The following is a 66,483-nucleotide window of genomic DNA, read 5'->3' as shown; positions in this document are numbered from 1 at the left end:
ACAATGGACTATCAAAGCAAGAAATCATACGAATACAATACAATAATAATTATATATATATTAAAAATAAACTGCTGAAGAATCTTAGTAAAGTACTCGCCGTATTCTAGCACGCTCTCAAGATAAGCCAAAAAGCGTGCTACGATCCCAAAAGTGCCGATTATCCAGTGCTCATGGGAAGTACGACCCCTTTCTGAGTGCTGAACTCCACATTATGCACTTACCTCTTTTTTTATCCATTGGAAAATATACTGAGGGTTTATAACATACTGAATTCCGTAAATATACGGAAAATTCGAATGGGCAACCTTGTAAGTACTCGATTTGTTTTTAAGGGTTTTTACGGCGCTTACAGCACATTAAGGCCATATCAGTGCCAGTAAAAAAAGGAAGAAAATGGGATAGTAAAGAATTCTAGAATTACAATTAAAGCATCCAAGAATAAGGGAGACAATGGGAATTGTTTCAAATAGGGAATAGATGTAGATTCCAAGAGCACACTATCGAAGTACTTAGTTTGAGATCACAAAAAGTCTCATCCAGACACAAGAACAGGTCCCCGCCAAGAGGGACACACTCAGTTGTTTACAAATCATAAATAATATGTAAAAGGAAAAAATAATACAGTGCACAACAGAGAGATGATTTACAAGGAAAAAAATATCATCTCCCAAAACCCTAACTACAAATTTGACTGTTTCCCTCCCAGCTGGGTATCCAGCCAGGGCCAGGTCAAAACCGAGTAATCTCATCCCAAGACAAAGACAGGAAGCTAGTTGCAAAACGGATATAGGGGGATAGAAGAAGACACAGTAAGAACCTCCCTGCCAACTATGGGAGGTCAGGAAACCCATCCAGCATTTTGGCATCGGGTCCATCCCGACTTAGAACCATTTCAAGATGATGGGTCACATATACTCTATTGGGTTAAAACAATGAATATTCATGAAATATCAATACAAAAAATCATCCAGCGACATTTTTTGAAAAACAAACACATTCAAGAAGAAAGTAATTATTATTTGTTTTTGTTTTGTTTGTTTTATGTACAAAGGATTTACAGGCAAATAAAAAATTTAAAAATTGCTCGCAGAAATTATTATTTTGGCAAAAGTGTAATCTTGTTTTACGTTTGACTCGGAAAAAAAAGGCAAAAAAATTATTTCATCATATTATTGTAAAAGAGCGAACTTGCTTTGAACATGTGGAAATACAAAAATAATAATATACATATATAGCGTTTGTGAATTATCAACATCAAATGTGATGAGTTAAGACAATCAATATCATTATCATATTTGTCAACTTGAAAAAAAATTGAAAAAAAATTCGTAATTTTTAGGAGAAAAACATTAAATTGCAGTCGCCATAGTTAACTTTAACAATCAACAAATTAACCCCACCGTGGTTATTAAATAACACTTCAAAATCTTAAAAATTATATAGACTGACATCAAGTTTCATGTTCATTTACGTTTCAATTACTTAAAAGTTGCTCATGAAGTTCTGAAACTGGGGTCAAAACTTTGGAATTCTACCAATTTTTCGATAGAATCAATAAGACAAATGTAAAATAAATCCCTGGCCCCGTGCATACACCATTTAAGGCAAATTTTCTTGAAAAATTTGTTACTATAACAAACAAATCAAATATGTCCCTATGTCCCTCAAAAGTCACATTTTCAAGGTTGAGTATTTATTATAAAATACGTTTTAAAAAATGATTGCATTTCCTCTGTACACAACTGCCATTCAAACCAAATTTTCTTTTAAATTTATAAATTTCAGTTCGATTTTCTCAATTGTTTTATTAAAATGTGAGTTATCAGGATCGTGCAATATGGGGGCCACGGAAATGTAAACAAACAAACGATGGGGTGATAGTCTTGAATCATTCAATTCATTGTGAAAGCCAGCGGGATTCAATTGATTGTTACTAACAACAGACGGGGAGGATAATGGAACAAATAGGAATACTACGACTTAAATACAGGCAGAATTGTGCGCGAATTGCAGTTTGATAAAAGTTAATTTTTAAAAATCTTTAGTGTAATCGAATTATTTAATTTTCAATAATTTTTTTAATGTATTTTATTTTTATTTCCCCTTTTATTTCTTAACTTTATTATTATTATTATTATTATTATTATTATTATTATTATTATTATTATATTATTATTATTATTATTATTATTATTATTATTATTATTATTATTATATTCTCAAGCTTTAGTATTCCACATTTGTTCCACAATCTCACAGTCATATACAGTTTCAGGCAACAATATGAGTACTTTTACGAAGCAGAAGAGAAAAAAAACAAACAGTATTTTATTTTGTTTGTTTGTTGCTTTAGGTCTCTTCCAACACAATTGAGGTTATATGAGAGACCGCTGAAACAAGTGTTGAAGGGTTTTACGGCGCTTGCAACACATGTAGGTTATATCAGCGCCAGTAAAAAGGAAGAAAACTGGATAGTAAAAGTTTTAGAATTACAATTAAAGCACCCATGAGAAAGTAAGACAAAGGGGAACTGGGAACAAATAAGGAACAGATGTAGATTCCAAGAGCATACCATCAATGTACTTAGCTTGAGATCACCTATGTCTCATCTGGACACAAGCACAAAATCCAACAAGGAGGAATACACTCAGACGCTTACATCATACATTAAAAATAAATATAATAATACATAACAGAGAGATGATTTACAAGGAAAAAAATATCATCTCTCAAAACAATAACTATGCATTTGACTGTTTCCCTCCCAGCCAGGACTCGGGCCAGGGCCAGGACAAAACCAAGTAATCTCATTCCAAGACAAAGACAGAAAGCATGTAGGAAAACAGATATAAGGGGATAGAAGACACAGTATGTACCCCCCTGCCCGCTATGGGAGGTCAGGATCCCCACCCAGACCGCTGAAACAAAAAAACAAGCAATCTAACAAAAAATAGTACAAATGTAAATCAAAATCATAACCTAAAGATGTCATAAGCTAAATTATAAATAACCAAGAACTTATGACACTGATAATGAATTGTATGTGTGGTGGTGGTGGTAGAAAAAATAATCATTTGATGGTAACAATTTATCGGGAAGGAAGAACTTGAAATGAAAACGAGGGTGTCAGTCTGTGATAACAAATACAGAAACATTCCCAAAGATAATGATGATGGTGGTGGTGATAACGGTGATGATGATATGATGGTAATGATGACGATGATGATGGTGGTGGTGATGATGATGACAACGACAAAGATGGTAAAGAAGATATAATATTACGTCTAAATGACATAGCAAAAAGGTGTGACACGAAATAATTACATTGTTGATTGTGTTAACGATATTATTGATATTATTTTCAGACAGAAAACAAAAAGGTTTGTTTTGCTCTCTATCTTCCTCCTCGGGGCAATGGAATAACTTGAAAATGAAAATGACAGTGGCTAACTAGTCGACTGTGGAGTTGACAGATATGTGTCAGTGCATGACATAATCAGTCGGAAGGTGAAATTTTGGGATTTGTATATTTTGCATTTTCTGAAAGAATATGCTCCCCAGAGCATTTTAATCTATATAATTTGAAGTGATTTTTCATGAAGTTATGGTCAGATGTATGGGAAAGGTATCATACAACTTTTCTAAAATTTCATACCTTTTCAACTTGACTAGCTGTAAAAAATATTTAGAAATGAAATTAAGCTTTGATATTTCCCGAAGATGTACAAAAAGGGCTGATTTTACAATTTATGGCAAGATCTCATTTTTGATAAAAATTGACCTTCTAACTAAACTTGGCAATATCTCAGTTCAAACCTTTTCACCAAACGACTGATTATGTCATTCACTGTATCATATAATGTATTATAAATGAATGACCAGTAATAATTGATTGATTGATTGATTGATTGATTGTTGGGATATCATTCATGCAATGAAATGTCAAAACTCCTCGCCTTTGTCAAATTCCCGATAATAAATGTCACAGGGCAACAGATTGATAAATTAAGAAGCAGGCACTGGTAGAAAATAAAAATCTGAAAGGGTTTTGTGTATGTTTTGTTTGTTTTTAAGAGTTTTACAGCGCTTGCAACACATTGAACTTGAAGTCATTTCAGCACCAATGAAAAAGAAGAAAATGGGTTAATAAAAAAAATTCTATATTCGCAATTAAAAGCACTCGAGTACAAATAAGCGAAAGTCTCAAAGGTTCAAATTGGGAACAGATGTAGATTCCAAGAGAACACTATCAGTGTACTTAGTTTGAGATCACCTAAAAGTATCATCCAGACACAAGCACAGGACCTCACTAAAAGAATGCATTCAGAAGTTTACAAATCATTAATATTATTCAAATCAAGAAACATAACAGAGAAATGATATACATTACAAGGAAAAAAATATCGTCTCCCAAAAACCATAATGACTGTCTCCTTCCCAGCCAAAGACTCTGACCAGGGAAAGGACAAAACCAAGTAATCCCATTCCAAGACAAAGACAGTTGCTTTCAAGAAGATATAAAGGGATAGAAGACGAGGCAAGTGACCTCCTGCCCACCGTGGGAGGCCAGAGGATCCCATACAGATGATTTGGATTAAAATAATAAGAAATAGGAACATTTTGAGTTTATTTATAATGGGTGAAATTGTATTTTATTCTCCACCATCACGAATAGAAATTGAACTCCAAACTCAAACTCTCGTATTTGTAACTATACATTCAAATTATCCAGAATCTAGTTCACAAAGACATACGGTAATAATGATTTGAAACAGTCGGCCGTAATTTTAAAATTATAGTTCAGTTTTAAAAAACAACATCACTCCAACTATAATACCATTTATTAGTTTTATATTTTACTATTTATTGTCAATGGGTAACCAAATTATCCCCAACAGCCAACCGATTTAGGGGTTAAAAACACGACCGTACAATTAGGGTTAAAGGCAGCCAGTTACAAATTTAAAAAATATCTATCACATTCACATCTTGTCAGATTTTTATTTAGCTCCAGTACCTGCCCCCTTTGAATATTCAATTCCCAAGTTCAAACAATTTAAAAAAAGAAAAAAAAAAAAAGAATTTTTTTTAAAGTGCATGACAAATTACATTATTTTATATATTATAATAATGCCATAAATGCTGAACACCATTTTGGTGAGTTTTATAAACAAAAAGAATAAGAGGATGAAAAGAAATAAAACAATTTCAACTGAAACAAAAACTACTCAACATTTAGAAAATCCCTGAACTGCTGACTACAACTACAAAAAAATTCGTCAAACTATGAATTTTCAGCCCTAATTTAATTCAGAGCTGCAAAACTATCTGTAATCCAATAACGCTTACTCGAGAAATGAAATTGAATATCAGTGTTAATAATAAGTCCTTTGAAGCATTATTTCCTCTAGCTAACAGTAAATTAGTCATATATAATGCTGGATATAAAATTTCCATGACTTTATCCCAGTTTCAGTCGCGTGAAACAGTAGCAATTGCTCGACACCCTTCGGATCGCATGCTTATTTATTTATTGTTAAGTATTTTCTGCCAGATTTAACCACTACTTACACCATAACTGCTGGGTGGACAGAGGGTCAGAAAATAAAAGACAGCAGCACCCAAGATCAATTCAAAATTCTCTTCGCTGGTGATGTGAGAACTCTACCTACCAATGGTGATGTGAGAACTCTACCAATGGTGATGTGAGAACTCTACAAATGGTGATGTGAGAACTCTACAAATGGTGATGTGAGAACTCTACCAATGGTGATGTGAGAACTCTACCAATGGTGATGTGAGAACTCTACAAATGGTGATGTGAGAACTCTACCTACCAATGGTGATGTGAGAACTCTACCAATGGTGATGTGAGAACTCTACCAATGGTGATGTGAGAACTCTACCTACCAATGGTGATGTGAGAACTCTACCAATGGTGATGTGAGAACTCTACCAATGGTGATGTGAGAACTCTACAAATGGTGATGTGAGAACTCTACCTACCAATGGTGATGTGAGAACTCTACCAATGGTGATGTGAGAACTCTACCTACCAATGGTGATGTGAGAACTTTACCAATGGTGATGTGAGAACTCTACCTACCAATGGTGATGTGAGAACTCTACCAATGGTGATGAGAGAACTCTACCTATCAATGGTGATGTGAGAACTCTACCTACCAATGGTGATGTGAGAACTTTACCAATGGTGATGTGAGAACTCTACCAATGGTGATGTGAGAACTTTACCAATGATGATGTGAGAACTTTACCAATGGTGATGTGAGAACTCCAACTGAGCTGTTGACACCTCATAAAAGCTAAATATAATAAATTTTTAGCAGTGAAAACTTTTTTTTTGTTTTTAATTAAAAAATTATTTTCTTTCAATTCAGTAGGCTTGGAAAGTAATTTATTTGTTCAAAAGTAGATTGTGACGGTGGAAAAACAGCCCAATGTATTTACAGCCAGTTTATTTTTTGAATGAATCTTACAGTAGCTTGTATTGCCTTAACAGTGTGTAATGTAATAATATTAAGCTATTAGAGAGGTACTGTATTGGGGTCCCAATATCTCATTTGGTAGAGCACTCGGTTCACATGCAAAAGGACTGAGATAAATCCCAGGTGTCGTCCAGATTTTTTTCTGACCCCCCACTCCCCTGTCCATCCAGCAGTGATTGGGGTAGCTGGCTCTGTTAGATCTGGTGGAAAGTGCTTTGCGAAAGACTAGAATCCTATCCAAAGGGTAACAAGCAATTACTAATGTCCGTTTCACGCTATAAAAACCGGGATAAACTCCGGCTTCGTGGGTTAATGGTTCTGAAGAACTACTTTTTTTTTTCATTCAATATTTTTTAAAAATCCCATTTAAAATAACATTTCCATCAGATTAGTCTATTATTATATGTATATATATATCATTCACGTCCAAGCCCTCTTGACACATGAAAGAGTTTTCTTGTGCAGTCTGTTCAAAAGTTCAAAAATACAAGATTGAATTTAAAAAAGGCATCTAAATCTATATTATTATTATCATTATTAGTATTATTATTATTATTATTATTATCATAACAACTCCATCCATTAAGACTGAACACCATTCTGGTGATTTTTTTATAGACACATAGTCGCGTCTCTCAAATCCCAGCATTCTGTCCGGATTATAGAAACATTCAGATAGTTTGTTTGTTTTTTTGTTTTTAAGGGTTTTACGGCGCTTGCAACACATTTAGGTCACATCAGCACCAGTAAAAAGGAAGAAAATGGGATAGTAAAAAGATTTTAGAATTACAATTAAAAGGACATGAGGGAAAAGTAAGACAAAGGGGAAATGGTTCAGACATTCAGATAGAGGAATCAGTCCCTAAAGGGAAGAAGAAGAAAAAAAATAAAATCCGTCCCCAGACAATCTGTTTGGATATATGGAAACATCCAAATTGTGGCGTTACGGATTAGAGAGAAACGCGACTGTATTATGTTTCACTTATAATAGAAAGAACATAAGAGAATGAAAAAAAAAAAAAAAAACAATTTCAACTAAAACAAAAACTACTCAACGTTTAGAAAAACCGTGTCGATTGATTGGGCATGTAAGGGCAAGCATCGATGGATTTCCCCCATCTTCCTCTGTCTGTCCGTGGCCATCATCTATCTTTACTATGAGAATAATCCAGATTGCCTTTGATTAATATTAAAATCTGTGTTTTGTTTCACAGTTTAAAAAGAACAAAGCTTGATTTATTTAGTCGATTCTTTTTCAATTTTTTGGGGGTTTTTTTTTTCCAGTCTCCTTCCAGAACAATCCACGATTTCAATGGCTTTGAATCCGTTCAATCTAACATGAACTAAATAATGGATAAACAGTTGTTTACCACCTAGAGTCCATCTTGCTAATATTTCAAAGAAGATTAAGGTGACATTCAATTTGAAAATTCTATAGTGAACAATATAAAAGTTCTTTTCCTCATTCTTTTTTTTTATATTAAGCCATGCCAAAAGGTCATTTTTATAACATTCACCACAAAAATACTCCAATATAAAGCCATTTTAAAAGCAAATAAAATTTGTTTTCATTGATTTCTTTAGGTTGAATAATGAAAAATAAACCAAAAATTGATGGTCTAAAATAGAATAGTAGAAACAGCATCTGCTTCTAAAAGGTTCACAAAACAGTGTGGAGAGTGCATTTATTCGGGTCTCACTTTTTTCGACATTTTATAAGGCTATAACTAATATATAATTGTAATGCTAGATCATCGGTGTTTGATTTATTTTTCATGACTTAACTCAGAAAAATTGATGAAAACAAATTTTGTTATTAGTTTTTCAAACTGACTTGGTATTGAAGTATTCTTGTGGTAAATGTTATGAAAACAACCTTCTGGCATGTCTCATATACATATATTTTTATATTCAGTGTCTACGGCCACCCCGAGAGTATCCACCGCCACCACGTCTGTGATAGTCTTGGTCCCTGCGATTTCTATCTCCTCTTTCTCCTCCTCTATCCTGATACCACGGCTTGTCCGAATGATGGGAGGATGAGGAGGGTGGAGGATGGTGTGATGAAGATGATGACGATGATGATGATGGGTGGTGGTGGTGATGGTGCTGGTGGTGGTGAGAAGAACCCCCATGATGTGGATGATGTTGCTGAGGCTGTTGTGGATGGTGGTGTGGCGGGAGATGAGGGTGGTGTTCGTGGTGGTGGTGGTGACCGCGGAAATCAATGTCGGATGGTGGAAGGTGGGAGTAGCCTGGATTGGACGCGGGTGGGGGGTAGTCTTGGTAAGGGGCTGGGGGAAGCGGAGGAGCAGGATGGTGAAGATGATGGTGGTGGTGGAGGTCACCGACGCCTCTGTTCCCTGGTAGAGGTGGGAGAGGTGGGGGTGGCTGTGGAGGAAGGGGTGGTGGAACTTGCTCGGGGGGTAAAGGGGGTGGAATTGGAACGCCTCCACCTCTGTGGTGAGGATGTCCACCACTGCCACTGCCACTGCGCATGTCAATATCGGACACGGGAAGATCTGATGCAGTCCGCCCTGTTGTCATCGTTGTCGATTCAAACTCAGTTCCTGGGGGTGGGGGCTGTGCTCTGCCTGTTTTAGGTAGAGGGAAACGCGGAGAAGGGCGAGATGGGTGATGAGGTGGTGGGTAGACGCCACCGGCCCGGGACGAGTCGCCTGGAAGCGGTGGGAATGCCCGAGGATCTAGAGGGTGTTTGGGTCGACCGGCGTGAGGCAGTGATTGGAATATTCGGTCGTCTTTGTCCTCTTCATAAAAAGATACAGAAGAAGTCGATTTGAAATGGTCGTCTTTGTCAATGGCAGTGTTTGGTGGTGGTGAGGATGATGCAGATGACGACGCAAATGGTTGGGATTTTCTGTGGTCAATGTCTTGTACCTCTAACATCGAATCAGTAGTAGAGGGAACGTGAGGAGGGGAGATGGATGAGGAGGAGGTGGACATTGCTGTATTTTTGGGCAAGCTGGCTAGACAAGCAGCAATGGTGTCCGCTGGGGTGGGGTTTTCCGTCATTCCCATACTAGACGTGACAGTTGACAACAAAGGAGGAGTTCCTGACATTGTCCGTAAATCGACGTCTTGATTATCCAAGTTACCCATTAGAAGTGGGAGCGTCGTCGAAGCAGAGGTGGAGTTTGTTGTTGAAGAAACATCCGAGGTGGAAGAAGAAGCCTCTGGTGTGATGATATCATCTGAGGCTGATGCTGTCGTCGTCTTTTCTGCTGTTGCAACAGGAAATTGAAAGCCACCCTTTTTAAGCTTCTCCAATAGCTCATCAATCGTAGGTACCTTATCCTTCTTGGTGTTGTCTGTTGTAACATCTGCTGCTTCCTCGACAGACGAACTGGATTGTGGTGTCTCTATCTTCTCCTTCTTCCCTCCTCCAGGAAGACCGATAGCTTTTTCCGATTCATTCAAACCTTCTAAAATCTTCCTCGCTTCCATTTCATCCTCCAGTCTTTTCTCTGCTTCAGTCTTTTCCGATTGCTGTTCTTCATTTTTGCCTTCTTCTTCCTCTTCTCTCTCCTTTTTCCTTTTCTCCTCCTTGTCTGTCTCCTTCTTTATCATATGCTTCATTCTCTTCTCTCCATGCAGTGACTGCGTGTTGCCCAAAACATCATCCATTAGAGCTTTCAAAGCGTGAGGAATTTGAGGTTTGCTAGCAGATTGTTTCTCCTCTTCAACGCCAGCAGCAGCAGATTCCAATCCTGGAACATTCAAAGGTTTGTCAACATCTGGGCTTGTTTTTGCACTATCGGAAGTAAATATGTCTGCTGATGTTGTTGTAAGGAGAGGAGGTGTTTTGCTAGACGTCTTCAAGAAGCTGAACCCGAAAGCTTTGGGCTGCTGCTTTCCTGACAAAGACGATGAAGAAGAAGAAGAATCTGGACCAGCTGCATCTTTTGTGATATCCTCAACGGGTGATGGGATTTTAGAAACTTCCTCTGACAAATCTTTCCCATTAGTCGTACTATCTGCTGATTTACTGATATTCGCTACATTTCCCTCCAGACCTAGTTTATCTAGACCCGATGCATTGGCCGATGTAGACGACCCAGCAGAGACAGCAAAGGTAGCACCAGATGTTCGAGACAGGTTAGCAAGCTGCAACTTCCTTTCCTCCACCCTCTTGGTCAAATCCACCAACAACTTCTGCTGTTCCTCTGGACTGGAGGCAGTGGACAAGGCAGTCACCATGAGGGAGGAGATTTCTGTCGGGTTATTGCTACGGGCCATCTTCTCCACGCAGTCATTGATACAAAATGGACTGTCCTCTCCTGAAATAATAGACAAAACAACAACGATAATGATAAATTTAAAAAAAAAAAAAAAAAAATATATATATATATATATATTAATATATATATATATATATTTATATATAATATATATATATGTGTGTGTGTGTAGCCAGTTAAATATATGATGTCCACTCATATTTACATGAATTGTCCCTTTCAAATTCAAGTTTCCAAGTCTATACTACATGATGCAAAAAGCACAGTGAGCCCATCACAACAAATCTTGTAACAAATTGTTTAAATTTATTTCACTGTCACTCCAGTCATTCATCCAGAGGTCAAGCAGAATAGAGCGCATAGCTTGATATTCTGCGTGCCCTTAGTTACAAAACGAATGCATCTTTTCTGTTTACATTTCATGATCGTATACAAAAAGGCAGTGCTAATTTTTCTCTGCCATTAACCTCAGTTTTTAACTAATGCATTTATGATTTAATTAGGTCTTTTTTTTTTGTTGTTGTTGTTGACTGAACATAGGTTTTGAGCCCAAAACATTCAGTGTTTGGTATTAGGTTCTGTTTTGAAGCTGTTACATCCATTTTTGTTTATTACTTTTTACAATCCACAGCTTCCAGCAGCTTACTATCACTTTGATCAGCTTTCCAATCACTAAATTTTCAACCCCTTTGTGCGGCTATATGGTCTTGTGGTATGATACTCGCTTTCAGATCGGAAGGTCCTGGGTTCGAGCCTCGCTCGGCACATAATTGAGTCTTTGGAAAAGGCTCTTTACTCACATTCTCTCACCCTACTCAGGTGTAAAATGGGTACCTGGCCGTTAACAGCGTTGTCTTTTTCGGAAAAAAAAAATTAATATCGCCTACAGGCATCATGTCTCATTCTACACGTTACGTATTACTGTTGGTCAAGGACCCTTTGTAAAGCGCTTTGAGCACATTTAGTGGATATGGCACTATATATAAAAGCTCAAATTTTTAAACCTTTTTTTAAACCTTTTCTTATGTCAAAATGGAGGCTGAGCATCACCAGATTAAAATAGCAAAATAAGTCTTACCTTTAGCGACAGGATCAGAGGCCTTCAGAGAGCTGTCTTCTGTATTCCCATCCTTCTTGTTCTTCTTTCCAACTTCACCCAATGTGGTGGCAGACGCAGTGGTTGTGATAGCACCGGAGAGAGGTTGGGTCGACTCTTGTTTTGGGTGGGAAGTGGTGATGGTGGAAGTGACAGGAGCAGAGGCAGATGATTTATCCATAGTGGTGGTGGTGGTGGTTGTCGTTGCTGTCATGAGGGTATTGGATGATGACAATGATGATGATGATGAGGTTGTTGTTTTTATAGACGCGGTCGTTGATAACGTTGACAACGATGATGAGGTGGACGATGATGATGATGATGATGTTGCCGTTTCTGGTTGCTGTGTTGGTGCTAAAGGGACGCCTGAGTCATCCATAAGTGTTTCATCTCCAGGGTCATAAGGTTCATCTGCTTGGGCCTCCTGACTAGGAGAGTATGGCTCTGCCTCCTTTCCAGGCGAGTAAGGCTCTGAATCATCTGAAAAATAAATATTTTAAAAATACATATAATTGTCTTAATTTGTTTTATTACCTTTGAATAAAGCTGTAAAATCACTCGATTTATAATATATGGTCTTGTGGGATGACACTCGCTTTTGGATTGGAAGGTCCTGGGTTCGAGCCTCACTCAGCGCATAGTTGAGTCCATGGATTAGGCTCTTTACTTACATTCTCTCACCGTACTCAGGTGTAAAATGAGTACCTGGCTGTATGCAATATAATAATACATAACAGAGAGATGATTTACAAGGAAAAAATATAATTCCCAAAACATTAATTATACATTTGACTGTTTCCCTCCCAGCCAAGGACTCCGGCCAGGGCCAGGTCAAAACCGAGTAATCTCATTCCACCCCACCAAACATGATCACCATAGTACTGTACTGTAAGGTAAGTTCTCGATCCCAGGATCGTCTTTCAACTCTGTTCATGTCTGCAACTTCAGGTTTATTGATTTTCAGTTGATTTTCTTACCACAACCTGTTTTCACACACGGACAACTGTATGTTGCTGTGTCACGGGTCAGAGGCTATAGTGGCTTACACTTCATGTTGGGCCACACAGAAAAATCAAAGGATGTACCAAGTTACACAGACAACTTTGTTTACCAATCTGCCCTCATTAAATGATGCTGGGTACAATATCGAATGAAAATAGTTCTTTCCCAGCGAAATTGCGGCCTTTCTACTAGTGCCGCGCTGAGGACCGGTCCTTGGACCGGTCCCACGGTCTTTTAGCTGTGAACCGGGGATCGGTCCCATAGTGAAGACCGGCGGCGGTCCTCACTTCTTACACCTTTCAACTAGTGCCGCGCTGAAGACCGGTCTGATCACCTTCGGTCTCTCGCCATAGCCTACTACTCCCCCAGCGATTCGTTGCCTCGGTAGCCTATCTTCCACCAATCACCACCCATCCCACTTAATTAATCGCACCCACCCCCCTTTGCCATACACTAAACGACACAGACGACCATACAGGCAAACGACCACCAACCTCCACTCCGCAAAAACCGCCCTTTCGTGTGTGAGATGGGGGGAACAGGAGGCGCCCCCTTGGACGATTCCATTATACGGGGTAAATTTCAAAATTTTACTACACCATAATGATCGCAATGAAAAATGATCTATGTGAAGGCATGACCCCTCTTCTCTAATGGGTTATTGTTTGAAATGTATGTGACTACTAAAGATGTGGTGTTTGTGTGTGTGGTGTGTGTCGAACCTAGCAAGTAGCAAATCCGATTTTTTTTTTTTCTTTTGTCCATCTCTTGTCACCACTCCTTTCTATCGCAGTGTTGTCATTTAAAATAATACAATAATATTAAAATTTCGTTTGGTGTTTTTACTAATCAAATACTATGAGTTTCATTAGTTTCTTCCTTCCAAAAAAACCCAGTTATAACGTCTGAATTTTAAAAAAGTCCAATAGAATATTTGGGGACCCCGATAGCTCAGTTGATAGAGCACTCTCTTTATACGCAAAGGGCCAGAGATCGATCCCGGGTGCAGTCCAGTTTTTTCTGAATCCCTGTCTACTCAGCAATGAATGGGTAGCTGAGTTTGTTAGATCTGGCGAAAAGTCACCATCGACCCTCTTATTACCTCATCCACCCCTCTTATTATAACTTCACGTCTCTCTCTTACTCTTCAATGCTCGCTGCCCTCTAATGTGTGTGTGGGGGGGGGGAAGGGGGGGGGGGGGGTAGGAGTTGCGTGTGTGTATCAACGCCACGAACAACTCGATCAACGCTTTGGGCGATGCCATTATCTCCGTTAATGGGGATAAATTTCAAATTTTATTAAATTATCGAAGTAACAATGAAGTACGGTGAGCAAATAAAGAAGGCATCACCCCTCTTCTCTAATTAGGTTACAATTTGAAATGAGTGTGACTACTCCGTGTGTTTTACTCCTGTAGACCACGGTTTTCATCGTGTAGCGGTCTTTAACGGTTCAAGAATGAACGATCCCATGGTCTCAAAGGTCAAACCGGTTCGAATTTCCAACAGTCTCTCAGGAATGTTCAATGTCGAAAAGACCTCGCGGTCTTCATTTCCCAAGGACCGTAGGACCGTGGTCCTTAAGCTTGCCAAGGACCGCCCCGCACTACTTTCTACTAGTCTCATGAAGACAAAAACAAAAACAAAAAACACAATTTTAAATTATTTGTTGAAACTTTTAAATAATTGACCAAAATGGTGATACATTACATTACACGCGATGTGGAATGGGTTCATAGCATAATCTAATAGTGAAAGCTCGTACTGCTAGGTGCAAAGTGTGTAAGAGACCATGACAAAAATCAGGGCAATATCTAACACTAAATTCTTCTTCTTCTTCTTCTTCTTCTTCTTCTTCTTCTTCTTCTTCTTCTTCTTCTTCTTCTTCTTCTTCTTCTTCTTATGATTATATTATTATTATTATTATTATTATTATTATTATATTATTATTATTATTATTATTATTATTATTATCATTATTATTATTATTGTTATTATTATTATTATTATTATTATTATTATTATTATTATTATTATTATTATTATTATTGTTATTATTATTATTATTATTATTATTATTATTATTATTATTATTATTATTATTATTATTATTATTATTATTATTATTATTATTGTTGTTGTTATAATTATTATTATTATTATTATTATTATTATTGTTGTTATAATTATTATTATTATTATTATTATTATTATTATTAATATTATTATTATTATTATTATTATTATTATTATTATTATTATTATTATTATTTTTTTATTATTATTATTTTATTATTATCATCATTACTATCAGTATTATTATAAACATTATTACTAGTATTTCAATTACTTTTTTCGCCTATTACAAGAGCTGCAACCTAACAATAATTGTCTATTTGGACAATAAAGATTATCATTATTATTATTATTATTATTATTATTATTATTATTATTATTATTATTATTATTATTATTATTATTTTATTATTATTATTATTATTGTTGTTATTATTATTTTATTATTATCATCATTACTATCAGTATTATTATCATCATTATTACTACTATTTTAATTACTTTTTGCCCGTATTACAAGAGCTGTAAATAACAATACTTGCCTATTTGAACAATAAAGATTATTATTATTATTATTGTATTGCTTGTGTGGCATTTGTCCGGGAGTGGATTCCACTTGGATATGCAACATCAACAGTTATGCTCAGTTTGACTGAGTCAGATGCTTTACATGAAGAAGATTTAAGAACTATGTGGGTTCGAGCCTCGCTCGGAAGATAGTCGAGTCCTTGGAAAAGGCTCTTTACTCACATTCTCTCGCCGTGCTCAGGTGTAAAATGAGTACCTGGCCGTTAACAGTGTTGTCTCTGTCTGAAAAAAAAATTATAATATTGCCTAACAGGCATCATGTCTTGCCCTAAATGTTTAATGTTGCTGTTGGCAGGGACCCCTTGTATATCGCCTTACAGGCGTCATGTCTTGTCCTAAATGTTTAATGTTGCTGTTGGCAGGGACCCCTTGTAAAGCGCTTTACTAGGGGTCCCTGGCCAACAGCAACATTTAACATTTAGGACGGGACCTGGCGTCTGTTAGGCGATATTACAATTTTTTTTCGAACAAACGCATGTACTCATTTTACACCTGAGTATGGTGAGAGAATGTGAATAAAAAAGAGCCTTTTCCAAGGACTCAACTATGCGCACAGTGAGGCTCGAACCCAGGACTTTCCTATCCGAAAGTGAGAATCATACCACAAGACCACATAGCCGCACAAATGAACACTTTCAAGACGAGCTATTTTTTGAACACACAATATTTCAACTCTACCTTCCTGGTCCTGAGATTTGTGTTGATGGTGGTGGTGGTGGTGGTGGTGAGGAGGATGATGATGGTGATGTTGATGTTGATGATGATGATGATGATCATGATGGTGACCGTCGTGATGAAGATGATGATGTTGATGTCGATCAGGTTGACTCTCACCACTGTCCATCTCTTTGTCTTTGGTACTCTTGGCAGTGGGGACATACTCAGCCACTGGTTGGGCTGGAGAGAGAGGAGAGAAATAACAAAAATCAATGGCCAATCAATGGCATGTTTAATCAATGACGTGTTTGTGTGTGTCGTGACCTTAGACAGTAAGAACCGTGCCACTTGTGAAAAAAATTGGAATCCTGAAGTAAGTGCAAATTAGTACTGATGGTGAACAAAAAGTGAAAAAAAGAAAAAAATTTTGAAAGATTGCCTTCAACTCCTTCCTTTCAAACCATTTTCCAGATTTTCCTCCGAACATCATTATCACACAACATAAAATAGAATTTTAAAACTCTAACTCAAAGGGAATAAGAACATGCTATATATAATTTTGTAAAGTTCTTATAACTATAACAAAAAATATTTTTCAAACTTTGTGATAGACAAAAAAGAAATCTAAATGAGAAAAATGTTGGTTGCATCGTAACAAATCTGACGATTTTCCTATAGTTGGTAAGATAAGGGTTCATTTTTACTGCATTAACATTAACCCTCACTTTTAGAAGAATTAAGATGATAAACTATCTTTGATATTCTAGCAAACTTGTGGAGAGTGATGGGGAACTGCAATTGTTTGTTCCACCACACATCAAGTCTCTCACTGCCAGTACATTTGATTGGTGGGGGGGGGGGGGGGGGGGGGGGGGGTATTTTTCGGGTAGGAAGCAATGACCGTACCACTGAGCCACGCTGTCCCTTGTAAAACATATAAGTGGATAGAAGACGCAACAAGTGACCTCCCTGCCCACTTTAATAGGATCTAAAAAAAAAAAACCACCTGCTGCTGAAGTGTGAACTCGGGTGTAAAAAGAAAACCTGGATATTTGGCATCCCTGTTGTTTTTAAGGGTTTTACAGCGCTTGCAACACATTTTGGTCATATCAGCGCCAGTAAAAAGATTCTAGAATTACAATTAAAAAGACTTGCTTACAATATACAATGAAAAAAATATCTTATCCCAAAATAATAACTATGCAATTGACTGTTACCCTCCCACCCAAGCACCACAGTCAGGGTCAAGGCAAAACTTAGTAATCTCATTCCAAGACAAAGACAGAAAGCAAATTGGAAAACAGATATATATATATATGGGGATAGAAGACACAGTAAGTACCACCCTGTCCACTATGGGAGGCCAGGAACCCCATCCAGTTTGGCATCCCTGATTATCGAAAATAAAATAATATCAAACCTTTTGATTTGACTGGCATGGGAACATACTCCGGTTCGTAGATGTCATCTCCTCCCCCAGCCTCCTGCTCCTTCTTCTCTTCCAGTGCTTTTTTGGCTGCTTTCCTGGGATCTCCACCGTACGTCTTACTTGGGGCAGAGGTTGATGATGATGATGGGGAGGCAACAGCTTCGGTATTTGGGGTTCCCGTGGATGAATTGTGACTTGAGCCAGCACTGGACGTGCTATCTGTGGGGCTTGCCTGGAGGTGATAAATAAGGAAAGATAAAAACAAAATCTAAAATTTCTTTTCTTTTTTTTCGAAATAATTTTTAAAATAATATATAAATAAAAAACAAGAAGAAATATTTCAATTTTTAAAAATGAAAATATTTTCAATGAAAATCAAATCCATGTCAACAGAAATGACCTTTGAACTCTTGGTGGGAGTAAAGGTTGAAAGATTTTTGTTTGTTTGTCATATAATTTTTATACAACTCTTTTATCTACCTCCTCCAAAAACTGCTATAACATCATGCTGGACATCCTGCAGGTCTGTAAATGGTTGGTGAAAAAATTATATGAACTTTTTGAACAAAATAGACCAGCAGGACAAAAATATGGATTAATTAATAAACACAACACAGATATTACACGTCAATTGACTGGTCAAATCCTTTCACTTTCCCCAACTCATATATAATACAAAATAAGCAGGTCCTTATTTTATGGTTCCAAAAAAAAAAAAGAAAATCCCAATTATTTGAGAGAGTACACGCATTTCTGGGCCCAGGTCTGTTTTGTCTTTGACATAACAAATAAAAAGTTTCTTTTGTTTTGTTTTTTAAGTCAGCATATGAAAAGGAATTAAAAACTGATTTTTTTTAGGCTTGAAATAAAACTTTTATTTTCTTTTTTGTTGGTTCTGTTTTTTTGACATTACGAATTTTATTTTTACTTTTAATTTATAATTATTCTTCATAAACATCAGCACTTAACATAATATATCGAGCAAAATCGTACTGTTGGAAATCCGAAAATTGTCGGAAGATTTACAGGCCTGATTATGAAGAGTCATAAGACTGATAATAAAAAGTTGAAGAGAGAAAAAAAAATCAGGAGAAATGGAGGTGCAATGAATGCCACATCCATTGATCCGTCTCACCACTTTTTCATCGTATTTATATACACAAACAAATTGGAATGCAAGGGGCGTTCTAGAGTGATTTTCCAAAGAGGATCAATACAGAGAAATTAATCTCTCAAATTCAACACTTATTCATAATCAGTTTCGGTAAAAATGAACATGATACAAAATGCTTGCATTCGACCTCTACGGAGTGTATCTGGACACGTCTCCTTACAATCAAAACCATTCAGTAGATTATCACCCCTATTCTGCCATTAAATAACAAAAAGACATTTCAATTTATTTATCTTTTGTATCAAATATAAATGGCTTAAAACGACCCCTGAACAGTCACAAATTCAGTTCTCAAATCCCCCCAAAGAAACCAACAAAAATACTTTTTGTAGAGTCCTGATAAATCTTTAAAATGTATTCTTAAAAACAAAAAAAGATGGAAATTTGCCCCCAAAAAATATAAGACCAACATTAATTTCGAGGATTTTTACACATTTTTTGTATTGCATCATTTTTACATTTTTAAAAATTGTAATTTTCGTAAATAGTTGCCTTCACTGCATTCATTACCAGACCGATCACCTTTGGAACTATTCATGACTTACCGAAGATGCTGGTTTAGCAGCGGCAACGGCAGCGGCCAGTTTGGCCAGTCGTGGATCCCTGTTGACGATGACAGGCTTCTTGTCCTTGCTGCTGCTGCTGCTACTCTTGTGTTTGCTACTACTACTACTACTACCACTGCTGGATTTGTCACTGCTATGGTGTTTACTGTTGGAGCCAGAGGTCGACGACGATGAGGAAGAAGTGCTGCTTTTGCTTTTACTCTTGCTACTGCCATTTCCTAAAAAAAAAAAAAGAAGAAATTATTTGATGATGATGATGATGACGATGAGGAAGAAGAGCTTTTGTTTTTACTCTTGCTACTGCCATTGCCTAAAAAAAAAAAAGAAGAAATTATCCAGGGTGGGGGGGGGGGTGCATTTTTTAAATTATTAAATGAAAGTACGAGAGGAAACTTTTTAATGATTATTGTGATTATTAAGTAAACGAAACAATATATTAACATCGTGAAGTGAAAAAAAAAAAAGAATGAAAAGAATTAAATTATTAATGAGAGTTTATAAAACATTTTCTAAATCTCAGACAAGACAAAAAATAAATAAATAAATAAATAAATAAATAAATAAATAAATAAATAAATAAATAAATAAATAAATAAATAAATAAATAAATAAATAAATAAATAAATCAATAAATAAATAAATATATATATATATAAATCCCAGAGCAAATTGACCATTGAAAGATATAACTGTTTTTGCTGCAGGGTTTACGCATGCTTGCTGCCGTTGCATAAATATTTATTGGGTTTGTTTTTTATTGGGGATTTTTAAATTTTTTTTTTGCTTTTTAAGGATAAACCCCCTGAACTAGCCAAAAAAAAAAAATCTGAGGTAATTTTTTTTTTTTGCCCAATATAAAACTTCAACCTTTTCTGCATCTTTTCATGTGAAAAACATCGTAACAAATTTATTATAAATATTTTATTTTAATTTTTATAAATTGTATGTGTTTGTTTGTTGTCCATGGTTACTAGAGCTTAGTTTATTGAAAAATTCATTTCTCAGCTTCTAATTTGCCGATTTTCACACTTTTTTCACCAAAAAACTGCAAATTTTTCTGGCTACATTCCGATCTTTCAAAGCCAATGAGAGAAAAAAAAAGATATATAAGAAGAAATTTCATTGGTCTAAATCTCAAAGATTCTCTATTGAAGAGAAAAATATCAGCCAATCAGAACGCTGCTTTCATTTCATCCAACCCACCACTTTCACTTCTGCTCAGAATGAAAACAAAGCGAGTTACTTTCATTTTCTATTCTTTTCTGTGAATCACACATGTTTTGAATCATTCTATTATTATTCTGTGCTATTTTACTTGATTATTCTCATTCATATATCATTATGGAAGGAAAGAAATCCAAAGCAAATAAATATCGACCCAAGAAGAGAAAATTTCATGGCAATAGGTACACGAAAGCAAAGGCGAGTGGGAGTAGAAGTGGTTGTGATGATGACGATGATGTTGAGACAGTTGAGAATCGTCGGAGGGCAGTTGAAGATGATAAAGTTGAGACTGTAGACAAAAGAATGATAGAAGTAGAAGAAGTTGATGAAAGTAAATCAGCATCATTCATGAAACTTACTGAATGTTTAGATGAAGAGAGTGAGGAGAGAGGAGGTCAAGTAGGTGATGATAATATTGATTATGAGGGGTACAGATTGTTTAGAAAGAAGCTTATTGTGTCATGCATCCAGAGGTTAGCCTGTCCTGTGTGTTTATATAAAGCTGAGGTAGGAGAGACATTTGTTGTTGTTGAAAAGTTGACTGGCATAAGCAGTGAGATGACGGTGAGTTGTGCGTTTTGTAAAGAACAGGTGACAGACTTGGGACAAACTGAAAATGTTAATCTGAGGTTTCAGGCAGCTATGTATGGTGTTGGGTGTCATGATAAAAAGGGCAGGCGGTTTTTAGGTGCAATGGACATGCCACCACCCGTGTCAGTGACAAGATCTTGCATTTTTAGAGAGAAGATAAGGGCTGCGTCAGCATCGGTGGCAAAGGAGAGTATGAAGAGAGCGGCAGAGGAGTTGAGAGCAGCGGAGGGAGATGAGGTGACAGTGTCTTGTGATGGTTCATGGCAGCGGAGAGGGTTCTCAAGTAAGAATGGCATAGCGACTTGTTTGTCAGTGAGTAAGAAGGTACCGGCAAAGGTGATTGATACGGAAGTGATGACGAATCATTGTGATTCTTGTGGAAAATTGGAGGCATGGAAAACTGGCGAGGAGTTGGAGAAGTTGAAAGAACGGCATGAGGTGGATTGTAAAAAAAACTACACTGGAGCAGCAGGCGGTATGGAACCAGCAGGAATGGTAAAATATTTAGGCGGTCGGAGGAAAGGTACAATCTTAAGTATAAAGGTTACCTTGGAGATGGTGACTCCAAAAGTTACAAGAATGTAGCCCAAGCTGACCCGCCTATCTATGAGGATGTTGGCATTGAGAAATTGGAGTGTTGTGGACATGTGCAGAAAAGAATGGGAAAGAGATTATTGGACAAGATCAGCCAGTGTAAGGGTAAAGTTTATGCAGTTGATGGCAAGAATGTGAAGGGTATAGGTGGTGCTGGAAAATTAACAAAGAGTGCGGTGAAGAGGATACAGGGTCATTACGGAGGTGCAATTAGGAAGAATGTTGGGGACTTGGAGAAGATGAAGAAGGCAATATGGGCTATATGGCATCATCGCAATGGAGAGCATGCTAAATGTGGTGAGTTTGATTGGTGTAATGGATCGGATAAGAATAGGTTGCCCAGTTTTGTGATGGAGGAGATCAAAAGTGTTTTTGAGGATTTGTCAGGTGGAGAGTTGTTGACCAAGTGCTTGCACGGCGGAACACAGAATGCTAATGAAAGCTACCATCACTTAGTTTGGGATAGATGTCCAAAATCAATATTTGTTGGCAGGGATAGGTTAGAAATTGCTGTTAGTGATGCAACTATTGTATTCAATGAAGGTGAGATGGGAAGGATGTGTGTTTTTCGGAAGTTAGGACTAGATGTAGGTGAATTTCAAAAAAGCGCGTTTCGACATATGGATTTACGTAGGATCAAGTCTGCGGAAAAGGATAGTAAAACCACATCAAAGAAGAAAAGGGCAGAGAAAACCATTGCCAAAGCAAGAGAAACAAATGAAGATAAGTCTTATGAGGGAGGAGCCTACTAATTTCACTTAGGTGGGTGGTTTTCATCTTGTCACAGTCATTCGTTATTGCTTTTTCATCGTTTTCTCTGAATGTCATTTTCACCGGTTTGCTCCACAGCTAAATCATGATTTCTCAAAAAGTTATAAAGATATCTCTATGAAATTTGGCATACATATAGCTGGCCTCATTTTACATCATTTCTTCTAAGATAAACATCATCAATTTATTAATGAAGGATTTATGATTTTTTAAAAATATTTTATTTCTTATATTTTCTGTCCGAAAACATATTTGGAGTGAAATTGCCTTAAAAACAAAAGTAATTACTTTATATTAATTATTTTAGTACACAGTGTTACTTTTATGATTTACTTTATATGTACAAAATTTCATTGACTTATCTTTAAATCTCTTTGAGAAATCTTGATTTCAAAATATGTCATTTTTCGGCTCATAGGACCCCCAAAATGACATTTTTGGGGTCCCTGGTGCCAAAAAACCCATTAATTTTGGGTAAAGGGCTATTTTTTCTGTATAACTAACCATACTCCATCATTATATGCCTTTTAAAACAATATTTAACCATTATTTCTGTTTGGGGGTTTATCCTGACCTTAAATGAAATGAAAGGAGGAGAGAATACTTTTTCTTATAAAGATTAGTATTGAGTATTATAAAAACAAAATAGTACAGCAACATCCTAATTTTTTAAAAAAACATTTTCAAAGGAAAAGAAAAGAAATTCCATTGTTGATAAGAGTTAAAATATTTTCTAAAACGAGGCAAAAAAATAACAAATAGTATAAATAATCCCAGAGCAAATTGACATACATGTAATATAACAAACAGGCTTCTCTCATTGTTATCAAATCTGGTGAAAAAAAAAAATATCAAAACCATAATACCTGTACACAGGATGTAGCTATGTGGTCTAGTGGTATGACACTCGCTTTCGGATCGGAAGGTCCTGGGTTCGAGCCTCGCGCTCGCCGCATAGTCGAGTCCTTGGAAAAGGCTCTTTACTCACATTCTCTCACCGTGCTCAGGTGTAAAATGAGTACCTGGCCATTAACAGCGTTGCCTTTGTCTGAAAAATTGTAATATCGCCTAACAGCAGAGTGGCCAACCTTCCCGACCGATTATTTCGGGAAATTCCCTAAATGGATCCACCGTTCCCGATGTCCCGAAACTGCGTTTTTTTTCCCGAAAAAAACCCATAGCTCCATCACTACATATGTCCACTAGATGGAAGTAGGCCTTACCAGAACCTGGGACAGCTAGCCCTGAGTGTTCTTTCAATTCCTCACAGTAATGCAGCATCAGAGAGGATATTTAGTTTGGTTAGGAAGAATAGAACTGAAAGCAGATCTCAGTTGAGCAATGCCACTCTAAACAGTCTTTTAGTTAATAAAGTTAGGGTCTCCTCATCAAGCATGCCACCTGTCCAATTGACTGACAAGTTCTTGCAAAAATGCAAGAAATCCACCATGGATAGCTTGCATTCAGAAGGCAAATAATAGCAGTAAACAAAGCCTGTTATCATGTACATAGTGTAACAAGTATTGTAATGATGCTGTGGTCTCAATGTGTGTGTAGTTTTTTAGTTTTAAATTGTCAAGTCATATTTATTAATAGAATAGAGGCTGTGACTTCTGCACCAAATTCAATAGAGGGCATAATGCACCTCCTAAGCTTGGATAGAGGATACATATGTCAAAAGTTACCCCTTTCACTTCCAAGGTTTACAGGTATGTCAACTTAATGTCTGTTTTCATTTTCATTCTTTGTAAAGTATTAAATTAGTATTAGTATTACTCTGTGTATTACTTCACTCTTAACATTATTGTGCGGTAACCAAAAATTTTCCCTAATTCAGTTTCTGAAAAGTTGGCCACCCTGTAACAGGCAGCATGTCCCGTCCTCAATGTTAAATGTTGCAGTTGCCCAGGGACCCCCTGTAAAGTGCTTTGAGCACATTTAGTGGATATTGCACTCTATAAAGCTCAACTATTTTTTTTAAAGCTCAATTTTAAGGTAAAAAAGGGGGTGGAAGTGGGGGATATTGACAGTTATCAAATTTGTTACCTATGGAGGGTGAGTCTGATGATGAGCTGTGTTTGCCTCGCTGTTTGACTATGATGCCGATGAGCATGTGAGGTCGATTCTCTTCAAGACCTGATGGGAAAAATATAATAATAAAGTCTTGAGTCCCATATACAACAAAATTAGTAGACTTGGAAAAAAAAATAGATGAGATAAGAAGATACACGCTTTCAGGGTTTTTGAAAAATGAACAAAATGGAATAGACAAAATATTTTTAGATTTACAGTTGAAAGTACACAAGAAAAAGTAAAATATTGGGGAATGGTTCAAATAGGTAACAGATGTAGTCCCAAGAGCATAAGATCATTGTACTTAGTTTGAGATCACCTAATAGTCTCATCTAGACACCAGCACAGGAACCCACTGAGCTGAACACACTCAAATGTTTACAAATCATATTCAAAACAAAAAATAATAATATTACAGTAAATAAGTGGAAAATGATTTACACGAGAAAAAATATCATCTCCCAAAACTAATACTATATATGTGAAAATTTCCCTCCCAGGGCCAGAATCTCATTCCAAGACAAGGACAAGAAGAAACTCTGAAAACAGATATAGGGGATATAAGCCTAGCAAGTGACCTCCTGCCCACCATGGGAGGTCAAATGACCCCATCCAGGAAGAAAATGATATTTGCCAAAAGCCTCTGAATGCGGAGGACAGGTGGGCACATAGATGGGAAGGAATTTCATTTTTTAACTGTAAATTTTTTTCTTCTTCTCTCTCCTCATTTTCTGATTGTGTTTATGTTTGTCCCCTGACAAATGCCAGGGCCAAAACGTTGTGTTTTTGTATTGTTTTTGTTGTATGAGACATATTCACTCTTGAAATTTTCATAACATTTTGACTGGTTCGCTGAGGTTTTTATATAGCTTTTGGAATTAAGAAAAAGACAAGATGGCAATGATATTTGTTAGAAGCTTGTTTGTTTTGTTTTTAAGGCTTTTACGTCTCTTGCAACACATTAAGGTCATCTCAGCGCCAGTAAAAAGGAAGAAAATGGGATAGTAAAAAGTTCTAGAATTACAATTAAAGCACCCAAGAAAAGGTAAGACAAAGGGGAATTAGTTCAAATAAGAAACAGGTGTAGATTCCAAGAACACACAATCAAAGTACTTAGTTTGAGATCACTAAAAGTCTCATCCAGACACAAGCACAGGTCCCCACTAAGAGGAACGCACTTATATGTTTTACAAATCATATAAAATATAAAGAAAACATAATACAGTTCATAAAAGAGAGATGATTTACAAGGAAAAAAATATCATCTCCCAAAACTAACTATACATTTGACTGTTTCCCTTTCAGCCAGGGCATCGGGTCAGGACCAGGACAAAACCAAGTTATCTCATTCCAAGACAAAGACAGAAAGCAAGTTGGAAAACAGATATAGGGGGATAGAAGACGCAGTAAGTACCTCCCTGCCCACTATGGGAGGTGTTAGAAGCTTCAATGCACAAATGACAGACGGGCAGATGAGAAATGAAAAGTACTTGAAGACAGCTGATGACATACAGGGGATAGGAGACAATGTCCATAACAGTAGTAGTTCTTCAGAGCCATCAAGAGTTTATCAAGTTTCCATGGTTTGAAATGGAAGATAGCGGTTACTTGCTATCCTCTGGTTAGAACGCTAGACTATCACAAAGTACTTCCCACACAGTGGTTTACCAGCGGATCACTTAGTTGAGATGCTAGGTCAAGAGGTCACTACTCTCCTTCTCTTTACCTGCGCTCTGGCATGGCACGTGCCTGCAGTCAGTGAAGCGAGTAATATAATTGGTCTGATAAATAATGGCAGAGCCAAGCCACAATTATCTTAAATGTAAATCTATATCACTCATGTTATAGATTGAAATCCTCCTCACACAGTGGACTAAATATCATAGATATCATCAGTATATTTCTTTCTCTGGAACACAGCAAAGTAGACTCACATTTTCACTACATTTATCGTTTAAATCAAATATTTCTGCAATCCCTACAACAACAATCAGACGTTGCAGTTTATTATTATTCACACTAGTACACAGTACAAACTGTCTACTTTCTGTTGCACTAATGTTAATTCAGTTCAACAAATATGTAACAAGTGTAGGGGTGGGGTATCAAATTTCACTGGGAATATCTAGCAGTCTATGAGATATCTAGGCTATCATGGGTGATGAATTTGGACCAGTTACACAATGTAAACAATGTCATAATCATTTCCTGGACTCCATACTGACCATGGAACACTTTACTACACTGATTCTACAGTTTTGTCATTAAACGTTCCCACGAATATGGTAAAGGAGTGAAGAAGTCATACTTATTGTAGTACAGGAACGTTATATAATATATATATATATATATATATAATATATATATACTCCCTCTGCAAGTAGCCCTACAATAATAGTTCTTAAAGACACATCTGTTACTGATTTAAGAAATATGAAATGAATGGGTTTGTTTCATTCATGTCTCTGTTGATTGGTGTGGGAAAGTTTTATTCACCAGCTGCACTACTTGTACATTGTGAATATTGAGAATAATGTCTGAATATCTGTTAATTCCTAGGAGGTGCCACTATTATTTTCTCTATCTTGGCTGTGTTTGAGTTACCCCACCCCCCCTCTCCCCCTCTTCTTATTTTCCCCAGTCAAACTTGCCTTTGTGGAATACTATCTGTACTACCTGTTGATGTTATATCGTTGTTGTCAGTGGTATAAATTAGGTGTAGTGTGAATGTGATTCATTTCTCTTAGCCTGTCTTTTACGTGTGTATGCAATATGTGTGTATATGCAGGATGTATGGGTGTATGTATGTATGTGTGTGTGTGTGAGAGAGAAAGAGAGAGAGAGAGAGAGAGAGAGAGAGAGAGAGAGAGAGAGAGAGAAAGAAAGAAAGAGAGAGAGAGGAATACCTTTTTCTACCATATTCATTGCTTCTATTATCTACTACGCCACTGTGATGGTGTTGTTGTTTGGTTTAATGATGGTGGTTTTGTTTCTATTTGTAATAGTGAAGTAAAACCTACACACACAATATATTGCTTTATATGTTCTTTAGGAGTGTGTTAAATTGTTTAATCCTCTTATCTCCATATCTTTTAAATACAATACAAAATACAAATGGAGAGAACATACCAGATGTCCAGCCCATTACATTTATGACCATTAAAAACGTAGTTAAAATGTGTTGAATCAGAAAATGAATGTTTTACTGTGTGTAATAATATTAAGACTGGACAAAGCATTAATTAGTTTCGGAATCCAACGTCTGATTTTAAAGATTTGAATTTTTTATTGTCCGCACAACAACAAAAATATTTTAAAATGGTAGGGATTCTAAATTGCTTATAAAACCTAACAGAATAATCACAATAAAACGAAAAAAGAACCAACATAACAAGTGAAGGTAGTACTGTCTGTTCCGTAAGTTAATATTATTGTAATGTAAGTGGTCATCACCCGTGTGGTGTCCGGGGTCCCTCAACTGAGAGGGTCAAGAATAGCCCAACGCCAAGCCAGCGTGTCGTAAAAGGCGACTAATGGTGTGTGATTCCCCCATCTTTGAGTCACCTGGTCCTCCAGGTTGGGGTTGGCAAAGGGTTAACACCCCTTTCCGTTAAACTCAAACCGTTACAGAAACACAGACAGACAAACTAAATCCTTTTTTTAGCTTGGGCGACCGAAGAGTTTCTGGAATTACAGAATTTATGAAGGACAACAGACAAAGCCGAAAGGACTCTGCTGACCCGATGACGTCTTCGCCAAACAAGCAGCTTCGAATCGCGTCGTGGAACGTTCGCACCATGTATGAAGCAGGAAAAAGCTCTCAAGTTGTGACTGAGATGAGAAGATACAGGCTGCATATACTTGGAGTAAGCGAAACCCACTGGATACAATCCGGACAGAAACACCTCAAGTCTGGGGAGAAGATTTTATATTCAGGGAGAGGGGACGGGATTCATACACAGGGAGTAGGAATAATTCTAAGCAAGTTTGCCCAGAAGTCACTGAGAGGATGGGAACAATGCGGAGAAAGGATCATCATGGCGTCCTTTACAACACGGAGTAAGAAGATCAACATGAACATTGTACAGATCTATGCCCCAACAAATGATGCAATAGATGAGGACAAAGATACATTTTATGGTCTGCTACAACAAGTCATTGACAAGTTGCCAAGGAAAGACATCAACATATTGATGGGAGATGCTAATGCAAAAGTGGGACAGGATAACGTAGGCTATGAAGGTATCATGGGACGTCATGGCATGGGAGAAATGAATGATAATGGAGAGAGATTTGCAAATTTCTGTGCATTCAACAGTTTGGTGATTGGAGGATCAGTGTTCCCCCATAAGAGGATCCATAAAGCAACTTGGGTCTCACCAGATGGTGTGACAGAGAATCAGATTGATCATTTTTGTATCTCTCGTAGATTCAGACGTTCATTGGAAGATGTGACAGTACGGAGAGGGGCAGATGTTGGATCAGACCACCACCTGCTATTGGCAAAGCTTAAGCTCCGACTCAGAAAACACGGGGCCAGATCACATACAAGAAGAAAATTCGAGGTGAATGCACTTGATGGGGAAAAGAATGAGGAATTCAAACTACAATTGAGTAATAGATTCCAACCTCTTACTGAGCTCGAGGAGGACATAGATGTAGAGTCACATTGGGCAAAGGTCAAGGAAGTCTACATAACAACTTGCCACGAGGTATTGGGGGTAAAGAAATCGGAACATAAAGAATGGATAAGTCCAACCACCTTGGACCTTATTGAAAAGAGGAGAACAAGGAAGGAACAAGTGAATGCAAGCCGAACAAGGGCTTCAAGACTGGATGCACAAGAGCAGTATCGAGCCATAGCTAAGGAAGTCAAAAGATCTGTGAAGAAAGACAAGGAAGCATTCATGAACAGACTTGCAGAGAAAGCAGAAGCAGCAGCGACTGGAGGACACATGAGGATCCTTTATCAAACTACCAAGACACTTGCTGGAAAATATGGGAAACCAGAGGTACCAGTCAAAGACAAAGATGGGAAAACTATTTTTGGAAAAGAGGCTCAATCTGAACGATGGAGGGAACATTTCAACTGCCTTCTGAACAGACCACCACCAGACAACCAGCCAGAAATTTTGCCTGCAAGGAATGAGCTACCAATTAGCTGTGATCCACCATCGATAGCAGAGATTGTGGGTGCCATTAACAAGATGAAAAGGGGGAAAGCTGCTGGACCAGACCAGATTCCACCGGAGGCTCTAAAAGTTGATGCGAAAAGAAATGCTGAGGCCCTGCACCCACTATTTGAGAGAATCTGGAATGACGGGATATTCCCAAAGGATTGGAAGGAAGGACATCTTATCAAGCTTCCAAAGAAAGGGGACCTCAGTAATTGTAATAATTATCGAGGCATCACTCTTCTTTCTATCCCAGGAAAGGTTTTCAACCGTATTATTTTAGAGAGAATTAAGAATGCAACAGATGCTAAACTGCGGGACGAACAGGCAGGTTTTCGGAAAAACCGTTCAACCACCGACCAGATTGCCTCTCTGTGAGTCATAGTAGAACAGTCTATAGAATGGAACTCTCCTCTTATTGTCAACTTTCTGGATTACGAGAAGGCTTTCGACAGTATTGACAGAGCAACATTGTGGAAAATTCTGGCACATTATGGACTCCCTGAAAAGATAGTAAACCTCATTAAGGAAATGTATGAAGGATCAAGTTGCAGGGTTGTACATGAAGATCAGCTTACTGACAGCTTTGAAATTAAGACTGGTGTCAAGCAGGGATGCTTGCTCTCACCATTCCTGTTCATCCTTGCCATTGATTGGCTAATGAAGGAAACCTCCAAAGGGAGAAGAAATGGGATACAGTGGACCCCTGGACACAGTTGGATGATCTGGATTTTGCAGATGATCTGGCTCTTCTGTCCCACACCCAGGACCAGATGCAAGCAAAAACCACAATTATAAACAGCCTCTCGGAATCAATTGGTCTAAGAATTCACCCTGCAAAGTCAAAGGTCTTGAGGATAGGTACGCGTCAAAGGGAGCAGATCAAAGTAAAAGATCAGGAACTCGAAGATATAGACACTTTCTGCTATCTCGGAAGTATAATTGACAAGGATGGAGGCACGGAAGCAGAGGTGAAAGCACGAATAGGAAAGGCACAGGCTGCATTCACATCTTTGAACAGAGTTTGGAGAACTAAAGATATCTCCCTTCAACTAAAGCTAAGACTTTTCAACTCAAACGTGAAGTCTGTCCTACTGTATGGATGTGAAACTTGGAACGCATCACAGGCATGTATAAGGAGGGTACAGATTTTCGTAAACAGGTGCATGCGTAAGCTACTCAGAATAAAATGGATGGATAGAATAAAAAATGAAGAAGTATGGAAAAGAACACAGCAGAAACCAGTGGGAGAGGATATAGGAAGAAGACGGTGGCGGTGGATTGGACACACGCTTAGAAAGAATGACTCAACTATAACAAAGAAAGTATTGGACTGGAACCCTCAGGGCAGAAGATCAAGGGGAAGGCCACGAGGAACATGGAGAAGAATTAAAGAAGCTGATATACAGAGAAGTGGTAAGACCTGGAATGAGATAAAAAAGTTGGCTCAGGATAGAGAAGGATGGAAACTGTTTGTCTGTGGCCTATACCCTGACCCAGGGTGAAAAAGGCAATGATGATGATGAAGTGGTCATCTAGATATGGTGTTATATTACATCATGAAAATGCAATACTTCGCGTCTTAACCCTCAAAAAGGGGAATCCCCGTCCAGGTAGCCACTTTTACAGCATGTAGCTGCTGTTGTCAGTCACTTGCTGGGTTCCAGCAGTATAACTAAGTGATCCGATTTTATGAAGAAATAAACAGCAGTGCCCACCACACCTAACACTCATCTACCCAATTACTGCTGGGTGGACAATGTGGTCATAAAAAAATCTCACCCGGGATCAATCTCAGTCCCTTTGCTTGGGAAGTGAATGCTCCTAGTGCTCTACCAACTAAGCTATAAAAAATCCCAAAGTCCTTAACAGACCAGGCAGAATAGATTCAAGCTATAACCATCTCCTCTCCTAATCAACTATAGGAAAATCGTCACATTTGTTACCATACAATCCAACATTTTTCTTATTCAAATTTCTTTTGTACATCATAAAATTTAACCCTCTCCTTACCAACCATAAGAAAATCGTCACATTCCTTACAATCCAACGAACAATTTTATCATTCTCATTTATTTTGAAAATCACACAATTTAAAGAAAAAATGTTTTATTACAAATATAAAACGTGACATTGTTTTTAGAGTTCATTTTGCAGATCAATTTTATGCATAGAATGTATTTGTTGCTTTTCTGTTTGAGTAAGAAAATTATATTTTTGTGTTAGTCGGGTGTGATGTTTTGGGGAAAATCCTGAAAATGGTTGGCAGGGAGAGTGTTAAAGGATGAAGACATACCAGGGCCATCAAAAGGAAGGAGAGTACGAGGAATCTTAGAATGAGATGCCAATGGGATGACGTAAAAATCTTTGATCTGTTTGCTGTTGTCACTGCCAGCCACACCGCACCGACTGCGACTGTTGAGATATGAGTACAGGTGCACGTAGGCCACTTTCTCATCGTCGTTTCCAGGAATGAAACGCACCACTGTTAAATCCTGAAATGACACACACACACAAAGAATAAAAGATAAATAAATGCATCTGGAAATTTTCAAAACATTGCGACATTTTGGAGAGATAACCCTGACTTAAACATTAAACATAAAATTAGCATTTTGTTAAAGACTCTAAATTTCAGAAAAAATGATTAACTAAAAGGCAGAGTTCCATCAATATTTATATGTAAATGTGGCTGCTCAAAGTTCAAAGAAATAATATTTCATAAACAAAAACAGATAATGTGGACATTCATGTTTCCCCTTTATCAACAAAACATGATGAATGAAACACTACAGACAATGAGATAACATGTGATAGTAGCATTGTAACACATTCCTCTGAAGTGTTTCATTCATCGTGTTTTGTTGATAAAGGGGAAACCCAAAACGTCCTCATTATCTGTTTTCATTTATTAAATTGAAGCTTTCAATCAATTGCCTATTGTTGTTTATTCCAATATTATATAAGAAATAAAACAATATTCCAATATTATCTAAGAAATAAAACAATCTTTTCATAATAAAATAATCTTTAAAACATTTCAGAGTAAAATGTTTCTTTAAAATATTTCAGACTAAATGCATCAATATTCACATATGTCAGTAACATATCCATTTCTGAATAAAGTCTTTTTTCCTCCAAAAATTCTTAAAGTCAAAAATTCAATTTTAGCTTCAAATGCGTTTGATGAGATAACTATTGTTTTTTTCCTTTGTTTTTCAGGGTTTTACGGCACTTGCAACACATTTAGGTTATATCAGCGCCATGAGATAACTATAAATAAATACAGATCTTACCTTGGAGCCCGCTTGTCTGATCTTGGATAAATAATCCCACATATGGTCTGGTGAGATACGACCCATGATGTGAATGGTGTCTGGGATTGTCTGAAAGATGGGAATTAAAAAAAAAAAAAAAAAACAGCCATGAGGAAAACTACAGTCATGATTTGTTTATTTCTAACCCACTAACATTTATTGTAATATCCAAGTGTTAACCCTCTCCTTACCAACTACAAGAAAATCGTCACATTTTTGGTGGAAAGTACTTTGCGATAGACTAGTGTCCTATCCAAAGGATAGCAAGCCATTGCTATTGTCCGTTTCATGCTATAAAAACCGGGATAAACTCCAGCTTCATGGACCAAAATGGCTTTGAAGACTACACACAAACCCATACACACCCACAAACCCACACACAGCTTCTAATATGTGATAAACATTAAATATTAAATATAAAAATTGAAATGATAACCTACAATATTTTCAAACGGTCCAGAGACTCGGTAAGCAGACGTGAAGAATTTGGCCACATCCAACATAGAAATACAACCCTTCCACAATAATGGGCCGGTCGGTACAAACTTGGCCTTCAATTCCAGGCCGGATTGCAACGCTGAGTCTGGGGATCTGTGAAAAAATATTTAGTGATATATTATCAAAAATGTAACAAAAGTGATAATGATGCAGATTCCTTTAAAAAACATCTGAAAATGTTTCTTTTTAATATGTAGCACTGTAGAATTATATTGCTTTGTTTCAAATATGTTTGAGTGAAAGTAGCCACTTAACTGTTAAGCGCTTTGAGCTTGTTGATATATGGGTTAAGGCGCTATATAAAAACCATATATTATTATTGTTATCATTATAATACACAAATTTATTCAATTCCCTCCTGCTTGATGTCAAAAACAGTAACAGTAACAATTTCATGCAATCATAGAAATTTTATTAACTCACTCTCAGAGATTATGTATATTTAAATATCATATGCAAAATCCTCGAAAAAAAAGAGAGAGAGATAGAGAGAGAGAGAGAGAGAGAGAGAGAGAGAGAGAGAGAGAGAGAGAGAGAGAGAGAAAGAGAGAGAGAGAGAGAGAGAAGGGAAGGAGAAAGAGAGTGTGAGAGAGATAGAGAAGGGGAGGGGGGAAAGGAAATGTCACCTACCTAACGACAACTTTTGTCATGTCTAAGGATGAAGAGGAGGAGGACACTGAATCATGTTTTGGTGAGGACGTCATCGACAACAAAGACGTCGACTCCGGAGGCGGTGACTCTGGCATATTAGTCTCAGGAGGAGAGTCACTGACGTCGGGGGGAGGGGAGTAGGAGGAGATGGCCTCAGACGTCTTCTGCACCGTCCGCATGGCTTCCTTGACGATTTCCTCTGCCTTGGCAAAATCGTCCGGCTCTGCTGACTGTTCGTCGTCTGAGATGATCTTGGTGGTGGAAGCTTCGAAGGAAAAGGTCACCTTTTTTGGAAAGATTAAAAGGATGAATGGTGAGTAAAAATAAAAAGCTTTTATATAGCACAATATCCACTAAACGTGCTCCAAGCGCTTTACAAGGGGTCCCTGGCCGACAGCAACATCTAACATTTAGAACGGGACATGATGCTGCTAGGCGATATTAAAATTTTTTCGGACAGAGACAACGCTGTTAACGGCCAGGTACTCATTTTACACCTGAGTACGGTGAGAGAATTTGAGTAAAGAGCCTTCTCCAAGGACTCAACTATGCGGAGCCAGGCTCGAACCCAGGACCTTCCCATCCGAAAGCGAGGGTCATACCACTAGACCACATAGCAGCACATGCAAGTTATGATTAGAATAGCACCAGAGGGAGAGGGTTTTGCAACTAGGAATGTTTTTCACCCTCAAGGAAAAAGGACACATTACAACTATCCAATTGATGAGATATCAGAGGCACTGAAAGCGAAATGAGAAGTTTTACAATCACGGCCTCAACCATCAAAACCATATGTGTCAGTGCACTACATAGGAAGGTGGAAATTTTGGATTTGCACTTTTTTACTGAAAGACTATGCTTTCCAGAGTATTTTAATCTTTATTTGAAGTAAATCGGGTGATTTTTCATGAAGTTATGGTCAGATGTATGGGAAAGTATCCAGCAACTTTTCTCAAATTTCATACTTTTTCAACTTGACCAATTTCAATAAAAACCTGATCTAAGAAATCAGAATCTTCTTGATGTAGCGTGAGCTCTCTCTCTATCTCACCTTCTTAGTACTGGATGCCGCCTGCTGTTGTTCCTCTGGCCCAGGGACTATCTTGCCCGTGCACACCTTACAGTTGAGGTCAAACAAATGAGCCCTGTGCTGGTCGGTAGTGTCGATCACGGGCACCTGGATCAGCTCCTCTGGTGCCTCGTTCGTCTTATCAACTTTCTCATCCAGTCTGGCCTGTAAAAGATGGATACCGAGTGATTGTAGGAACAGTGTATTATATTGCATTGTATGAATAAAATACACAACAGCCAACTTTTCAAAGAACTGAAACGGGACACCCTAACACACTCACTATACCATCATAAAATTTGAAGACACAGACAATTTTTTCCCTCTAAATTAATGTGTCTCCTGTCATATCTAACCAATAAAAGCTTAGCTCAATGATAATTTTGAATTAATATACAAATGTTGCCCCACCCCATCCAAAATTAGGACCAGGTGGCATCGCCTCAAGTGCCAGTAGGCCCGAGAGGATTGTTTTAAGACCAATTTTATAAAATGAGCTTAATGAAAGTCAACTTAAGCATTCCATTTCACCTGAAATATTACTGTTTTGAGATGATTGATCACATATTATGAATACTCTGCTATCTACTTCAGTTTCTTTATTCTTGTTAATCATTGCGTGCAAGTGATGTATTTTGGAAGCTCAAATTTTATGAAATCTGAGAATATTTTTTTTTTCCTATACTGTCAAATTTTTAAAAAAATTGGTCCCAGATATGGCGGTATAACAAGGTTTTATTTGTATTCTATGAACAAGATATCATAATAATAATAATAATAATAATAATAATAATAATAATAATAATAATAATAATAATAATAATAATAATAATAATAATAATAATAATAATAATAATAATAATAATAATGCGTAATTTTTATTGCACCCATTTCCTCCAAAAGTGCTCGGAAGCGCCTATACATAAATGCACATGCAATCATATATATCATTCAATAAAATCACTCACAGACAACTGAAAGGAAGTAGGTACTCTGTTCTTCGACGAGGCGACTTACCTCTAAAATAGAGAGATCCTCTTCCTCTACTTCAATCTCTCCCTTGTGTGTCTTCTTCCTAACGTGCTTGCTCCCCATACTCTCTTTCAATGCCTCTTTCTCCGTCTGCTCAATCATTTCCAATTGCTGAAAGAACATGAAAATCAAAGGTGGACAGTTTAAATGTATTGTTCCAGTAAAAAAAAAAAAGAAAAAGAGAAAGAGCACCAAAGCTAGACGAAGGACGTTTTAATACAGGTGATTTTGAAAATTCGATGAAAAATGTATGTATTCAGTCAAATGACAACCTTTTTTAATGCTTCATGTCCAATTTTATTCAACTACTGATCAACTTTACTGCCAAATATGGACAAACTATGGTTTGAAATCTAAATTTTAACCAATCATGAGTTGGGCATTTGTCAACAAATTTGATTGAAATGTAAGCCTATGCAGACCACCAATTATAGTTTAACTCTTTAGTTGCTAGAAAATCTGGCAGAAATTTTTCCCCAGTTGCTTAGCATTTTGGCAAAAATCAGTTTAAAATGGGTAATGTTAGTGATAATGCAACAAAAAGATTACTACTAGTCCCACATTCATGAAATTCATATGGATAGTTGTGTGAACATGCTACTGCAATCAAATATGCGAATTAGGTTATGTGACTACGGCAGCCAATATGGCAGTACAGACCAACGCCTTCCAGCTTATGTAGCAACTGAAGAGTTAAGGGTGAAAATATTTACAGGGAATAAGCAAATTATGCTTTTTTTAATAAATATTTCTATTCTTATCTTCACTCACATGCTTGCTCTCCTTCTCCCTCCATTTTGCCAGTTCCCGAGATGCCAACTCTTCTGTACTCATCTGGACCAGCTTGTACGGTTTGATCTTGCCTGTTAGGATCTTGCGAAACAAACCCTGAGGATTTAAAAAAATTATTTCAATTGTAAGTTTTCACGATTTCAAACGAAAAGCAAAGCACACACAAAATAATTAAAATTGAGAAAAAAATTAAACGACAGCTGATATTCCTATGGGAAAATTACTGAAATACAGTTTATGGGACAGTCGAGGAAATAAATGAAAAATGATATGAGAAATAATTTTCACTTGAAAAAGTTAATTCTAAAATAAAACATAAAAGTTTTGTTGTTGTCCTTGTTCAAATTCAGCAACACAAACATCAGAACGCTATCATACATCTTTTTCTATTTGTGTCAGTGCATGACATAATCAGTCCGAAGGTGAAAATTTTGTATTTGCATTTTTTACATTTTCTGAAAGTATATGCTCCCCAGAGCATTTTAATCTTTATTTGAACTAAATCGGATGATTTTTCATTAAGTTATGGTCAGATGTATGGGAAAGGTATCCAGCAACTTTTCTCAAATTTCATACTTTTTCAACTTGACTAGCTGTAAAACATATTTTGAAGTGAAATTAAGCTTTGATATTTCCCTAAGATGTACAAAAAGGGTTGATTTAATCATTTATGACAAGAATTCATTTTGGATAAAAATTACCCTTCTAACTAAACATAGCAATATCTCAGTTCAAACCTTTTCACCATCCGACTGATTATGTCATTCACTGTAACAATTGTGTATCTTATGGGGGGAAGTTATTTTTGTGTTATAAAAAAAAACCCTCTGGGTTGCCATAAGAACAGGCCTGATGAACCAGGGCAAGGCTACTTGCTCAAAGCCACAAAGCTCAGTGAGTGGGATGGGATCAAACCTAGTTCCAATGGTATATGAGGCAAATACCATATCTCTGGCTAATAACAATTAACAAACAAATATGAAGAAAAAAAACCCCTAAAACTTTAATTAAAAATGTGTGCTTTTATTTAACAATATTTAAAAGATATGTATCGAAACCAATAAAAATCACTTAAGATCTCAGATGTAAGAGTTTTTACACAAATCAATACCTCAAAATACTTCAGGATAGATACAGTGTACCTCAAATTTTGAAAAGAGATCAAACTGTGGGTGAATTTCGACTTGGCCAAATTTGGAACTAATATCAATTTCATCAATTTTGAGAGATCTGGTTGTTCTATTGAATTTTAACAGCATAGCACCGAGATCTTCTACTTGGAATCTTTAATGTTGAAATTTAGAATTTTCAATTTTCAATTCTCCGATAAAACAAATCGAAATCTGGAGAAAAAAATCTGAAATTGGCCAAATGTGTAACAAAATAAATTTCTCACTTATACCAGTGTATCATCTTTGAATAATTTTGTCTGTCTGATCTCTATTGATTCCACCCATTGAAGCAAATACTCACCTGACCAACTGTATCAACACAAATAAAAACTAAGTGTAACCTTCTAGTACGATTGATACATTTTAGTGAGAACAAATCACCTAAATAGCAGTCTTAAAAAATTAAAACTTAAACTTAAAGAGCAGAGTGGCATCAACTTCTTTCACTTCATTCTATTGAGTATGTGTAATAATAGGGGTCAACATACCTTGTTCTTGGAATCTTTGATGTTGAAGACCAAACTCCTATACTTGGTGCGATACTTGTGCCCCGTGTCCAGGAACAGATTGTACAGCTCTTCCTCTATGGTCATTGCCAGATTCTTGATCTCATTGCCGGACAGCATGATGTCATCAGCTCCCTCAGCCCTGCAAAAATGATTGGAGAAAAAGAAAGAAAAAAAAATTTACTTTGGAATCCTGATAACAAAAAAACAAACAAGAAATGAAGTGAGTTGGAAAGTGTTAGAAGACAACAGAGAATAAAAACTTCGCAGCGGGATGGGGGCTCGAACTCGCTACCTTACTGGTATGACAACTCCGCCTGGCCAGGGAGATTGTGACTCTACCGTATGAGCTATCCCACGACCCGGGGTCTGAATGAATGAATGAATTAATTAATTAATAATTTATATAAATTTTTTTTAAATAAATAAATATATAAATAAACAAATAAATAAATAAAATAAAATAAATAGACAAATTAAAATAAACCAACAAACAAAAAAACTAGGTAGTACTTTGCAGTACTTACCGAGCGGAAAGGGAGTTCCTCAGAGCCGTCCGTACGTTAAGCCTGATTTGGTTAGGCCCACCATCACCACTACTCTTCTCATCCGGCTTGCTATGGGAGGAAGAGGAGGAGGAGGTGGTGGTAGAAGAAGAATTTCCCTCAGCCTTTGACGAAGACGATGTTGATGATGACGAGCTTCTTCTCCTTTCCCCGTCAATTTTCTTTGCTCCTCCAGCCAAAGAAGAAGAAGAAGAAGAAGCGGAGTTATCTTTACTGTCACGCCTGGCTTTGTCGTCTTTCTTGTCGTGAGATTCCGATGAGGATGAGCGGTGATGGTGATGGTGTGAGTGGTGATGGTGACTAGAGGAAGAAGAGGAGCTGGAACGATTGTCTTTGTCTTTATGCTTGCCATCTTCTGGGAAAGAGAACAGCGCAGAATATCAAAAAATAGGGGGTTTATGGAATAAGCTACATGTCATCAAACTGGGTCAAAAAACACTCAAAAATTCAACGAAGCAGGAGATTAAAAAAAAAATTTGAATAATAAAACGGTCCAATGGACATAAAGAATTTCGTCACATGTCAGAATATAAAGCATTATCATTTTTACATGATGTGGCATTGGTTGAAGAGTGATTATGGCCTAAAATTAGAAAACCGTATTTTTGGAGTTAAAAGGATACTAAGCTGCTGTTGGCTGTGGAATGTCAAAAGTCATAAACTTAACAAAAATGAATAGAAAAGCTTTAAATAAAAGAACTAAACACTGAACACGGAACAATTTTGCCTCAAAAACCTTCTTCAGCCAACAGCCAAAAAAAAATAATGAATTTTATGTTTTCATTATTTTTTTATTTTTTTTGTTGGCTGAAGAAAGGTTTTGAGCACAAAACGTTCTGTGTTTGGTATTTTTTTTTCTTTTCTTTTTTTTTAGCTACTTTCTTCATTTTTGTTTTTTACTTTTATATTCTTGGAGTTGTATGGTTTGGGACTGCACTACTGATATGGAATACTTAATATCATCTTGTGCCAACCAATCAACAGGTGATAAATAAATGTCAAAAATAATTCAAATCCGGCATTTCAATTGGTGAATGAAAATATAAAGTATAAGTAGGACAAAACATCAAATGGATAGATCTTCTTTGGAACGTTTAATGAGACTCAGGATTTGTGAGAAATAGTTCTGTTCTGTTCAGATAAAAAGATTGAAGAGAGTAGAATTCAAAGGAATTTCAGTCTTGTACTGAAAGTGAAAGGTAAAAAAAATAATTTTAAAATAATGATTTAAGTCAATCATAGTCAAACCATTTTTCACCTTTTTATAATTGTATTTGTATAATACCAAAACTCTGAGAATGCCACCTTATGTGTTCAATAGTGATTTTTAAAATAGAATTATACAAAGAATACTTAAATATAAATAAAGTTCATCCTTATTTTAGTGGGGGGGGGGGGGGGGGGGCCCGATAACTAAGTTGGTAGAGCACTCCCTTCACACGCAAAGAGACTAAGATCGATCCCCTGCAGTGAAAGGGTAGCTGAGTTGTTAGATTTGGAAGAAAATACTTTTCCAATAGACTAGTGTCCTAGTCCTATCCAAAGGATAGCAAGCAATTGCTATTATCCAGTTCACATCATAGAAACCGGGATAAACTCCAGCTCCATGGGCCCAATGGCTCTGAAGGACTGCTACTTATTTTAGTGGGGTTCTCGATAGGGGGGACCCAGATCAATTCCGGGTGGTGTCGAGATCTTTTTCTGACCCCCCCCCCCCCCCATTGAACAGCCAACAGTGATTGAGTAGCTGGATCTGTTAGGTCTGACATAAAGTACTTTGTGGTAGACAAGTATCCTACCCAAAGGATAGCAGGCAAGTGCTATTGTCTGTATTGCGCTATAGAAACCGGGATAAACTCTGGCACCATGAGGCGAATGGCTCTAAAGGACTACTTACTGTAGCACAGATAAGTGAATAAATAAAGCAAAATAAAAAAAGTGATATATAAAGAATTGAAAACAAAGAGATGAGCAAATTCACTAGACCAAATAAACTGATTCACAAAATCAAGAATGTGGAGGAGCTTACTCGAGGATGAAGGCGATGAAGTGGGACCGGGGAATGGCAGCGTTGACACAGATGATGATGATGTCGATGAAGATGATGATGATGATGATGGTGATGGCACGGGCAATTTATGTTTCCCTCCCAGGAAGACCTGGAAAGTGGGGTGCTCTTCCAGCCACTGTCTCAGGTTTCTATAGGATGGAGCCGCCGACCCCTGGACGACCTTCCCAGTCTCCTTATCAATGACAACGACACTCTCCACCGTGGAAAGCATTTTAGAACCAGATGACGACTTGTGGCTGCTGCCATCCTTTTGGTTCTGGGACAAAAGTTTGAATTTTTCTTGACTCTGGTGATTTTTTTTTTTTTTTACACAGAAAGAAAGCATGACAATGTAAGAAAAATTAACAAATGTGTCAGTGCACGACATAATCAGTCGGGAGAGAGAAAATTTTGGATTTGCGTTTAATTTGTCATTTTCTGAAAGTTTATTTGAAGTAAATCCGGTGATTTTTCATGAAGTTATGGTCAGAAGCATTGGAAAGGTATCCAGCAACTTGTCTCAAATTTCATACTTTTTCAAACTAACTAGCTGTAAAAAATATTTAGAAGTGAAATTAAACTTTGAGATGTACAAAAAGAGTTGATTGCATCATAATGAATTTGACATTTTCCTAATATTGGTAACCAGAGGGATAAAGAAGCCCCAGATTTAAAAAAAAAAAAAGAAAAAAAAAGTGACATAATGAGGGTTGACTTCATCTCTCGTTATGTAAAGCATGCAAAATTAATACAAGCTTGTACTATAAATGATCTACCTTTCTCCTGATCTCCTCCTCACGTATTGCCTTTAGAGAATCTTGGGCATGACTCATGACACACTCGTTGCTGCAGTAGACAGAGCCAGACCTGGGCAACTTGTTGCATTTCTTCCCTACACATAGTTTTGGCATTACTTTGGTGCTGGTGCTGCTACTGCTGCTGCTGCTTGTGGTGGTAAAAACTGGCTTAGGGGTTGATGGACTCTGTGTCATATAAAAAAATTATAATAGTAATAAATGAAAGAAAAAACAAACTATTTTTTTTTTGTTAAAATAAACAAGAAAGGAAGGAAATAGAAAATAAGAAAGAAAATTGTAATATAATAAAAAGACAATACATCTCTCCTTACCGATCATTTTCAGTATTTTCCCAAAATGACAGGGTTACCCAGCTAAAAAAGTGATTTTTAAAACTCAAACAACCTCTCTACAAAACAACCTTATGTTCTTATTTATCATTCTTCAAAGTTTATGATGTACAAAATAAATCTGAATAAGAAAAATGTTTATATTGTGTCATAACAAATGTGACGATTTTGCTGCAGGTGGTAAGGAGAGGTTAAAAAACATAAACAGAATTTTATTTCTTTTAATTGTACAATCATATCCCTCTAATCCGAACTCCACAATCCGGATGTCTCCATTATCCGGAAAGGTTGCCCGGGGACAGATTTTTTTTCTCTTTATTTCTTTATTATTTAAGGATTGATTCCACTATACAGAGGTCTCTGTAATCCTGACAAAATGCTGGGAACGGAGGTGTTTGGATTCAAGAGACATGATGGTATTTGGATTCAATCATGACGCAAGTTTTTAAAATGATCGTCTTTTTTTTTTTTTTTTATTCTTTCCAGCCATGAGACCCACTGATCCAGAATATATAATTTTCTATTGCCAGACAATTAAAAGAGTAATGAAGACTTCCCAAAAATCCTTTGGATAGAATGCAAGTCTTCGGCAAAACAAAGATTTAAGTAAGATTGAACTAGCTCCTAGCAGATGAAAGACAATGTGGATGTTTCAGGTATCCCCTTTGTCTATGAAACATGATGAATGAAACACTAAAGACGAATGAATGAGAGATGAGAAGGTGGTGTTGTTAAGGCATTCATTCATCAAGTTTTGTTCACAACGTGAAAACCCAAAGAAACCCACAAGTCTTCATAGATTAAATGTAAGATTCTATTCCCTTTTACTATTGTTATTTATTTCTTCCGAGTTTCAAGCAGCAACATTTTGCGATATAATATAATGCAGAGTAGCTCGCTGTCTGAATAGATAGATCCATTGAAGAGTGCTATGAAAAACTGACACTGATACAAAATCAAAAATCTGGAGGAAAAATGGAAAATCACCCCAATCTAACAAAATGTCTCACCTTTGCAACTGGTTTTGCAGGGGTCGAAGAACTTTGTTTTGCAGGTGTTGAGGTTGCACCATTACCTTCTGTAGATAAAAAGGAAGGGGAAAATATGCCGATCAAAGGATAACAGATCTTTTTTTTCTTTTTTTAACGTATTAATATTCTCTAAACCCTTGATTGACATTTTTAAAGAATAAAATAAAATAAAATAAAATAATCCATGGCTTGAAAAGGGTTAATAAAGAAAAGTAATAAAATTCAATGAAGAAATATTAATACACAACTCTATTGAGTTCAAGTGATTAACAATAATTAAAATAAAGAGCCATCTTGTTCTTTGCTTCCATATCGTCCTGGTTCACTTTTCACTTTAAATTGGCAAACAACAATCAAGTACGGAATAAGTAAGGGGTGGGGTGGCAAGGTTTTACCGCACGAGAAATGTAAGTACCATGTTTACAAAGCAAAATCACCCCGACTAATTACTAATAATAACGAACTAAATTATAAGAAATAAATAAATAAATTTGTTTCCTGGTGCGACAATAACCACCTTGAATTGAATGTTAGTAAGACCAAAGAATTAATTATAGACTTTAGAAAAGATAAGAATACAAAAGACCATATTACTATTAAAAATCAAAAAGTAGAGCAGGTAGTAGAATACAAATATCTAAGAGTCACCATGGACAATAAATTACGGTGAGACGTACATTCCAGTTATATCAATAGTAAAATTAATCAAAGAATGTACTTTTTACGGAAATTGTCCCAACTTAACATTGACAAAACACTTTGTACGCTATTTTATAGATCTGTAATAGATAGTGTTTTGGTTTTTTGTATTACTGCCTGGGGGGGGGGGAATTGTCTTAGCTCAGCAAAAGCTAACTTTGACAGGATTATTAAAAGATCTAATAAATTTACTACAGGATCCATGTCTTTTAATGATTTATATTCAGAATATTGCTTAAGAAAAATTAGTAATATTTTAGATAGTCCAACTCACCCTTTAAATCTTCAGATCACTAAGTCGAACAGAAGTGACTGATTGTTGTCTATACGAACAAAAAGTGAAAGACACCTCCAATCCTTTTTGCCTTACAGTTGCAGAATTTTTAATAAGGAAAATAATTTTTAAATTTTGGTCTACGTCTGTTTTAATTTTGAAACCTTTTTCTTTAAAATTACTCCATACCCACAATTTTTAAACATCAATTTATAAAATCACTTACTACAACTTTTCTATTGACCTTTTTATTCTACATTACGTGCCATGTAATTTATACTATGTAATTTTTCTCAGTCAATTTACAATAGTATTATACTGTAACTAATTCTTAGCTTTTTACTGATCTTTTTTTCTTATATGTTGACATCAATATACCTTTTCTAGATATGTACCTTAATTTACACTATGTAATTATTCTTACAGCCTACAATATTATTACACTATATATACCTATATCCAAATTTTACTTTACCACATTATATTTACGTATATTATGTTTAGGTATGTATCAGTGTCGGCATTTTATACGTCTGTACAAAAATTTCCTTTTGGATGAATAAAGTACATTATTATCATTATTATGATTTTTGTTTGTTTTTGGTTTGATTTGGAGGTCCCAGATGCTCAGTTGGTAGAGCACTTGCTTCAAAGGGACCAAGAATGATCCCGGATGAAGTCAAGATTTATTTTCTGACCTCATTGTCCACCCAGCAGTGATTGTGTAGCTGAGCCTTTCAGATCTGGCAGAAAGTACTTTGCGAGAGACTTAGAGTCCTAGAAATTGCCATTGTCTGTTTCAAGCTGTACACTAAAACAGGGATATACTCAGACTCCATGGTCTAATGGATCTGAAGGACTTCCACCCCCCCCCCCCCACTCATTTAAAGCAGATAAAATGAAATTAATGAGTTAACAGTAAAACCCCAGAGGGACCAGGGCACAATAATTAATATAAAGAGTCATCTTGTTCTTTGCTTCCATATCGCCCCATTTCACTTTTCACTTTAAATTGGCAAACAATCAAGTACGGAATAAGTAAGGGGTGGGGTGGCAAGGTTTTACTGCACAAGAAATGTATGTATACCATGTTTACAAAGCGAAATCACCCCGAAGGCTATAGCTAAAAAAAAAAACAAAGGCGTACAGCAGTCACAATTTAACCGCCTCAATTTGGTCCTATGTCGTGATGAACTACATATGCAAAAAGATTTAATTTTGGAGTCAAAACAATAGGAATTAAGAGGTATAAGTACTTTCAAGTATAATATCCCACTTTCAGTTTTCAAAATAAGAGCATAATAAGTCAACTAAGCATCATTATTCAAAATTTAAAACAGGGTTGCTGATTCAGGAGGCAAAACTTTACTGAACTTCTATGGGAACACATCGTTTGACCCGTATCTGAAAACCAAACTCCCATACTCAGAGCTGCCAACCCCATCTGATGAGAATGTGTACAATGGGATCTCAAAATGGGGGAGATTTCATAAAAATGGGTACAATCCTGAAATAGACGGAAAATAACCATTGTGAAAGTAAGAGGAAGGTATAATTACATAAAGTCACACCACACAAGCTCAATTGCAGCAACAATGATGTTCCCAAGACTATAATCCAATCCTTTCAGAATTCTACCTCCCAGCATGAAGATCATAATTGGTCAAAAAATATATGAATATCCACTAGGTCACCAAGGTTTCTCAATAGACTAGTAATAATATGAATTACAACTAAAGAAAACTGAACTGACTCTGCACACTGAAAATGGGTACAATCTTGGGGGAAATGTGTACAAGTGTACAATCACTGAAAATGCGTACAATTCCGCATTTTTTGCAGTAGGTTGGCAGCTCTGCATACTTATTTTTTTCCGTTCAGCAGGTGATGGGAAATATACTGAGCTTTTTTAACATTCTGAATTCTGTAAATATACCGGAAAATCAGCAACCTTGTTAAAATCAAATTTAATTCTTTAGCATCTGCTTCATTCTGATCGTTTTGTTTTGTTTCTAAGGGTTTTACGGCGCTTGAAACACATTAAGGTCATATCAGTGCCAGTAAAAAGGAAGAAAATGGGAGAGTAAAAAGTTCTAGAATTACAATTAAGGAAAGGTAAGATGAAGGGGAATTGGTTCAAATAGATTTAGATTCCAAGAGCACACTATCAAAGTACTTAGTTTGAGATCACCTAAAAGTCTCACCCAGACACCAGCACAAGATCCCACTAAGATGAATACACTCAAATGTTTACAAATCATATGTTAAAAATAAAAAATAATAATACATAACAGAGAGATAATTTACAAGCAAAAAAATATCATCTCCCAAAACGAACTATACATTTGACTGTTTCCCTCCCAGCCAGAGCCAGGACAAAACCAAGTAATCTCATCCCAAGACAATGACAGAAAGCAAGTTGGAAAACAGATATAGGGGGGGTAGAAGACACAGTATGTACCTCCCCGCCCACTATGGGAGGTGCTTCATTCTGAACTGACAGAATGCCAAATTGAGGTTGTAGGGGCACATATGAACAAACGTCTGTAAATTCTCTTTAACTTCAGTCGAAGTAAACCTCTGAATAGGTGAGTTAGTTCCTCCCACTTCTATGACTTGGATGTCCATACTTACTCTGGCAGGAAGGACAGACGTACTCCTCTTCGTTGTCCTCCATCTCCTTGCCCCTGGCCCTGGTGACCCCCACACAGCTGCCGTGATACCACTCCTCACACTTGTCACAACAAATCATAAACCTGAACGAAGGGACACAGGGAGTTGTTATGAAAACAATAATAGTAGCTATATTATATTATTAATGACAATTATATGATAATAATAATGATAATAATATAATAATAATAATAAAAATAATAATAATAATAATAATAATAATAATAATAATAATAATAATAATAATAATAATATTAATAATAATAATAATAATAATAATAATAATAATAATAATAATAATAATAATAATAATAATAATAATCATAATAATGATGATGATGATGATGATAAGAATATTAAGAAGAAGAATTAAATAATAATAATAATAATAATAATAATAATAATAATAATAATAATAATAATAAATAATAATAATAATAATAATAATAATAAATAATAATAATAATAATAATAATAATAATAATAATAATAATAATAATAATAATAATAATAATCATCATCATCATAATAATAATGATGATGATGATGATAAGAATATTAAGAAGAAGAATTAAATAATAATAATAATAATAATAATAATAATAATAATAATAATAATAATAATAATAATAATAATAATAATAATAATAATAATAACAATAATAATAATAATAATAACAATGATGATGATGTACCTGTTTCCATGTGGTTTTTTACAGATGCAATACAAAGTGGTAGGATCATCCCAGTCATCATCATTCTCATCGTCCACAAAATCATCATCATCATCGTCACCGTCGTCATCTGAGTCATCTTCCTTCTTCTCATCATCCTTCTGGTCGCCATCTTTTGCACTTTTGATTTTGGGAGGTTTTTCTTTTTTTAGATGAACTTTCTTCTTTTTCTCTTTCACATCTTGAGGAAATTAAGCGATAGGTATTAATATTAACACACAGCGCATGCTAAATATAAATAGAAGCAGCTATTTTCAACAGGGTTGCCAATTCAGGAGGCATGATTTAACTGAACTTTTAAACAAACACATTGAAAGATCCCTCTCAGAGCGCTGAACTCTAGTAACAAGACATTGTATACTTACTTCCCTTACTTAACGAATGTTAAATATAAATAGAAGCAGCTCTTTTCAACAGGGTTGCCAATTCAGGAGGCATGATTTAACTGAACTTTTAAACAAACACATTGACCAATCCCTTTCTGAGCGCTGAAATCTAGAAACAAGACATCGTATACTTACTTCCCTTACTTAACAAAGGTTAAATATAAATAGTAGCAGCTATTTTCAACAGGGTTGCCAATTCAGGGGGCATGATTTAACTGAAATTTTAAGCAAACACATTAAAAGATCTCTTTCAGAGCGCTGAACTCTAGTAACAAGACATCGCATACTTACTTTTTTTTTTTCCCCTGTTTAGCAGGTGATTGGAAAATATACTGAGAGTTCACAACATATTGAATTCCGTAAATATATGGAAAATAGGCAACCCAAGGTTTATCTTTGGAATCCATTTTTTTTCACCAACCAGAGTTTAATTGAACATACCTTTTAATAAAATCTGTATTTAGCTTTTACATCGAAAATGTTTCGAGGAACGTACAGAACTATGTTTTAATGGCTATATGACTACATAAAATACAAAATGATAATGAAAAGATAGGCTCGACAATTGTCAGAGATTTTACAATAGATCCTTCTTTTTTTTTTTTTTTTATGATAACTACTATGTTACTAGTGTGCATCTTGTGTGAGCGTGTCTATGTCAATATTGTATTGTAATAAATATGTAACCAAATGACAAATTGCCACTTTTTTGGGGACAATAAAGATATATTATTATTATTTTAGGCCTTATGACTTTGAAGGGCATTTCCAACTGTAAGTCCCATCATGAAGCAATAGTTAATAAAGGTTTCATTCTGTTGAACTAAATATACCAGGCTATAGGCAGAAAGGGATACTGAGAGATTGCCCATGCAAAAAAGGATACCCCACAGGTGACTAACTAGTACAGTAAAAAATGGAAATATTTGAATCATTTGTTTCATTTTGTAGAGTACCTAAAGAATGATTATTGGGTGCTGGGTGCAATCTAGAAGTATAGGTTGTTTGTTTTGTTTTGTTTGATTGTATAAAAATAAAATATATAAAGGATATGGGGGCGAAGTGGCTGAGTGGTTAAGGCATTGCACTGTGACCTGGAAGGTCCCGGGTTCAAGCCCTGCTTCAGGAACTTTCGTCTTTTTTCCTTTTATTAACCCCCAATTTGCTCACTTGGGACAACATGGGTGATTCCTGTTGACATCAGACATTTTGTTTGATGCATTATTTCTATATTCCTTTGTGGAATTCCTGGGCGACGATATCTTATGATGTTGTGGCGAAGGCATAATGTTTTTTTTAATATAAAAAGGATATAACCAGGACCTACCTGTGTCAGAAGAATCTTGTCTTTTAACTTTAATCTTCCTCTTTGGCTTATCCAACGTTTCATCAGCAGATTTCTCTCCCTTGGATTCTTTCACAGCGGGAGTCACTTTGTCTTCCTTAGCTTTTTCAGTACTTGTTGAAGACAAAGAAGACGATGATGATGACAGCTGTTGGTCAGCGATGGAAGTTTCAACCTCCTTTTCTTCAGCGATATGCCCATCTTTTGAGGTGGCTGAAGAAGGTCTTTCAACTTCAACCTGCCCTACGATAAGAAAGTCTGACCCACCCTCTTGAAGCTCTGTGTCCAAGCTTTCTAAAATAGAGGCTCGACCGCTGCCACCTTCAGCAGGTATTGTTTTACTATCATTTCCTGCAACCTCCTGCTGCAACCCTGTGGTCTTGGTCATTTCTTCATTGTTCGTCTTTCCACTAGACTCGTGACTCTCTGGTTCCTCCATGAACTGGTCCGGTAATTTCATATCGGCGATGACGTTGGAGGCAGGGATTGACATGCTATTCAGGTCTTGTTGTTCTAAACCGGCTGGCTCTGCTTCGCCGTCCGCCGGAGAAGTCGGTTTTGAATACTTGTGTTCGATTAGGACATTAGGGAGATTTTGAGGTTTGATAGGAGAGTCTGCGTTGTTTGTTTTTTCATTGTTGTCCTCTTTGACTGGAGTTGAAGACACTGCGGCTACAGTGGCAGCATCTCCAGCTGCAGTTGTCATGCTGCTACTAGTACTTATGGCTGCCGTGTCTGCTTCATGCTCTTTCTTGGGTGCGACTATAGTATCTGGTTTGAACAAATCATTCATGGTCATGTCCAACATGGAGGTGTCGTGTTCCGGTTTGTGATGGTGCTTGTGTTTGTAGGGTTTGGGTGCAGCATTCGCAGCGATCAGTAGAGGCGGTGCATCTTCTTCATTGTCTTTGTGATTGCCAATACCAGGCACAGATTTACTGCTCGATTCCGCGGACTTCCGTCTGTCCCCTTTAGAGGAATCACTCGATTGACTTCTGTCTCTTCCATGAGATTTAGATGACGTAGAATCACTAGATTTTCTCCTTTCACCCTCCTCACTTTTTTTACTTTGTGTCTTCTCAATAGATTTCTTTCTTTCTTTCTTTTCTACAGACACAGACTTAGGAGACAAAGATCTTTTCTTTCCCTGCTTCTCATCCACTTCAGGCTGACGATTGACCTTTGCCACTGTATTTTTATTTCCAAAGGGCAGGTGTCGTTTCTTTTTGACCAACACACCTCTTTTTAACAAATCATCGACTTTCTTGGCCTTAGCCTGCCCAACAATCTTCTTCTGAGATCCATCCAAAGATTTCTTCTTTGCTTCTGGTACACTTTTCCCTTTTGGAGGTGACACTTTTCCTCCTTCCTTCTTCAGAACTTTCTTGCCCTCAGGAGTTTTGACTACTTTTTTGTCAGTTCCTTTGACAGGACTTTCGTTTTTCTTCACCGCATCTTTCTTGGACACTACAGGTTTCTGATTGGCTACTGCTGCCGCTGCCGCCGCAGCTTGTTTCTTTTCCTTGTCCTTACCGGTCACCAGGACTTTTTGCTTGCCATCAATGACCATCACTTTACGGCCATCTTTCAAAATCCTCACCTCACCTTTTATTACCCGTCCATCAGCCGTCTTCACGACTTTAATGACTTTCTTAACTACATTACTTTCTTTTTTCACAGGGCTCGTTTTGACTTCTGCCTTTTTACTTCCCTCTGCCTTCACTCCTTTTACTTCCTTCTTTGAAACTTCCTTTATTTCCTTTTTCACTTCTTCCTTCTTGGACTCTTTCTTGACTGCACCCACCCCTTCTGGTTTCTTTTTCAATTCTTCAGAACTTTTTTCCTCGCTCTTGATTTTCTCCTTCTTTGGAGATTGAGTTTCAGACGCTTTCTGTTTATTTCCATTATCAGACTTGGTCAATTTTTGTGGTTTAACATCCTCCTCAATTTTCACTGGCTCTGTCTTTGATTCAGTCTTTGCCGTGGTAACTGTCTTTTTCTTCACTATCTCAGAAGGGCTTCGTTTGACCAGACCTGCATCTTCAAGGGGATCCGGCTCAGATTCCTCATCTTCTTCTTGTTTTTCCATCTGGAGAAACATCAAATGTTAAAAAATTAATAAATGCTTCAAAGTGACCAAAAAAAATTAATAATAACAAAGACAAAGAGGAATGTGAAGATGTGCTCCTCCAGTGAATGTTTTGAAAATTCCAGATTGATATATACAAAATGCATTCTTTGGCATCTCTGAGGCCTTAGCCCATGTGAATGTGTACAATGGAAATTGAATGCCAAACTGAGAAAGATTTTGAAAAAAATGAGTCAATCCCGAAAAAGAAAACCGAGCGTGAATTCTGTAGATGGACAATTAGACCACACTTGCAATATTATAATCGATATATAAATTAATTTGACTTTCAGATTATAAATAAAAATATAAAAAATTTGATATGACCCAGCCAGATAATAATTATTTGAACTCCCTGATCATGAAACAAATTAAAGTATTGAAATACACTTTTTTAAAAAGAGTATGATTTTTTTTCTTTAACTGTTTAAGGGGGGGGGGGGGGGGGCGATATTAAAAATGATGAATTTTGACCTAGTTTGCTAAACATTAAATTTTGGTGGGATGTTGTCATGTGACCATTTGTCTGCATAAAAAATTGAATGAGAACTTCATCTTCATTTTTTTTTCGACTCAAAAAAACGTATTTTGTGACCCGCGGTATGGTTAAATCCTGCCCATTTTTAGTTTCAGTGGACTGATTTCATGACAGAATATCAAATAGTCTTTATAACTAAGTAAAGGCAAAAACATATCAATTAAAAGTAAAAACTCTCCTCTATCTTCGACAACCAATCACTTTGTTCTTAATTATGTCATGTGGTCACAATCTAATCAGAGAGCGAGAGGAGAGTTTATCCCTAAACTCGTTTACTTTGACTTTTAAATTCGTTTTTCTCAAAACTGCAATTTTCGTCACTAAAAGCCTATCTCCTCCCTCAATTTTCAACCAATCTTCTTCAAACTTTCTACAAATGAGTATCATACAAATACGCAGGTCCTCTAGAAGCCGGATTTTAAAAAATAAAAAAATTTAATGAGTATTTTCAAATTATGTAACTTTTTTCAAGGGGAATAATCGAGTAATAACTTTGAACTTAATTTTTAAAGTTTCTAATTAAAAAATTAAAAATCGGGCTTCTGGAGCCTCTTTATTTTCCTTTTTTCTACCTCTGGCCAAAATATTATGGCAATTGGTTGATAAACAAAAAAGCCTTTGACTTTTTAAGATGTGTTGTTTATTTTCCAATATTGCGTCGTTTCCATAGCAACGGGCAACTTTTTTCGAAAAAAATTATATGCAATCATACTTCCCAAACATATACATTATGACTGTGCATAGAAGTTTAGGATACTTCATCAAATTTTAAAAATGACCCTTTAGTGTCGCTCGCCCCCATAAATAATAGAAATTGGATAATACATAATATAATCCTATAAAAGCCAATGATTAGTTCATGAAAAAGAAAGGCATTTGTTTGTCTTTAAGGGTTGCACAGCGCTTGCAACAAATGTAAGGTCATATCAACGCCAGTAATAAGGAAGAAAATGGGATAGTAAAAAAGAAAATACTCTTGTTTAATTATCTTTCACATTCTACATGAGCTATCAAAATAAAATTTCAAAAAAAATTTGTCTTTTTTTATTTGGGCCTTATATTTTTTTTTTCTTTGCAAAACCACGAAAATTTGCACAAATTTGCAAACAAAATTGTAGATACAAATCATGACAGTGTGTTGTTTTTTAAAAAATCAGAATTAGAGAAATAAAGTTAATACCAACAAGTAATCCTTTAGAACCATCAGGTCCATGGACCCAGAGTTTATTCTGGTTTCTATATCGTGAAAAGGACAATAGTAATTGCTTGCTATCCTTTGGAAAAGACACTAGTCTATCGCAAAGCACTTTCCACAAGATCTAACAGACCCAGCTACCCAATCACTGCTCGGTGGACAGAGGGGTCAGAAAAAATCTTGACTGCACCCGGGTTCGATCTCAGTCTCAGTCCCTTTGCATGTGAAGCAGGGAGTCTACCACCTGAGCTGTCAGGACCCCCAATACCAACAATGAATGCATGAATTTCATTCTAATGTTAAGTGCAGAGCGGATATATCGACAACGGTGATATCGACATCACGCTTATATCGACATGACATCAAAATCCTGTTTTTTTTTGCTATATAACATTAGTAAATAAAAATCACCTCCCATTTTTCCGCTACATAATATTAGTAAATAAAAATCACCTATCGACATAAATTTTACCACAGGACAGTAATATTGACGTTGCAAACCGTTGATACAGACAATAATTTGTCTGAAAAAAGAATTAATACAATTTATATATACAGTCAAGATATCCTGCAAGTAAAGTAAAACCCAACAGCCAACGAAAATGCAGAGATATCCCGCACAAGTAATAAGATCAATTAAACATCTTACTTAAAATAATTCACTTCATCAATTTCACAAATTATTACTAATTTTGAGGCAATAAGGCCCCAAAACTAAAAATCAAATAAAAACAAAATTCAATTGAGTGCCATTATTACAACAACAAAAAAAAGTATTTCTACAAACCTGCAGTTTTTTCAAAGGAACTTCATCTTCATCTTCATCATCAGCTTTATTGCTTCCAGAAGTGGCTGTTTTCACGACTGGCAACTTCCTTTTCTGACCGGACAAGAAACCCTCAGGACTTGACAACACCTCCATGCTTGCTTTCTTCAACTTGCTCATCAAATTCTTTGCCAGTGGTGAGGTCGGCGGAAGCACTGAAATTTTCTTCTTCGTCGGCGATGGAGTGGCCAGTTCTTTTGATTCAATTGTTACCATCTTGGCTTTGAGCTGAGAAATGGGAGTGGAATCGTCTTCATCGTTAGACGTTTTACCTTCCTGCTCGTCATCTTCGGAATCTTCGGATTTCTTTGCTTTCTTTCTTTTTGCTGCGGGTTGTACTTTTTTACGTTTCTGGGCCTTTCCAACTGGTGCCTTAACTTCCTTTTCTTCTTCATCTGATTCTTCTTCATCCTCATCACTGTCTTCTTCTTCTTCTTCTTCCTCTTCATCATCATCTTCTTCTTCGCTCTCCTCCTTGGCTTTTCCTTTAGCCTTAGCCTTCGCAGACTTTTTAGCTGAAGCAGTCTTTTTAAGAGTGACTTTGGATTTCACATTTTTAGTTGATACCTTGGGACCAGCAGATTTACCCGGAGGTCGACCTCTAACACCCACTTTCTTCGGCAATGTTGGGGTCGGCTTATTTGCAACAGGTTTTGCATCTTCTTTCTCAGCAATCTCTCTGCAAACAAGATGACCAAAATTCTATATAAGCAATATACCAAATAAAGGGAAAGCAAAGATTAATTCAGTTAGAAAAGGACCAGTATTCTATTGTTAGTCTAGTTTAATTTAAGAAATAAAAAGATTGAAAAGAAAAAAAAAAAAAAAAAAAGAGAGAGAGAGAGAGAGAGAGAGAGAGAGAGAGAGAGAGAGAGAGAGAGAGAGAGAGAGAGAGAGAGAGAGAGAGAGAGAGAGAGAAAGATAGAACAATATAAGGTAACAAAGATACTGTCACATAGCTGCTGTTTTCTAAAATGCTCAAGTAGAAACAACACAAAGCACAAAACCAAAATAAAAATTAAATATTTTCTAGTCCACAAAGACTAAATAAAGTCTAAATTGCTAAATTAGGTCATGGTCATAAGGATGAATAACACATAGCAGACAAATGTTTTAGTCTAATAGAATTAAGACTCTCATTAAGAAAGAAATCCACCTCTGCTATGTATTGCAATGTAAGATGTTGATAAAGTGTCCAATTGGGTAACAAATGTCTCCATAACATGGGTATGTGCTTGTGGGAAAGAAAAAAAATTTCACTGTGTTTCACAAAGCTGCACTTTTCAGATGAAATCAGACTGTCATACTGATTACTGAAAACTCATACCCATACTGAGTAGTATGATTTATTAAGAACGAATGGCAGCTATGCTGTCGAATGTACTTCTGGGAAATCATCACTTTTTAGGACCCTCAAATAACCCACACATGCTAAAAGCAACAAATAAAAATTCTGTTTATTCATTTTTTTAAAAAGAAACAAATTTTAAGAAAAAAATCCTTAAAAACTGAAAAGCATAATTTTTGCTCTCATCTGCATCACAAAAAATAATTTGAAATGTAACTGTAGTTCAATTTTATCAAATACCATTCCTTGAAATTAAATATGATATTCTTTATCCCCCCTTCCCCCCCCCCCCCCCCCCCAAATTTGAATTGAATAATCTGAAATTGGCCTAATTTGGTTCCCGCCCCCACCAAATAAAATAAATTTTGCATATACAATTAAATCTGTCTACGTGGCAAGAGTGATAGACATCTTCAAGACAGTTGAGGTTCATATGAAACGAACCTGTTGGTGGAATATTTATGAAATTCACAGAATCTTGTCATCATGGTCATACTTCTTAGTTTTTCAAACTCAAAAGTTTTGTTAAAATTATTGACGGCATAAACAAATGATGTTCAATATTCACCGTTCTCCTACCCTGCTCCATTTATCTTCTTATCATTCTTCGAAACATCTATCCCAACATGTGTCTTCATTGGAGCCAGTCAACTTTACCTTAGTTTTATATCAATTTTATTTCGAACATCAAGTAGCCACTTCATAACTAAAAACGAAATAGCTGAAGAAGAGGACTGATTTCACACACACCCCCCACCACCTCTTTCTAAAATATAAAATTAGCAAAATGAACTTCTTGGGCCCCCCAAGTATTAGTAATTTAATCAGAAAATTAGTTGTAGTAGATGTTATCATAAGCCTTCATTTAGTTAATCTGGTTAAATACAGCCTTCATTTAGTTAATCTGGTTAAATACTATATATTGTATCTTAACCAGGGAAAAAGTATATGATGAGACTTTTGATTCAAAATCAATCTCTTAAAAAGTCTCCTTTAAAAAAAACTTACTCTTTCTCCTCCTTTGGAGTCTCTTTCTTGCGGCCAATACTGTAATACTCAAAGTCACTACTAAAAGTGCTCTGTTTTTTACGGGACGATCTTCGTGACGGAGTCAGATCAGGTGTGGAGACAGGAGTATTGGTTGGGACAACACCCGGAGAACTGGTACTGCTCGGGGTCGCAAATTCTGCTTTTCCTGCCTCTCCTTGACTGTCATTTTCTTCTGATGATTTGGGATTTGCAGCAATCTCCTCCATCTTGGGTTAATATATATAGATCAATCTGAAATGTAGAAAATAAAAGAATAAGGAAAATCTCAAAAATTACATGGCTTTTTTTTTTTCAGATACAGGCAGCAAAGAGATGAAATGTGTATTTTAACAATGAAAGCGGTTGTCTTATACTAAATGACTAACCTTCCCATGTAAAATTGATAGAAAGCTTTCGGACTGTATGAAATGTACAGTGACGTCATGAGTTTTAGAAATTGAGTAAAAGTTTGATCATTTTTCGACTGTGACCCAAGATCACCTTTATTATACCCCCTCTCTCTCTCCCCTTTATTGTCTTCTTACCAATTATCATCATTTTTGAAAATCGGAAGAGACAATTGCGGAAGAACGAGAAGGAAGAGTGAAAATAGGAATGATTCTGCCAAAAGCGGAAGGTTTGGTAGGTATGTGGGAAGGTAATAGTTGTAATAGTCATGGTATAGATGATGATGTGGTCGGTAGTGGTTGTTGTAGTAGTGGTGGTAGAGATGATGACGTGGTGGTGGCTTTCAATCTTAGACAATATTCCATCTTAGTCTTAGGTTTCCATTTGGCAGGTTCAACAATAAGACTACAGCCAAAATGATATACCAGAGGGACAATTCAAAATAATGATATCGATTATTTATCAATATCAATATTTTGAAATACGAATCAGTGTTTGGTAGGGTAATTATCAGTGTACCAGAAGAGAAGAGATAAAATAGAGAGAGAAAATCTCCCTACTACTGACTGAAATTTGTGCGACTCTATGTGGTTTTGTGACTTGTGGTATGACAGTATGACACTCGCTTTCGGATCGGAAGGTCCTATTTCGAACCTCACTCAGCGCATAGTTGAGTCCTTGGAAAAGACTCTTTACTCACATTCTATCACCATATTCAGGTGTAAAATGAGCACCTGGCCGTTAACAGCTTTGTCTCTATCAGGAAAAAATTGTAATATCGCCTAACACTAACACTAAACAGGCGTCATGTCTCGTTCTTTATGTTACGTGTTGCTATTGGTCAGGGACCCTTTGTAAAGCGCTTTGAGCATGTTTGGTGGATATTGCACCATATATAAAATTATATTATGATTATAGCTCAATTTTAAACTTATAAGTTGGCAAGTCTACTACTACAACTACTAACCTAAAACTAGATAACTTCAGTGAGTGTGAGGAGTCTAGAAACCAAAGTTAGAGAGTTCGAAAGGTAAACAAAGGCAAAAAGGCAAAGGATTAGACTTGGGAGGCCTTCCGAAAGCTCCTACATCCCCAGTATTCTTGTTCTAGTAGGGGGTTTGGGAGGGGGGGGGGGGAACTTTTTAATAATGTTCTTCTATCTAGTAGGAGGAGGGGGTTTGGGAGGGGGAAGACTTTAAAAACAAAAAAAAAGTTTCCACTCTCCCAAACCCCCTACTAGAACATTATAAAAAACAAGAATACTGGGGATGTAGGACTCCTACATCCCCAGTATTCTATTAGAAGAGACTTCAGCGCCATCTTGCTCTATCATCCAAAATAAAACTGGCAACAGTTACTCCTGCTCCATAAGAAAGGTCATATACAAATGTCTGTCAAATGAGGTACCAGCAGCTACCACTGGCACAGTTGTAAAATATGCAGTTCAGTGTCTCACTGGTTCTTCCTTATTGTCAGTCCCAAACATATCGACAGCTACCAGAATGGCACGTGAGATGGGAGTAATTGCTGACATTCAGTCTGCTGAAACAATTCTGTCATCTGATGCAATGACCTTATCATGGGATGCCACAACGGTTGATGGACAACACATCAATGAAATACATATTTCAACAAAGTCATCAATACTCACCCTTAATGCAGCTCAATTGCCTGGTGGATGTGCAGAGGATTATGTACATCATATTTCAGACACTTTGGACAACATTGGGATGGCTTATGCTTCTTACAAAGGTATCCCACATATTGATGTGTGTGATGCCATAAAAGGAAAAATTTTATGTACTTTAACAGATCGGGCTGCTGCCAATCATGCTGCCGTGGTGCTGCTGGAGGAGAAATTGAACAAAAGCTTGTTGGATCTCAAGTGCAACCTCCACCCTTTGGATGGCCTGGCAAATGGCGCCCGTTCAGCTCTTAGAAAGCTGGACAGTAAGAGAAATCTTCATGGGAAAACCCTTGGAGGAACAAGCTGTGTTGTAAGTGTTATTCAGGGGATTTACAAGATTCGATACAAGGAAAAGGGTGACCCTCTTGGTTTTAAAATTTTTCTTAAGTCGGAGGATTTAAAACCAGGAACGTTCTTGAGGTATGTTGGGAATCGTCTCCATGTTCTTTTTCATCTGGCTGGAACTATTTATCGTTATCGCCACCAATTGGTCACCTATCTGAGGACACAGTGCAGTGCAACAACTCTTGCAAATTGCTCGCCACCGATCTGTCGAATCCGAAAATTCTCAATGACCTGCAACTTTTGGGGATGGTGGGTAAATCGATCACAGCACCATGGATGGCTCTTTGCTACACTTCGTCCTCTGTTAGGGACCATGCAGGAATAGCTCATTCTCTGATCAACATCATTCCTAAGATTCAGACACTCGCCCATGCCCCGGATCGGCTGTACTCCGCAACCGAGGATGTGTTCGGTCGACACTTTATGGAAGAAGACACAGTTCTTCAGTCTTTAAAAATAGTTGATAGAGATGAGGCTGATTTGTATTTGTCTACAGAATGTATTCTTCAGGAGTTTGTGTCTATTCTGACACGACAACTGAAAGAGTACATGCCTGAGGGTGCAAATTCTGCAGCTGTCATGGCTGGAAGAGTTGACACCGCCCCAGCACACAACATATGGGCAGAGAGAACCCTGGGCATTCTTGACAAACAGATGAGGCGAGCCCCAAATGCTGCTCTAGATTATATCGATGCCAAAGTCAAGGTGAAGACCAACGGAACACTTGATTGGCTAGACAGCAAGTCCATTGAAGAGCAATCAAAAATCATCCTGTTTGCAAGGTGCCAGGGCATAAAGAATAAGTCCAGCTTTAATTTACGCCAGTCTGCATTGCAAATGGAGCTGGTGAAACGGCAGAGGGTAAAGCAACAAAAGAAGGACAGAGTGCGAAGAGCCAAAATTGCAAATGATGTCACCGGTGCGCTTCAGGACTCATCTGGATTGTCAAATGCTATCTTCAGAAATGTAAAAGGGCCTCTTCTTGGATATTTAACTCAAATTTTCGATCAGCCGAAAGAGGTCATCGGATGCTATATTATTCACACCTGGAATGTTGAGGGAGAAGATATTCTTTACAATGGTCGAATTGTCAAATTGTCCAAGAAGAGGGATATTTTTACCATATCTTACTGGCGGGAGGAAGAGTCTGAGGACGAGTCTACAGAGTTCAGAGTAAAAGTTGTAGACATCATCACTGATATCGTGACAGAGGATCTTTATTTCCTTTGACTCTGATATTGTCTTCTTGAAGAATTGTTTCTGCCTTGCTGTGGATCCAGGTATGTTAATTTGCTGTCATTTTAATTTGGTTTACCTTTTGTTTCCTCAGTGACCCCGAACTTTAAAAAAAATATCAGCCGATGATTTTGAAACAAAATATTTTTATAGACTTCGGTTACATGGTACAAAGGGAAATTAGCTATTACCTTTTCATATTTCTGGATAGAGCTTGAAAAGACCTTTAAAATGATATATCATTTGTCAATATCTGTTAAATAGGACAGTTTTTATAGTCCGATTTGTAAATCGGGTTTTCGCATACGGTACAGCGCCATTGCTCAATCACACGTAATGTTACATAATCATTACATAACAATGTTGCGTGATTAATTTCTTGCATTATTTCCTTTGGTCTAGTACCTCTATTGATTATATTAGGTGAAACATGTAATAATATGCTCTTTTTTTAACATAGTTGCTCTCTAAAAGGGAGAAACCCTAAATTCATCAATTTTTCGGTCACAATTTTCAAGAATATTTTCTTATATAGCTATATAAGGAGAAATTGTCGATATAAAAATCCATAACTTTTGAACCAATTGAGCTACAGTGTTGTATCATATATCATTTTAAATGGTTTTTCAAACTCTATCCAAATAACATGGTTTTATTTCCTTTAGTCCCCTTTGAAAAATTCATGAAAGTGCCTAGTAGGAGCTTTCGGACAGCCTCCCTTAGACTTATTTTAATTTCAATTTCAGATTTTCAGCGGTTAAAATTATTTGTCAAAATCAAAAAGCTGAACTCGGACTCTGCTGAAAGTCTTGACTTGAGCCAGCCGAGTAACTAAGCCTAAGAATAAGAGGGCGATATAAAGCACTCATAGACCAACTGAAGGGCTTCACCAGCCTAACAATCCAAGAGCTGTTTGAAAAGGCAAGAGACAGGGAGGAATGGAGAGAGATAATTCATGCAGTATCCGAAGCCTGGACCAGGCATGGAACCTAGAAGAAGAAGATAAAGCAATGGGTGGATACCGGTTGCTGTACTGTATTGATAACGAAGTAACCCATAATTAGACAAGAGTTGGCCTTTTTTTGTGTGTGTCTGTGTGTGTGTACAAGTACAATGGCCCCTACCCCTACTTCACTCGAGACATCCAGAGCATGATTCGTCAAATCCATTCCACCTTCATATCTTGGGCAAATATTTATTTGCATCAACCAAACAATGATATATGCATGATAGTTTCACCAAAAAACAAAATGCATGATATAATTTTTAGCAACCACGCTTACACTTAAATCTTTACCTGCATTCGTTTCTCAAATTTAGCCCATGAAATAGCGGAACAACAATCTGTCCGCCATATTTGTTGTACTTTTTTTATTGTAGACCTGAACCGTTAAAGAAACTACGCAAACATATTAAAGATGGCATTTTACTATATTTTCTCATTTGACATGTGATTTTTTCGAATATTTCTAAAATATTACACATTTTTTATCTTTATGCAATCAAATTCTCAAGAATGTTCCTTTTAGCGTTGTGCATATGGTCTAATGTGTTATTCAGCCAAATTATAATTATGGTTCAATGTGGTCACAAACGCAACGGTAAACTTGGTTGTTGATGTATCTCGTTAACCACGTGATCGTGGTTCTGACCGGAGCCGCCGTGTTGATGCAATGAGTTTATCTAAAATTCTCGGAACATCCGTCAGCCAGATATAGCGTACCAACACACAAAACCATGTGTATCCTTAAACCTTTATACTCTGATTGATAGATACAATTTACTGATAACTCATAAAAAAGGCTGGCTAAAAACAATAACAAAGAGCTGAGTGACGTCAATTCCGTTCCTTCTATACGTAGACCTATGGACAAGTTCGCTTTCTTTTCTTTAAAAATACATGTAGCCTACTATTGAAAGGTGAAAATGGACAGGCTTTCGTTGGAAACTGTACTAAAAACGGACGTGTCGGGCGCAGTCCCTTCGTCAGCAAAACAGTTATCAAAGGAACATTGTAAATAAATAAAATCAAACGTAGAGAGGAATAAAATGGGATAGATAATAACTGAGTGATGGCATCTTAATTTCTAGTCTAAATAAATGCTTGCCGTCTTAAGACTATCCATCCTTGCTCTTTTACATCCCGTAATCCAAAGAATCTGCCTTTGTATCAAGCTTCTAAAATAGTTATCCCACCGTATGATTCAAAATGTAACCTATTCAGAAGGACTGGTTACATACACAAATTCCAAGTAGTTTGGAACCGGAAGAGTAGAATGTGTGACGTCACGACTACCCTGCCTTATATTTATGCCTCCACGTGAGTTGTCTTCATTATTAATGGAATGTATTTGTCACCGACTGTCCCCGAATTGTGTCCAACCGTAGCCGCCAAACTGATAGCCTGACAATGACCAAAATATTGTACGTCATTATTGGATTCAATAGTCCGATGTCACGTCGCCCAGCAAAGACGGCCATCGTGGTTCTAAACAAAGAAAATCGGTACTTTTTATTCTTCATGCTGGCTAGATCTTTTCATATGTCTTGTAATCAGAATGTGTAAAAGTCAAAACATGATCAGATTTATAATGGGTTTTTTTCCCCTCTGATACGCTTTTATGCTCGTCAGAGAAGTATTTCATAAGGGCGTCCGCCATTGTTCCGATAGTTTAGAGCCAGTTACTAAGTTACTATGCGTCATTACGAGGGAAGTGACGTTACGACTGTTGAATCGTATAGATAGTATGCAGATGATGTCACTCGGGCCTTTGTTATTGTTTTTGCCATCCGCGTTTGTGAGTTGTTCTCACTAAACTGTATTAACCAGACTATAAAAGTTCATGGTTACACAGAGTTCGTGTGTTGGTCCGCTATACTTCCGGATGGCAATGTTGTGAACTCCTGGCCAAGAGCATTCTATCTATAAAAGTTCATGGTTACACAGAGTTCGTGTGTTGGTCCGCTATACTTCCAGATGGCAATGTTGTGAACTCCTTGGCCAAGCGCATACTATCTATACAAGGCGACAATCACTGAAAGAATACAAATCGTGAGTTTTATTCAATAAGATCATATGTTTCCTTTGGCACTCCTAACGACAACTCACTCGGCGATGCACAAGCCTCGAGTGGCGTCACATTACAAGTCCTTGTGCTCAACGCAAAGTTCAAGAAGGCTCCGCTCCAACACAATGAAATCTATTGATAGTATGCGTTTGGCTTAGAAGCTCACAACATTGCCATCCGGAAGTATAACAGACCACACACAAAACTCTGTGTAACCATGAACTTTTATAGTATTTATAATACAGTTAAGTGAGAATTAATCATAAACGTGGATAGCAAAAAAAAAAAAATAATAATAATAATAATAATGATAATAATAACAAAGACCTGAGTGACGTCAACTTCATTCTATCTTTATTGAGAACAGCTGACATGGAAACAAGATTTCAAACGTCTCGTTAATAGGGAAGAAAAGTCATGACGTCAAATCCTCCACTCTCTTGGTTCCTAAATCCTTGGGAGTGTGTATGTAACCAGCCCTTCGGAGTACTAATAATGAATAGGTTATATAAAGGTGGCATTTCAGTAGCATGGTATATTATAGTCAAATACTTGGGAGGCCTTCCGAAAGCTCCTACATCCCCAGTATTCTTTTTTTTTATAATATAATGTTGTAGTATGAGGGTTTGGGAGGGGGGGGGGGGAACTTTTTTTTTAAAAGTCTCCCCCCTCCCAAACACACTACTAGAACATTATTATTATTTTTTTTTAATACTGGGGATGCAGGAGCTATATGTACGAATGAACGTTGACAAACAAATCATAAAATACAGATAAAGCAATAAGCCACAACACTGGAACACCCGTCCCGTATGAATGGACACTTCAGTCACTGATAAAGGAACTGAAGCAAGGAGCAAAAATGCATCCACTTTTATTTTCTACATTTCAGATTGATCTCTATATATAAGCGTGGGGCAGCGTGGCTCAGTGGTACTGTCTTTGCTTCCTACCCGAAAGGTACCGAGTTCAATCACCCGCCGCTGAGTTGTGTGGCCTTGAGCAAGTCACATCGCCCTATTAGCTCACTTGCGGCGCTGCTCTGCGGCCGACGCCTGGGTTATTCCAGTCTTCCCTTGGAATAGACCCTAAAGACAAATTTCCCCTTGGGGATGAATAAAGGGAATTTTATTTATTTATTTATTTATTTTATTATTAACCCAAGTGACCACAAAGAAGTCTATCTTAACTCTGTGGAAGTACGAGCTCGGACGTCGCCTCGAAAAAGGTCCGCGCCAGACAGTGAGTACCAGGCTGATCTGCGCGAAAAGTCAGCTACTGGGACAAAGAAATTCCACAAACATTTGAATATTTTACAAATTAACATTTGTGGAATCAGGAATAAAAAGACAGAGCTGAAGAAATTATTAAATGAAAAGGAAGTTCACATCGCTTTACTTCAGGAAACCTTGTATAAAAATAGCGATCCATATATTGCTGGTTATACATACTATACCTGCAAATGTGACGACTGCCGTGGTGTTATTACTTATATAAGAAATGACATCACGGGAGATGTTACTTCTAAACCATCACAGAACTCAACCGATGTACAGAAAGTCACCTTATGGCACCTAAATAAGAAATTTACCATTTACAACATTTACAACCCTCCACGGTGTACTATAAACCTAACAGATCTAAACAGTTCCCAATACAACAACACAATAATTGCTGGTGACTTCAATGGCCACTCTCCACTATGGGGATACAAAAATTTAAACAACACAGGAAAAGAACTAGAAAAGCTTTGCAACACAACCAACCTCACCATTTTACAAAATGCAGACTCAGTCCCGACCCTTCTTCACAGAGCTCATATGTCCCTGAGTCATCCCGATCTAACCATCATCTCCTCTGACCTTCTGAATTCTTGTCACATTAAAGTCCTGGATGAAATAGGCAGTGACCATAAACCAATTTTAACACAAATAACAGTTCAAACACAGAAGAAAACATTTGAGCAAAAATCCAAATGGAATTTCAAGAAAGCAAACTGGGATGTTTTCACAGCAACATTAGATGACCAGCTTCCAAAAATTACCGATACATCAAGTGTAGAACATTTAAACGAAGCCCTCACCAAAGCCATTCTTGCAGCTGCAAAAGCAGGAATTCCAAGAGGTAGTCGACAGAATTACAAACCTTCTGGAGCAAAGAAATTGAAAAAGCAGTAAATGCAAGAAAGGAAACAAGGAAAAACTTAGAGGAAAACAAAACCATTAAAAACAAGATTGAGTACAATAAAGCATCGGCAATTGTCAAAAGAACTATTAACAACGCTAAAAGAAAGAAATGGGCAGACACATGCGCTAATATTGACCTCAATCAAAATGGGAAAAAAGCATGGGCCTTACTTAATAATCTTAACAATGAAACCCCGAAAACCAACCCAAAGCCCATGAAAACTACAGAAGGAACAATCGTAGATGACCAAAAAAAAGCCATGATCTTCAACAAACATTTTGCTTCAGTAAACAAGGCATCAAAAAGAAGTGAAAAGGACAAAAAATTGATTAAAGACCTTAAACATCAAGAAAAGGCCCCAAAAGCTATCTCATATCTGTTCAAAGAGGGCTTTACCATGTCAGAACTTCACAGAGCTATGAAAAAACTCAAGTTAAGGAAATCCCCTGGACCAGATAAGATACACAATGAAATGCTCCTGCATCTTAGCGTGAGAGGTAAACAGATGCTTCTCAAACTTATAAATCTAACATGGGAGACAGGAATAGTACCAAGGGGATGGAAAAATGCTATTATAATTCCAATCTTAAAGAAAGATAAACCACCCGACGAAACGAAAAGTTACCGACCAATATCTCTCACCTCATGTGTTGGAAAGATCGCTGAGAGAATGGTAAATAACCGATTATACTGGTGGCTGGAGACATGTGGCCTACTAAATAAATATCAGGCAGGCTTTAGGATAGGGCAAAGAACAGAAGAT

At 36.8% G+C, this 66,483-nt stretch overlaps 1 protein-coding gene across 4 annotated transcripts; it reads right to left on the bottom strand.

The window, feature by feature from the left end:
* Window positions 1-6,396: 6,396 nt before the first annotated feature.
* Window positions 6,397-61,849, bottom strand: LOC144956797 (uncharacterized). 4 transcript variants are annotated; one of them, XM_078887522.1, is made up of 24 exons: window positions 61,763-61,849; window positions 56,769-57,041; window positions 54,374-55,091; window positions 49,708-51,814; window positions 47,956-48,175; window positions 47,222-47,343; window positions 43,594-43,661; window positions 42,213-42,419; window positions 41,416-41,743; window positions 39,348-39,741; window positions 38,803-38,962; window positions 37,122-37,238; window positions 36,336-36,461; window positions 35,301-35,483; window positions 34,229-34,533; window positions 33,541-33,691; window positions 33,080-33,169; window positions 32,080-32,278; window positions 24,583-24,672; window positions 19,336-19,574; window positions 17,608-17,848; window positions 16,209-16,427; window positions 11,847-12,344; window positions 6,397-10,807 (listed from the first exon to the last, which is right to left on the bottom strand). In XM_078887522.1, the coding sequence occupies exons 2-24, from the start codon at window positions 57,014-57,016 to the stop codon at window positions 8,421-8,423; spliced, it is 9,417 nt and encodes a 3,138-aa protein (XP_078743648.1). In that variant the 5' UTR covers window positions 57,017-57,041; window positions 61,763-61,849; the 3' UTR covers window positions 6,397-8,420. The 4 variants fall into 4 exon arrangements, with proteins under 4 accessions (XP_078743648.1, XP_078743651.1, XP_078743650.1 ...); XM_078887525.1 differs by having other exon boundaries at window positions 16,365-16,427; XM_078887524.1 differs by having other exon boundaries at window positions 39,348-39,738.
* Between the last annotated feature and the right edge of the window lie 4,634 nt (window positions 61,850-66,483).

The sequence above is a fragment of the Berghia stephanieae genome, chromosome 11, assembly GCF_034508935.2.
Source record: "Berghia stephanieae isolate SIO BIC M18660-M18661 chromosome 11, UCSD_Bste_1.3, whole genome shotgun sequence".
In the NCBI taxonomy this organism is placed as follows: Eukaryota; Metazoa; Mollusca; class Gastropoda; order Nudibranchia; family Aeolidiidae; genus Berghia; species Berghia stephanieae.
This window is presented reverse-complemented; position numbering and strand designations above follow the sequence as displayed.

What these genes read in the sequence shown, in the direction of transcription:
- LOC144956797 (XM_078887522.1), bottom strand. Translation starts at nt 57,016, where the DNA reads ATGGAGGAGATTGCTGCAAATCCCAAATCATCAGAAGAAAATGACAGT. An exon ending in ACAAGATTCTTCTGACACAG is followed by an intron (nt 48,176 to 49,707) that starts GTAGGTCCTGGT and finishes AATTTCCTCAAG; the next exon opens with ATGTGAAAGAGAAAAAGAAG. An exon ending in AGGAACTCCCTTTCCGCTCG is followed by an intron (nt 38,963 to 39,347) that starts GTAAGTACTGCA and finishes TCATTTTTGCAG; the next exon opens with GGCTGAGGGAGCTGATGACA.